The 72,089-nt window shown below is 40.1% G+C and overlaps 1 protein-coding gene, 2 long non-coding RNA genes and 1 other non-coding gene across 7 annotated transcripts in view; all 4 read right to left on the bottom strand.

The window, feature by feature from the left end:
- Nucleotides 1-27,726: 27,726 nt before the first annotated feature.
- LOC131822316 (U6 spliceosomal RNA) lies at nt 27,727-27,833 on the bottom strand. Its single transcript, XR_009350194.1, has one exon. It is a non-coding gene; the product is annotated as a U6 spliceosomal RNA (small nuclear RNA).
- A 19,508-nt stretch (nt 27,834-47,341) lies between these two features.
- Nucleotides 47,342-51,320, bottom strand: LOC131822061 (uncharacterized). Its single transcript, XR_009350082.1, has 2 exons — nt 50,879-51,320; nt 47,342-47,710 (listed from the first exon to the last, which is right to left on the bottom strand). It is a non-coding gene; the product is annotated as an uncharacterized LOC131822061 (long non-coding RNA).
- A 9,825-nt stretch (nt 51,321-61,145) lies between these two features.
- On the bottom strand, nt 61,146-63,253 carry LOC131822057 (uncharacterized). The gene is made up of 2 exons (XR_009350077.1): nt 63,169-63,253; nt 61,146-61,653 (listed from the first exon to the last, which is right to left on the bottom strand). It is a non-coding gene; the product is annotated as an uncharacterized LOC131822057 (long non-coding RNA).
- A 4,992-nt stretch (nt 63,254-68,245) lies between these two features.
- Nucleotides 68,246-72,089, bottom strand: part of LOC131822053 (conserved oligomeric Golgi complex subunit 2-like) — a 24,520-nt gene continuing 20,676 nt past the window's right edge. Inside the window, exons 2-4 of one of the 4 annotated variants that reach the window (XM_059158446.1) lie at nt 71,849-72,010; nt 70,651-70,713; nt 68,246-68,438 (exon numbers count right to left, since the gene is read on the bottom strand). In XM_059158446.1, the coding sequence (XP_059014429.1) occupies nt 68,415-68,438; nt 70,651-70,713; nt 71,849-72,010 (249 nt within the window). In that variant the 3' untranslated portion in view covers nt 68,246-68,414. Of the gene's footprint in view, nt 68,439-70,462; nt 70,714-71,650; nt 72,011-72,089 lie in introns of those variants that run through there. The other 3 variants (XM_059158447.1, XM_059158445.1, XR_009350076.1) reach the window with 3 other exon arrangements.

Below are 72,089 nucleotides of genomic sequence, written 5' to 3'. Positions count from 1 at the left end.
CTGGAGAATGTTCCATGTGCACTAGAGAAGAATGTGTATCTGTTATTTTGGGATGGAATGTGTTGAATATACCTGTGATGTCCATCTTGTCCAGTGTGTCATTTAAGGCCTTTTTCCTTGTTGATCTGTTGCTTGGATGATCTGTACATTTCAATGAGGGGAGTGTTAAATTCCCCTACTATTATTTTATTATTGTCGATGTGTTTCTTTGATTTTGTTATTAATTGGTTTATTTAGTTGGCTGCTCCCATGTTAAGGACATAGATATTTAAAATTGTTAGGTCTTCTTGTTGGACAGACCCTTTGAGTATGATAATGTGTCCTTCCTCATCTCTTATTATAGTCTTTGGCTTAAAATCTAATTGATCTGATATAAGGATTGATACCCCAGCTTTCTTCTGATGGCCATTAGCATGGTACATTGTTTTCCACCCCCTCTCTTTAAATCTGGGGGTGTCTTCGGGTCTATGATGAGTTTCTTGGGCAGCATATTGACGGGTTTTGCTTTTTATCCATTCTGATACCCTGTGTCTTTTGATTGGTGCCTTTAGGCCATTTACATTCAGGGTAACTATTGAGAGATATGAATTTAGTGGCATTGTATTGCCTATAATATGACTGTTACTGTATATTGTTTCTGTTCCTTTCTGATCTACTACTTTTAGGCTCTCTCTTTGCTTAGAGGACTCCTTTCAATATTTCCTTTAGAGTTGGTTTGGTGTTTGCAAATTCTTTCAGCTTTTGTTTGTCCTGGTAGCTTTTTAATCTCTCCTTCTATTTTCAATGATAGCCTAGCTGTATATAGTATTCTTGGCTGCATGTTTTACTCACTTAACACTCTGAAGTTATCATGCCAGGTCTTTCTGGCCTGCCAGGTCTCTGTGGATATGTCTGCTGCCAATCAAATGTTTTTACTGTTGTACAGTTCTTCTCCCAGGCTGCTTTCAGGGTTTTCTCTTTGTCGTTAACAGTTGTAAATTTTACTATCAGGTTACGGGGTGTGGACCTATTTTTATTGATTTTGAGGGTCATTCTTTGCATCTCCTGGATTTTGATGTTTGTTCCCTTTGCCATATTAGGGAAATTCTCTACAAAAATTCTCTCCAATATACCTTCTGCTCCCCTCTCTCTTTCTTCTTCTTCTGGCATCCCAATTATTCTAATGTTTTGTCGTCTTATGGTCTCACTTATCTCTCAAATTCTCTCCTCATGGTCCAGTATTTGTTTGTCTCTCTTTTGCTCAGCTTTTTATTCTCCATCATTTGGTCTTCTGTATCACTAATTCTTTTGCCTCATTTATCCTAGCAGTAAGAACTTCCATTTTTTATTGCACCTCATTAATAGCTCTTTTGATTTCAACTTGGTTAGATTTTAGTTCTTTTATTTCTCTAGAAAGGGCTTTTATCTCTCTGGAGAGGGTTTCTCTAATATCTTCCATGCCGTTTTCGAGCCCAGCTAGAACCCTGAGAGTTGTCATTCTGAACTCTAGTTCTGTCATATTACCAATGTCTGTTTTGATTAGGTCCCTAGCCTTTGGTACTGCCTCTTGTTCTTTTTCTTGTGATGAGTTTTACCACCTTGTCATTTTGAGCAGATAAGAATATATAAAGGAGCAAATAAAATGCTAAAAGGGTGGCAAAGACCCCAGGAAAATGTTCTTTAACCAAATTGGAAGAGACCCCAAGTTGTGGGAGAACGAAAGGGGATAAAAAAGAAGTTCTAGGGAAAAAAAAGGTTAAAAAAAAAGAAAACAAGGAAAAAATATTACCAAAGAAAAAAAATTATATATATACTAGACTTGTGACTAGAACAGGGTCATTCACTTAATTTTGGGAGTATTTTGGTCTCTTAGAAGAAACTACCTCCCAGGATTTTAAAGGATGAAAAACATATAAGGGTAGGCACAATGATGGGATGGAATGAACCTATAAAAATGAGTTAAAAAAATTAACTTCTAAAAAATAAGTTGATAGAGCAAGTTGGTTGGGACTATAAAGAAAAATAAACTGGAGAGAATTTGCTCAGGCTGGACACTAGAACAATCATGGAGCTAGATTTAGGGTATATTTTGATCTATTAGGAGAAGTTATACCCCAAATTATTTAGAAGAAAAAACCCTATGTGTAAAAAAATATATAGTTAGATACAATGGAGGATAAAATATGACTATAGTAATGAAGGTTCAAAATAGTTTATTTTTTTGTAAGCTATTTAAAAAATAAACTCGTTAAAAAATCATTGAAAGACAAATGGGTAAAAGTTAAAAAAAAGTAGCAGAAGAAAAAAGAAAAAATATATAACTGCAAGACTAAAGAATCATTGGGAGAAAGCCATGAATTCCTTGTTTTGCTTTCTCCTCCTCTGGAATTCCACTGTTCTCCTTAGTAAGTGAAGTTGATCTTGGCTGGGTTTCTTGTTGGTCTTCTGGGGAAGGAGCCTTTTGTATTGATTCTCAAGTGTCTTTGCCCGAATGGGTTTATCCTGCCCTTACCTAGGGTAGGGCTAAGTAATCCGTGAACTTTTGTTCCCTGAAGGCTTTCCGTAGAGTTCTGGATGATGGAATGATAATGGCGGTCTCACAATCCGGCCCAGAGGAGTGGACAACTCAGGGCCCCGCTCCTCAATGCACCCTCAAAGAAAAGTGCTTAATCACACCCATCTTCCCGGCCTCTGGCCATGCTTGGAGAAAAGCACTCTGTCATTCGCACTTGGAGAAATGTCCTTGGTCATTCTCATCTCCCTGGCCTCTGTCCGTGCTTGCAGAAAAGGGCTCAATTACTCCTGTCTCCCTGGCCCTTGGCCATGTTCCAAGCTCACCCTGCCTATTCCTGGTTCAAAGTAACCCTGGGTTGAGAGCTCACTCCTCAGCTTTGTCTCTGTAGCCGGCTTCCCCACTCTAATACCTGTGAATTCTGTGACATTCAGATACCCCTGGTCCTTCTGTGACCCTGAGGGACCTGGGGCTATGCTGACCCCACTTGGGCTTCACTCTGATTTAGCCTCTGGGGTGATATCCTTCAGTGGATCAAATTTAAAAAGTCCTGATTTTGTGCTCCATTGCTCCACAGCTTGCCGGGAGCTGGTCCCTCCCCCCGCAGTCTACCTTCCCTTTCTTTGGGTTCACTTTTCCGCCGGTTCTACCTTTCAGAAAGTGATCAATTTTCTCTTTCTAGAATTGTTGCTCTCCTTCTCTTTGATCTCCCATTGGACTTGTAGGTGTTTGCAATGGTTAGATAAGCTATCTACTGATCTCCTGCTACCTGATGTCGTCTCAGCCTGCTACTTCTCGGCCAATTTGAATCCTTCCACGGAATATGTGGTTTTCATTGTATTGATGTGTATTCTTTCTGTACCCAGTTTGGTGAGTATTTTTATTATGAAAGGGTGTTGAATTTTGCCAAATGCCTTTTCTGCATATATTGAATTGATCATATGAGATTTCATTGATCATTCTATTAATATAATGCATCACATTTACTGATATGTGCTGGTGAATTCAGTTTTGTAGCATTTTGTAGAGAATTTTTACATTTTTTATTTATCAGGGATATGATCCAGTAGTTCTTTTTGTTGCTGATTTGTAAAGTGCCTCGGAGTATTTCAACCACTTCAACTTTTGGGAAGGGTTTTACAAGTGTTTGTATTATTTCTTCTTAAAATGTTTGGTAGAATTCACTGTGGACATCATCTGATTCTGGACTTTTATTTGTTAGAAGGTTTTTATTACGAATTCAATCTCCTTATTCCTAATTGGTCTGTTCACATTTTTTATGTCCTTATGATTCAGTCTTGATAGGTTGTATGTGCCTAGGAATTTGTCCATTTCCTCTAGGCTTTTGATTTGCTGGCATTTAACTGTCTGTTATCTTTTATATTTCTGTGGTATCTGTTATAATGTCTCCTTTTACATTTCTGATTTTATTGAGTCTTCTCTCTTTTTTCTGAGTTAGTCTAGCTGTCTTTTTTTATTTATCATTACCAAGTCTAATTTTATTTACCATTTTAAAAAACTTTCTAATTTTGTAATTCTATATTTCATTTATTTCTGCCCTAATTTTTATTTTTTTCATTGCTTTTGCTGCTTTTAAGTTTACTTTGTTCTTTCTGTACTTTTTTTGAGCTGTTATATTGTTCTTTATTTGAAATCTTTTTTTAATACATTTATAGCTATAAAATTTCCTTTTATAACTGCTTTGCTGCTTCTCATAATTTTTTGGTATATATTTTTTTATTTTCCTCAAGATGTATTTTTATTCCCACTTTGTCTTCTTTTTTTGATTTTTTGTTTGTTTAAAAATGTGTATGTCTGTGTATTTTTAAATTTTCCAAATTTCCTTCTGTATTGATTTCTAGCTTCATATTATTTTGGCTGGAAATATACTCGATATGCTTTCGATATTATTGATTTTGGGGGGACTCTTGTTTTGTGGTTTAAAATGTGATCTATCCTAGACAATTTTCCACGTGTGTTTGAGAAGAATATTTATTATGATACTATTGGATGGAATATCCTGTAAATATATTAGTTTCATTTGACATAGTTCTTGTTTGTTTGTTTGTTTTGTTTTGTTTGTTTGGTTGAGAGAGAGCAGGGCGGAGAGAATGAGCAAGGGGTAAGGGCAGAGACAGAGGGAGAAGATTCCCTCCTGAACTGGGAGCCCAATGTGGGATTCTATCTCAGGACCCTGGGATCACGACCTGAGCCAAAGGCAAAGGCTTAACTGACTGAGCCACCCAGGTGTCCAGGCAGTGTTTAAATTCACTATTTTCTTATTGATTTTCTGTCTGGATGATCTATCCATATGTAAGAGTGGGGTATTATTGTCCCCAGATACTATTGTATTGCTATTTATTTCTCCTTTTTGTTTTGTTAGTATTTGTTTTATATATTTATGGGGCTCAATATTAGGTACATGATATTTACAGTTACTGTATGGATGAATTGATGACACTTTTCTTATTGTATAATGACTGTGGTGATTTTTAGCTTATATAAACCCTATTTTGTCTGTTATAGTTATTGCTACCCTTGTTTTCTTTTGTTATCATTAGCTTGGAATATCTTTTTCCATCCCTTTACTCTCTGCCCATGTGTGTCCTTAAAGCTATAGTGATTCTTTTATATGCAACATATTGTTGGATCTTGTGTTTTTTGTTTGTTTTTTAAATCTATTCTAGCCTTTCTATGATTTCCAACTGGATGATTCCATTCACTTACAGTTAAAGTAATTATTTATACATAAAGACTTAACTATTGCCTTTGATTCTTTTTATATTTCCTGATTTATTTAAATTTTAGTTAATATATAGTGTAATATTAGTTTCAGGAGTAGAATTTAGTAATTTGCCATTTATATATAACATTCAATGCTCATCACAAGTGACCTCCTAATAATTATTACTGACTTAGCCCATTCCCCTGCCCATCTCCCCTCCAGAAACAATCAGTTTGTTACTTATAGTTAAGTGTATTATGGCTTGTCTTCCCCTCCCTTTTTTTAAATTTTTTTCTTTCCCGAGTGCTTATCTCTTTTGTTTCTCTGTTAATTGTTTGCTCTTTTGTAGATGCTCTGCTTTTTATTTCCTGTATTGTTCTCTTTGTAATCTGATGACTTTTTGTGGCAGTACGTTTTAACTTCTTTATCAAAATCTTTTGTGTATCTACTACATATTTTTTTATATTTACCATTAAGGTTATATAAAATATGTTAGTTATAACATTCCATTATATGTTGAAAACAACTGAACTTCAATAGTGTACAGAAAATTTATACTTCTATAACAAGAGGTTATTGATGTTTTTACATTTTGATCATTTTTATATTGTACTTTTAATAAAAAATGATTGCAGTTATAGATATTTTTAATAAGCTTGTTTTTTAACTTTTAAACTAGATTAGTAAATGATTTCTATATCACCATTACAGTATTGGAGAATCTGATTTTGACTATACATTTACCTTTAGCAATAAATAAGGAGCCATCCATGCATCCATGATGTCATCTTGATTACATCACCGTCCCCAAATCTTCAGTAAGTGTTACTTTATAGATATCTATTTTTAAAGATTTTGTTTATTTGACAGAGAGAGAGAGAGAGAGCTCAAGTTGGCAGAGTGGCATGCAGAGGAAGATCGAGAGGCAGGCTTATTACCCAGCAGTGAGCCCGATGCAGGTCTTAATCCCAGGACCCTGGGATCACAACCTGAGCCAAATGCAGCTGCTTAACCGATTGAGTCACCCAGGGACCCCTAAATTTTACTTTAGTTAATATATGACCATTTTTTATTTCTACTAATAGACACATCAATTTTATTTCTTTTAATATTAAGGTCTTCTCCTTAACATCATTATCATCTAATCATCTAATTCTTTTTCAATTTTAAAAGTGTTGTTTACATTTGTGGTGGTAAGTATGTAATTCATGTATGTGGTGGTATGTAAGTAATTCAAATATGAATTTTAAACTCTAGATCATATGCTCCATTGTGGCAGATATTTGTCTTATTCATCCCACCCACAAAAAATTAGTACTCAATAGGTCTTTGTTGATTGAATGAATGAATTAAGTGTTCTGACACTAGCATAGCTGACCAAACCAGAGATCAAGGAGAAAATATAATGATTGTCAAATGGGTGAACCTGAGATAAAAAGACATTTTAGCTTCGTTACTTTGATATACACTCTGGATAACATTCCAACTCTGCATGGATTTTTGGAAAGCAAACAACTCCTCTCCTAAATAATAAATGTATTAATTGCCTTCCTTATGAGTCCTGACAGCAGTCAGCTTTGTGGGTTTCTGATTCCATTCCAAGAGGTTGAATGTCTGTTTGATTTATGTCATAGGCAACAGTGTCATGAGGAAAGACTTGTAGGATAAAATTTCTTAAAGATGTGAACACAGATGGCTGCCTATGGACTGTGAGGTGGGTTTTAATGAAAATGCATTGAGCAGTAAGGGAAGGGCAGCTCACAACCATAGGAAAGGTGCCCTGTGTCTTTGTTTTGTTTTGTTTTGTTTTGTTTTACAAACAGATACCATTTCCCCTCCCCATGGAAATTTTCAAATTTACTTTTCTCTAACAACCACAAATACTTGGGACATTATGAACACAATATGGGCTTTAAAGGATAAAAATAAACAAAAATTTAAGTAAATGTTAAGTGTTTATCATTATTTCAGCCATGTTTTTCTATGTTTAACTTCTCAAAGAAATTACACAGTCTGGTTTCTAAATATTATACCAAGCTGTTAAACTAATACAAAGGGTTTTATGGAATTTTCTATAACACCATCTAGATTTCCTACATTGGCTGTCACTCCTGAAAATTCTCAGTTTATAAATGTGCATGCATTGAGGCAGCATATATTTACATTATAGTAAATATTCACTTGTTATTTACCTGGTTTATTACTGTATTTTGATCCTTTCTAATTGTTCACTTTCTTCCATGTTTCCCCCTTATTTCTACAAATGTCAATCCATCACATGTTATGTAAAGTGAAACAGAAGAACAGCTGTTAGTAGAAAGGATTAATAGGTGATTTGATGTTACTCTGTGAGATATTAAGTAATAGTCAAGGTATTTCCATATCATCATTTTAATATATTTCAGTAATACAGCATAGTTGTTATGCTTTAATTAAACCTTCATTAAGTCTTTATATATATATTTTTTTCCTAACTCACAAATCCGCCCTTCATGTCCCATTCAAAACCCACTCAATTTATGGAATAATTGTTTTGTCTTCCCCATACAATCTTCATTTAACTTATTGCTCTGGTGTGCTCCTTTGTCAGCACATATATTAAGTTATTGCTCTGGGTATACAAAAGGATAGGAATAGAATATTTTATAATATGATATTTTTTCCTTTCTGCACTACAGAGTCTGTGTAAGCATTCTTAGTTCAGAGATCTAAGGAGGAGGTCCAAATTGAAGAAAAACAAACAGAAAAAAAGAAAATGTTCTCAGCCATTTCTTGCAGTTTCATTTGCAGGAACCACAAAAGCAAAGATATTAAAAAATTTTTTTCTTATATTTTAAAATTAAGTTTAAATTTTTTATTGGATTATGCTCCCTTAAACTCATCTGATACCATGAATAGAAAACCAAAGCAATCCACCAAACATTCTTTCATGATGTTGCCTTTAAACATGTTGCCTTTACAAAGTTTACAGTGTAGTCTCATCTGTAGAGTAGATGAGCCTTGACTCAAAAGTGTCATCAAGGACTGTGGTGACACTTGCCTTGCCATCCGCCCCCTGTTCCTGCCATGCCAGGCTCTCCTGCTTCACAACTGTTTCCCGACTGCAAAGCCAATGGCTCCTTCTCTTCTCCCGGGGCGGCGTGCTGTGCCTTCCCCAGACATGCTAGTGGGGAGTGCAGTCACAGACGTGTCCCTTTCCTTAAGGCTCTTTCCACGGGCTTAACCACGCTTCACTCCCAGGCAGAGGGGATGCCCGGGCTAAGATGATTTCGCTCCATACAGGTTTCTCCCACGATGCTCCAGAGACTATGTTCAGGCAAGCAGCATCAGCATCCCCCAGAACCGACACTGATTTCCCAGTGAATGCTGTGCTTTCGCAGAGGGGATGCAGGAACAAAGAGGCATTTGCTCTATGCGGGTTTCTCCCACTGTGCTGTGAACACTAGGTTTAGGCAAGCAGCAACAGCAGCCCGCAGAACCGACTCTGATTTCAGAGAGACTGCCTTGCGCACGCAGAGGCTTTGGGCTTGGCGCGAACCGCACTTCGCCGCTGCTTCCTCAGGAAGGCTTTGGGTGTTCGCTCTTTCGCATGAGGGAAGAAAATCTGGGGGAGAGCTGGTGCCTCTTGGGCCTTGCTTTCATTGGCTCTATGTTGGCGCCCTGGGTTCAACCTGCCAGGCCGAACTAAGCAGACATAGCCACAACCTGCAGCAGCATGCGTGGCCTAGGATGGCACTCTATGCACACTACCATCTCCCGGTATAGGCAACACTTGGCCTTTTGCTCTGGTGCTCAGGCGGACTAGGGGACTAGGCCAGTGCCTTCCCCACAGGAGAGGAGAGGCGACAGGATCCCTGCACACTGCCTGTGCACTGGGATGGAGAGCTGTGGGGGACTTATCTCACTCCTTCCCCAGCCAGCCCGGCCACCGCGAATGCTTCCACATCCTGGAGGAAGATCTTATCTGACGACCCGTTCCTTTAGGGAGCTACTTCTGTGTGTTCAGGTTATGGTCCTGGTGGCAAGCACATGTCTGAACCAGGGACATGTGGCCAAGGAGCTGCTTTCCCCTTGGGCTCAGGGGCCCAGGACAGGCATGCCTTCTGCCCAGACTCCTTCCTCACAGTGGAGCACGCGCCCCTGCCCTAGTCGTCCCCTCGGGTCTCCTTCTCAGCCATGTTTCCGTCTCTCCACACAGAGAGAGGGTGACACTTGTCTTACCACCGACCAGCCAGGCTTCCGTCTCTCCGCGCAGGGCGCGGGAGACACTTGTCTTGCCACCGCCCGCTGTTCCTGACAGGACCGGCTCTCCTGCTTGGAGACTGTTTCTGAAAACAGGGCCAACGACTCCTTCTCTTCTCCGGGGCAGCGTGCTGCACCTTCCCCAGACATGCTGCTGGGGAGCGCAGTGACAGACGAGTCCCTTTCCTTAAGGCTCTTCCCACAGGCGCAACCAAGCATCTCCCTCAGGCAGAGGGGATGCCCGGGCAAAGCCGATTTCGCTCCATGCGGGTATATTACACTGAGCTGTGGAGACACGCTTAGGCAAGGAATAGCCGCATCCCACAGACCCGATTCTGATTTCCCAAAGAATCCTGTGCTTTTCCAGAGGGGATGCCCTGGCAAAGAGGCTTTCGCTGTATGCGGGTTTATCCCACCTTGCTGCCAAGGCACCCAGCAAGAGCAGCCCACAGAACCGACTCTGATTTCCCAGTGACTGCTATGCTATCGCAGAGGTGTTCAGCTTGGCGAGAATGGCACTTCTCTGCGGCTTCCTCAGCAAGGCTTTGGTCGTTCGCTCTGTCGCGTCAGGGATAAAGAGCTGCGGCAGAGCTGGTGCCTCTTGGGCCTTGCTTTTCTGGGCTCCATGTTCTAGTCCTGGGTTCACCCTGCCAAGCCGAAATAAGCAGACACAGCCTCGACCCTGCAGCAGCGTGTGTGGCCTAGGATGGCACTCTGCTCACAATTTCATCTCCCGCCGTAGGCAAGACCAGCCCTTTTGCTGTGGTTTTCAGGTGGACTGGGACTAGGCCAGTGCCTTTCCAGCCGAGAGGAGATGCGACACGATCATTGCACACCGCCGCGCCCTGGAATGGGGAGTAATGGGTAACTGTCCCTCTTCCCCGGGACACTCGCTGCCTCTGCCAATGCTGCTACATCCTGCCCGTTCCTCCAGGAGCTGTTTCTGCGAGTTCAGGGCTGGGCGCCTGGTGGCAAGCCCACGTCTGCCCTATCGTCAGGTGGCCAAAGAGCTGCTGTCCCCTTTGGCCCAGGGGCCCAGGACAGGCATGTCTTCTGCCCAGACTCCTTCAGAGTGGAGCACGCGCCCCTGCCCTTCTCGTTCTCTCGTGTCTCCTTCGCAGCCAAAGTGTCTCTCAGGCAAAGAGAATGACGGGGCAACGAGGATTTCTCTCCATGCGGGTTTATTACATCGTGCTGTGGAGATTAGCTCAGGCAAGCAGCAGCCGCATCCCACAGCCCCGACTCTGATTTCCCAAAGAATGCTGTGCTTTCCCAGAGGGGATGCCCGGGCAAAGAGGCTTTCGCTCTACGAGGGTTTCTCCCACCGTGCTGCGAATACTAGGCTAAGGCAAGCAGCAACAGCAGCCAGCAGAACTGACTCTGATTTCTCAGCAAATGCTGTGCTTTCGAGAGGCTTTAGGCTTGGAGCCAACAGCACTTCGCCGCCGCTTCCTCAGCTAGGCTTTGGGTTTTCCCTCTGTCGCGTCAGGGAAGAAGTGCTGCGGGAGAGCTAATTCCTCTTTGGCTTTGCTTTCCAGGGTTCCATTTTGGAGTCGTCGGTTCAAACTGCCAAACCGAACTAAGCAAACAGAGGCACAACCCTGCAGCAGCGTGCGTGGCCTAGCATGGCACTCTATGCACACTACCATCTCCTGGCGTAGGCGAGGTTTGGCAATTTGCTCTGGTGCTCAGGTGGACTGGGGGACTAGTCCAGTGCCTTCCTCACAGTAGAGGAGAGGCGACAGGATCCCTACAGACCGCCGTGCCCTGGGATGGGGAGCAGTGGTGGACTGTCCTCACTCCTCCGGACAACACGTGCCATACGAAAGCTTCCACATCATGGAGAGAACGGCTTCTGATGGTCCTTTCTTTCAGGGAGCTACAACTGCGAGTTCAGCATAGGCGCCTGGTGGCAAGCACATGTCTGCACCAGGGACAGGTGGCCAAGGAGCTGCTGTCCCCTTGGGCCCAGGGGCCCAGGACAGGCCTCCCTTCTGCGGAGACTCCTTCTTCAGAGTGGAGCACGCGCTCCTGCCCTAGTCGTCCTCTCGTGTCACCTTAGCAGCCAGGCTCACATCTCTCCGCACAGGTAGCGGGTGAAACTTGTCTTTCCACCGACACGCTGTTCCTCACAGGTCCGGCTCTCCTGCTTCTCGACCGTTTCCGGACAATATCACCAACGGCTCCTTCTCTTGTCCCGGTGCAGCCTTCTGCACCTTCCCCAGACACGCTCCTGGGGAGCGCAGTGACAGACGTGTCCCTTTCCTTAAGGCTCTTTCTAAAGGCGCAACCACGCTTCTCTCTCAGGCAGAGGGGATGCCGGGACAAAGAGGATTTCGCTCCATACGGGTTTATTACACCGTGCTGTCGAGACCAGCTCAGGCAAGCAGTAGCAGCATCCCACATACCCGACTCTGATTTCTCAAAGAATGCTGTACTTTCCCAGAGGGGATGCCCGGGCAAAGATGCTTTCGCTCTATGCGGGTTTCTCCCACCGTGCTGCGAAAAGCACAGCATTCTCCATAGCACGTTGTAATAAACCCTCATGGAGCGAAATCCTCTTTGCTCGGGGATCCCTTCTGTCTGAAAGAGAAGCTTGGTTGCGCCTGAGGAAACAGCCTTAAGGAAAGGGACACATCTGTCACTGCACTCCCCAGGAGCTTGTCTTGGGAAGGTGCAGCACGACGCCTCGGGAGAAGAGAAGGAGCCCTTGGCCTTATAGTCGGGAAAAGGTCGCGAAGCAGGAGAGAGTCGGCACTGTCAGGATCAGCAGGCGGGTGGCAAGACAGGTATCACCCGCTCCCTGTATGGAGAGAAGGAAGCCTGGCTGCTAAGAAGACATGAGTGAATGACTAGAGCAGACGTGTGTGCTCCACTCTAAGGAAGGAGTCTGGCAGAAGGCAGGCCTGTCCTGTGCCTCTGGGCCACGTCGGCCACCGGTCCATAAGGCAGAAATGGGCTTGCAACCAGGCGCCTGGTCCTGAACTCGCAGAAACAGCTCCTGGAGGAACGGAGAGTGAGAAGCCGTCTTCCTTCAGGATGTCGCAGCGTTGGCGGAGGCAGCGGGTGTACCGGGGAAGGAGGGACAGTTACCCATTACTCACCATCCCAGGACACGGGCGGTGTACATCGATCCTGTCGCATCTCTTCTCGGCTCGGGAAGGCACTGGCCTAGTCCCCTGTCCACATGAACGCCAGAGCAAAAGGGCAGACCTTGCCTACACCAGGAGATGGCATTGTGAGCAGTGTGCCATCCTAGGCCACACATGCTGCTGCAGGGTCGAGGCTGTGTCTGCTTATTTTGGCTTGGCAGGGTGAACCCAGGACGTGAACATGGAGCCCGGGAAAGCAAGGCTTAAGAGGCACCAGCTCTCCTGCAGCTCTTCTTCCCTGACGCGACTGAATTCTTGCTAAGGAAGCAGCAGCGAAGTGCGGTTTGCGCCAAGCTGAATAGTACTGTGAAAGCATAGCAGTCGCTGGGAAATCAGAGTCGGTTCTGTGGGCTGCTCTTGCTGCTTGCCATAGCCTAGTATTCGCAGCACGGTGGGAGAAACCCGCATACAGCAAAAGCCTCTTTGCCCAGGCATCCCCTCTGGGAAAGCACCGCATTCTTTGGGAAATCAGAGTCGGGTCTGTGGGATGCTGCTGCTGCTTACCTGAGCTAGTCTCCACAGCACGGTGTAATAAACCCGCAAGGAGCAAAATCTTCTTTGCCCGGGGATAACCTCTGCCTGAGAGAGAAGCGTGGTTATGCCTGTGGAAAGAGCCTTAAGGAAAGGGACACGTCTGTCACTACGCTTCCCAGGAGCATAACTGGGGAGGTGCAGCACGCTTCCCCGGGAGAAGAGTAGGAGCCGTGGGCCTTGTTTTCGGAAACGGTCTCCAAGTAGGAGAGCCGGTCCTGTCAGGAAAAGTGGGCAGTTACAAGACAAGTGTCACCCACTCCCTGTGCAGAGAGAGGTATGCCTGGCTGTTAAGGAGGCAGGAGGGGACGACTAGGGCAGGGGTTCGTGCTCCACTGTGAGGCAGAAGTCTGGGCAGAAGGCCTGCCTGTCCTGGGCCCCTGAGCCCAAGGCGAAAGCAGCTCCTTGGCCACCTGTCCCTGGTGCAGACATGTGCTTGACACCAGGCGCGTACCCTGAACTCGCAGAAGTAGCTCCCTGAAAGAACGGGCCGTCAGATGTCGTCTTCCTCCAGGAAGTGGAAGCGTTCGCGGAACACGCGGTGTCCGTGGAAGGAGTGGGGTCAGTCCGTCACTGCTCCTCAACCGAGTGCACGGGCGGTGTGTCGAGATCCTGTCAGCTCTCCTCTCCTGTGGAGAAAGCACTGGCCTAGTCCGCGAGTCCGCCTCAGCACAGCATTCTTTGGGAAATCAGAGTCGGGTCTGTGGGATGCTGCTGCTACTCGCCTGAGCTAGTCTCCACAGCACCGTGTAATAAACCCGCATGGAGCGAAATCTTCTTTGCCCGGGTATCCCATCTGCCTGAGAGAGAAGCGTGGTTGCTCCTGTGGAAAGACCCTTAAGGAAACAGGGACACGTCTGTCACTGCGCTCCCCAGGAGCATGACTGGGGAGGTGCAGCACGCTGCCCCGGGAGAAGAGAAGGAGCCGTTGGCCTTGTTTTCGGAAACGGTCTCCATACAGCAGAGCCGGTCTGTCAGGAACAGCGGGCAGTGGCAAGACAAGTGTCACCCGCGCCCTGTGCAGAGAGACGGAAGCCTGGCTGCTAAGGAGAGTGGAGGGAATGACTAGGGCAGGGGCATGTGCTCCACTCTGAGGAAGGAGTCTGGGCAGAAGGCATGCCTGTCCTGAGCCTCTGGGCCCAAGGGGCAAGTCGCTCCTTGGCCACCAGTCCCTGGTTCAGACATGTGCTTGCCACCAGGCCCCTACCCTGAACTCGCAGAAGTAGATCCCTGAATGAACGGGCCGTCAGATGCCATCTTCCTCCAGGATGTGGAAGCGTTCGCGGAGGCACGGGGTGTCCGGGGAAAGAGTGAGGTAAGTCCCGCACAGCTCCCCATCCCAGGGCACTGGCGGTGTGCAGGGATCCTGTCGCCTCTTCTCTCCTGTGGGGAAGGCACTGGCCTAGTCCCCGAGTCCGCCTGAGCACCAGAGCAAAAGGCCAAGCGTTGCATACACCGGGAGATGGTAGTGTGCATAGAGTGCCATCCTAGGCCACGCACGCTGCTGCAGGTTGTGGCTGTGTCTGCTTAGTTCGGCCTGGCAGGTTGAACCCAGGGTGCGAACATAGAGCCCGCGAAAGCAAGGCCCAAGAGGCACCAGCTCTCCCGCAGCTCTTCTTCCCTGATGCGACAGAGCGAACGCCCAAAGCCTTCCTGAGAAAGGAGTGGCAAAGTGCGGATCGCGCCAAGCCCAAAGCCTCTGCGCGTGCATAGCAGGCTCTGCGAAATCAGAGTCGGTTCTGCGGGCTGCTGTTGCTGCTTACCTTAACCTTGTATTCACAGCACAGTGGGAGAAACCCGCATAGAGCAAAAGCCTCTTTGATCCTGCATCCCCTCTGGGAAAGCACAGCATTCGCTGGGAAAACAGTGTTGGTTCTGTGGGATGCTGATGCTGCTTGCCTGAACATAGTCTCCGAAGCATGGTGGGAGAAACCCGTATGGAGCGAAATCCTCTTAGCCCGGGCATTCCCTCTGCCTGGGAGAGAAACGTGGTTAAGCCCGTGGAAAGAGCCTTAAGGAAAGGGACACGTCTGTGACTGCACTCCCCAGTAGCATATCTGGGGAAGGCACAGCACACCGTCCTGGGAGGAGAGAAGGAGCCCTTGGCCTTGCTGTCGGGAAACGGTCGTGAAGCAGGAGAGCCTGGCATGGCAGGAACAGCGGGCGGGTGGCAAGACAAGTGTCACCACAGTCTTTGATGACATTTTTGAATCAAGGCTCATGTACTCTACAGATGAGACTACACTGTAAAAATTTTAAAGGCAACATGTTTAAAGGCAACATCATGAAAGAATGTTTGGTGGATTGCTTGGGTTTTCTATTCATGGTATCAGATGAGTTTAAGGGAGCATAATCCAATAAAAATTTTAAACTTAATTTTAAAATAAAAGAAAAAAATTTTTTAATATCTTTGCTTTTGTGGTTCCTGCAAATGAAACTACAAGAAAGGGCTGAGAACATTTTCTTTTTTTTGTTTGTTTTTCTTCAATTTGGACCTCCTCCTAGGTCTCTGATCTAAGAATGCTTACACAGACTCTGTAGTGCAGACAGGACAAAATATCATATTACAAAATATTCTATTCCTATCCTTTTGTATACCCAGAACAATAAGTTAATATATGTGCTGCCAACGGAGCACACCAGAGCAATAAGTTAAATGAAGATTGTACTGGGAAGATAAAATAGTTATTCCATAAAATGAGTGGGTTTTGAATGGGACATGAAGGGCGGACTTGTGAGTTTGGAAATATATATATATATATAAAGACTTAATGAAGGTTTAATTAAAGCATAAAAACTATGTTGTATTACTGAAATATATTAAAATGATGATATGGAAATACCTTGCCTATTAATATCTCACAGAGATATTTTAATTAAAGCATAAAAACTATGTTGTATTACTGAAATATATTAAAATGATGATATGGAAAGACCTTGCCTATTACTTAATATCTCACAGAATAACATCAAATCACCTATTAATCCTTTCTACTAACAGCTGTTCCTCTTTGTTTCACTTTACATAACATGTGATGGATTGACATTTGTAGAAATAAGGGGGAAATATGGAAGAAAGTGAACAATTAGAAAGGATCAAAATACAGTAATAAACCAGGTAAATAACCAGTGAATATTTACTATAATGTAAATATATGCTGTTTCAATTCATGCACATTTATAAACTGAGAATTTTCAGGAGTGACAGCCAATGTAGAAAATCTAGATGGTGTTATAGAAAATTCCATAAAACCCTTTGCATTGGTTTAATACAGCCTGGTATAATATTTAGAAACCAGACTCTGTAATTTCTTTGAGAAGTTAAACATAGAAAAACATGGCTGAAATAATGATAAACACTTAACATTTACTTAAATTTTTGTTTATTTTTATCCTTTAAGGCCCATATTGTGTTCATAATGTCCCAAGTATTTGTGGTTGTTAGAGAAAAGTAAATTTGAAAATTTCCATGGGGAGGGGAAATGGTATCTGTTTGTAAAACAAAACAAAACAAAACAAAAACACAGGCACCTTTCCTATGGTTGTGAGCTGCCCTTCCCTGACTGCTCAATGCATTTTCATTAACACCCACCTCACAGTCCATAGGCAGCCATCTGTGTTCCCATCTTTAAGAAATTTTATCCTACAAGTCTTTCCTCATGACACTGTTGCTTATGACATAAATCAAACAGACATTCTACCTCTTGGAATGGAATCAGAAACCCACAAAGCTGACTGCTGTCAGGACTCATAAGGAAGGCAATTAATACATTTATTATTTTTTTTAAAGATTTTATTTATTTATTTGACAGAGAGAAATCACAAGTAGATGGTGAGGCAGGCAGAGAGATAGGGGAAGCAGGCTCTCCGCTGAGCAGAGAGCCCGATGCAGGACTCGATCCCAGGACTCTGAGATCATGACCTGAGCCGAAGGCTGCGGCTTAACCCACTGAGGCACCCAGGAGCCACAATACATTTATTATTTAGGAGAGGAGTTGTTTGCTTTCCAAAAATCCATGCAAAGTTGGAATATTATCCAGAGTGTATATCAAACTAACGAAGCTGAAATGTCTTTTTATCTCAGGTTCATCCATTTGACTATCATTATATTTTCTCCTTGATCTCTGGTTTGGTCAGCTATTCTAGTGTCAGAACACTTAATTCATTCATTCAATCAACAAAGACCTATTGAGTACTAATTTTTTGTGGGTGGGATGAATAAGACAAATATCTGCCACAATGGAGCATATGATCTAGAGTTTAAAATTCATATTTGAATTACTTACATACCACCACATACATGAATTACATACTTACCACCACAAATGTAAACAACACTTTTAAAATGAAAAAGAAATAGATGAATAGATGATAATGATGTTAAAGAGAAGACCTTAATATTAAAAGCAATAAAATTGATGTGTCTATTAGTAGAAATAAAAAATGGTCATATATTAACTAAAGTAAAATTTAGGGGTCCCTGGGTGACTCAATCGGTTCAGCAGCTGCCTTTGGCTCAGGTCGTGATCCCAGGGTCCTGGGATTAAGACCTGCATCAGGCTCACTGCTGGGTAATAAGCCTGCCTCTAGATCTTCCTCTGCCTGCCACTCTGCCAACTTGAGCTCTCTCTCTCTCTGTCAAATAAAGAAAATCTTAAAAAAATGATAAATATAAAGTAACACTTACTGAAGATTTGGGGACGGTGATATCATCAAGATGGCAACATGGATGCATGGATGGCTCCTTATTTATTGCTAAAGGTAAATGTATAGTCAAATCCAGATTCTCCAATATTGTAATGGTGATATAAAAATCATTTACTAGTCTAGTTTAAAAGATAAAAAACAAGCTTATTAAAAATAACTATAAATGCAATCATATGTTATTAAAAGTACAATATAAAAATGATCTAAATGTAAAAACATCAATAACCTCTTGTTATAGAAGTATAAATTTTCTGTACACTATTGAAGTTCAGTTGTTTTCAACATATAATGGAATGTTATAACTAACATATTTTATTTATAATAATATAATATAATATAAAAAAATATGTAGTAGATACACAAAAGATTTTGATAATGAAGTTAAAACATACTGCCACAAAAAGTCATCAGATTACAAAGAGAACAATACAGGAAATAAAGAGCAGAGTATCTACAAAAGAGCAAACAATTAACAGAAAAACAAAACAGATAAACACTGGGGAAAGAAAAAAATTTAAAAAAAAAAAAGGGAGGGAAGGCAAGCCATAATACACTTAACCATAAGTAACAAACTGATTGTTTCTGGAGGGGAGATGGGCAGGGGAATGGGCTAAGTCAGTAAAAATTATTAGGAGGTCACTTGTGATGAGCATTGAATGTTATATGTAAATGACAAATTACTAAATTCTACTCCTGAAACTAATATTACACTATATATTAACTAAAATTTAAATAAATCAGGAAATATAAAAAGAATCAAAGGCAATAGTTAAGTCTTTACCTATCAATAATTACTTTAACTGTAAGTGAATGGAATCATCCAGTTGGAAATCATAGAAAGGCTAGAATAGATTTAAAAAACAAACAAAAAACACAAGATCCAACAATATGTTGCATATAAAAGAATCACTATAGCTTTAAGGACACACATGGGCAGAGAGTAAAGGGATGGAAAAAGATATTCCAAGCTAATGATAACAAAAGAAAACAAGGGTAGCAATAACTATAACAGACAAAATAGGGTTTATATAAGCTAAAAATCACCACAGTCATTATACAATAAGAAAAGTGCCATCAATTCATCCATACAGTAATTGTAAATATCATGTACCTAATATTGAGCCACATAAATATATAAAACAAATACTAACAAAACAAAAAGGAGAAATAAATAGCAATACAATAGTATCTGGGGACAATAATACCCCACTCTTACATATGGATAGATCATTCAGACAGAAAATCAGTAAGAAAATAGTGAATTTAAACACTATGCATGGACAACTGGGTGGCTCAGTCAGTTAAGCCTTTGCCTTTGGCTCAGGTCGTGATCCAAGGATCCTGAGATAGAATCCCACATTGGGCTCCCTGCTCAGGAGGGGATCTTCTCCCTCTGTCTCTGCCCTTACCCCTTGCTCATTCTCTCTGCCCTGCTCTCTCTCGAACAAACAAACAAACAAAACAAAACAAAACAAAAAAACAAGAACTATGTCAAATGAACCTAACATATTTACAGGATATTCCATCCAATAATATCATAATAAATATTCTTCTCAAACACACATGGAAAATTGTCTAGGATAGATCACATTTTAAACCACAAAACAAGAGTCCCCCCAAAATCAATAATATCGAAAGCATATCGAGTATATTTCCAGCCAAAATAATATGAAGCTAGAAATCAATACAGAAGGAAATTTGGAAAATTTAAAAATACACAGACATACACATTTTTAAACAAACAAAAAATCAAAAAAAGAAGACAAAGTGGGAATAAAAATACATCTTGAGGAAAATAAAAAAATATATACCAAAAAATTATGAGAAGCAGCAAAGCAGTTATAAAAGGAAATTTTATAGCTATAAATGTATTAAAAAAAGATTTCAAATAAAGAACAATATAACAGCTCAAAAAAAGTACAGAAAGAACAAAGTAAACTTAAAAGCAGCAAAAGCAATGAAAAAAATAAAAATTAGGGCAGAAATAAATGAAATATAGAATTACAAAATTAGAAAGTTTTTTAAAATGGTAAATAAAATTAGACTTGGTAATGATAAATAAAAAAAGACAGCTAGACTAACTCAGAAAAAAGAGAGAAGACTCAATAAAATCAGAAATGTAAAAGGAGACATTATAACAGATACCACAGAAATATAAAAGATAACAGACAGTTAAATGCCAGCAAATCAAAAGCCTAGAGGAAATGGACAAATTCCTAGGCACATACAACCTATCAAGACTGAATCATAAGGACATAAAAAATGTGAACAGACCAATTAGGAATAAGGAGATTGAATTCGTAATAAAAACCTTCTAACAAATAAAAGTCCAGAATCAGATGATGTCCACAGTGAATTCTACCAAACATTTTAAGAAGAAATAATACAAACACTTGTAAAACCCTTCCCAAAAGTTGAAGTGGTTGAAATACTCCGAGGCACTTTACAAATCAGCAACAAAAAGAACTACTGGATCATATCCCTGATAAATAAAAAATGTAAAAATTCTCTACAAAATGCTACAAAACTGAATTCACCAGCACATATCAGTAAATGTGATGCATTATATTAATAGAATGATCAATGAAATCTCATATGATCAATTCAATATATGCAGAAAAGGCATTTGGCAAAATTCAACACCCTTTCATAATAAAAATACTCACCAAACTGGGTACAGAAAGAATACACATCAATACAATGAAAACCACATATTCCGTGGAAGGATTCAAATTGGCCGAGAAGTAGCAGGCTGAGACGACATCAGGTAGCAGGAGATCAGTAGATAGCTTATCTAACCATTGCAAACACCTACAAGTCCAATGGGAGATCAAAGAGAAGGAGAGCAACAATTCTAGAAAGAGAAAATTGATCACTTTCTGAAAGGTAGAACCGGCGGAAAAGTGAACCCAAAGAAAGGGAAGGTAGACTGCGGGGGGTGGGACCAGCTCCAGGCAAGCTGTGGAGCAATGGAGCACAAAATCAGGACTTTTTAAATTTGATCCACTGAAGGATATCACCCCAGAGGCTAAATCAGAGTGAAGCCCAAGTGGGGTCAGCATAGCCCCAGGTCCCTCAGGGTCACAGAAGGACCAGGGGTATCTGAATGTCACAGAATTCACAGGTATTAGAGTGGGGAAGCCGGCTACAGAGACAAAGCTGAGGAGTGAGCTCTCAACCCAGGGTTACTTTGAACCAGGAATAGGCAGGGTGAGCTTGGAGCATGGCCAAGGGCCAGGGAGACAGGAGTAATTGAGCCCTTTTCTCCAAGCACGGCCAGAGGCCAGGGAGATGAGAATGACCAAGGACATTTCTTCAAGTGCGAATGACAGAGCGCTTTTCTCCAAGCATGGCCAGAGGCCGGGAAGATGGGGGTGATTAAGCACTTTTCTCTGAAGGTGCACTGAGGAGCAGGGCCCTGAGCTCTCCACTCCTCTGGGCCGGATTGTGAGGCCGCCATTATCATTTCATCATCCAGAACTCTACGGAAAGCCTTCAGGGATCAAAAGTTCCCGGATTACTTAGCCCTACCCTAGGTAAGGGCAGGACAAATCCATTCGGGCAAAGACACTTGAGAATCAATACAAAAGGCCCCTTCCCCAGAAGACCAACAAGAAACCCAGTCAAGATCAACTTCACTTACTAAAGAGAACAGTGGAATTCCAGAGGAGGAGAAAGCAAAACAAGGAATTCATGGCTTTCTCCCAATGATTCTTTAGTCTTGCAGTTATATATTTTTTCTTTTTTCTTCTGCTACTTTTTTTTAACTTTTACATATTCGTCTTTCAATGATTTTTTAACGAGTTTATTTTAAAAATACCTTACAAAAATAATAATCTATTTTGAACCTTCATTATTATAGTCATATTTTATCCTCCATTGTATCTAACTATATATTTTTTTACACATAGGGTTTTTTCTTCTAAATAATTATGGGTATAACTTCTCCTAATAGACCAAAATATACCCTAAATCTAGCTCCAAGATTTTTCTACTGTCCAGCATGAGCAAATTCTCTCCAGTTTATTTTTCTTTATTGTCCCCACCAACTTGCTCTATCAACTTATTTTTTAGAAATTAAATTTTTAACTCATATTTATAGGTTTGTTCCATCCCGTCATTGTGCCTACTGTTTTATGTTTTTCATCCTTTAAAATCTTTGGAGGTAGTTTCTTCTAAGAGACCAAAATACTCCCAAAATTAAGTGAGTGACCCTGTTCTATTCACAAGTCTAGTATATATATAATTTTTTTCTTCTGTAATATTTTTCCTTGTTTTCTTTTTTTAAACCTTTTTTCCCCCTAGAACTTCTTTTTTATCCCCTTTCGTTCTCCCACAACTTGGGATCTCTTCTGATTTGGTTAAAGCACATTTTCCTGGTGTCTTTGCCACCCTTTTAGCATTTTATTTGCTCCTTTATATATTCTTATCTTCTCAAAATGACAAGGTGGAAAAACTCATCACAAGAAAAAGTACAAGAGGCAGTACCAAAGGCTAGGGACCTAATCAAAACAGACATTGGTAATATGACAGAACTAGAGTTCAGAATGACAACTCTCAGGGTTCTAGCTGGAAGATATTAAAGAAACCCTCTCCAGAGAGATAAAAGCCCTTTCTAGAGAAATAAAAGAACTAAAATCTAACCAAGTTGAAATCAAAAGAGCTATTAATGAGGTGCAATAAAAAATGGAAGTTCTTACTGCTAGGATAAATGAGGCAAAAGGATTAGTGATACAGAAGACCAAATGATGGAGAATAAAAAGCTGAGCAAAAGAGAGACAAACAAATACTGGACCATGAGGAGAGAATTTGAGAGATAAGTGAGACCATAAGACGACAAAACATTAGAATAATTGGGATGCCAGAAGAAGAAGAAAAGAGAGGGGAGCAGAAGGTATATTGGAGAGAAATTTCTAGAGAATTTCCCTAATATGGCAAAGGGAACAAACATCAAAATCCAGGAGATACAAAGAATGACCCTCAAAATCAATAAAAATATGTCCACACCCCGTAACCTGATTGTAAAATTTACAACTGTTAATGACTAAGAGAAAATCCTGAAATCAACCTGGGAGAAGAAGTCTGTATTGTACAACAGTAAAAACATTTGATTGGCAGCAGACTTATCCACAGAGACCTGGCAGGCCAGAAAGACCTGGCATGATATCTTCAGAGTGTTAAGTGAGTAAAACATGCAGCCAAGAATACTATATACAGCTAGGCTATCATTGAAAATAGAAGGAGAGATTAAAAAGCTACCAGGACAAACAAAACCTGAAAGAATTTGCAAACGCCAAACCAACTCTCCAGGAAATATTGAAGGAGTCCTCTAAGCAAAGAGAGAGCCTAAAAGTAGTAGATCAGAAAGGAACAGAAACAATATACAGTAACAGTCACATTATAGGCAATACAATGCAACTAAATTCATATCTCTCAATAGTTACCCTGAATGTAAATGGCCTAAATGCACCAATCAAAAGACACAGGGTATTAGAATGGATAAAAAGCAAAACCCGTCAATATGCTGCCCAAGATACTATTCATAGACCTCAGACACCCCCAGATTTAAAGAGAGGGGGTGGAAAACAATGGACCATGCTAATGGCCATCAGAAGAAAGCTGGGGTGGCAATCCTTATATCAGATCAATTAGATTTTAAGCCAAAGACTATAATAAGAGATGAGGAAGGACACTATATCATACTCAAAGGGTCTGTCCAACAAGAAGACCTAACAATTTTAAATATCTATGTCCTTAACATGGGAGCAGCCAACTAAATAAACCAATTAATAACAAAATCAAAGAAACACATCGACAATAATAAAATAATAGTAGGGGAATTTAACACTCCCCTCATTGAAATGGACAGATCATCCAAGCAACAGATCAACAAGAAAAAAGGCCTTAAATGACACACTGGACAAGATGTTCATCACAGGTATATTCAACACATTCCATCCCAAAATAACAGATACACATTCTTCTCTAGTGCACATGGAACATTCTCCAGAATAGACCACATCCTGGGTCATGAATCAGATCTCACCCATTATCAAAAGATTGGGATCATCCCCTGCATATTCTCAGACCACAATGCTCTGAAACTAGAACCCAATCACAAGAGGAAATTTGTAAAGAACACAAATACATGGAGACTAATAGCATCCTTCTAAAAAATGAATTGGTCAACTAGGAAATTAAAGAAGAATTGAAAAAATTCATGGAAACAAATGATAATGAAAACAAAAATGTTCAAAATCTGTGGGATACAGCAAAGGCAGTCCTGAGAGGAAAATATAAAGCTGTACAAGCCTTTCTCAAGAAATAAGAAAGATCTCAAATACACAACATAACCCTACTCCTAAAGGAGTTGCATAAAGAACAACAAAGAAAGCCTAAACCCAGCAGGAGAAGAGGAATAATAAAGATCATGGCAGAAATCAATGAAATAGAAACAAAAAAAAACCCACAACCAACAAAAATAAACAATAGAACAAATCAACGAAACTAGGAGGTGGTTCTTTGAAAGAATTAATAAGATTGATAAACCCCTTTCCAGACTTATCAAAAAGAAAAGAGAAAGGACTCAAATAAATAAAATCATGATTGAAAGAAGATAGATCACAACCAACATCAAAGAAATACAAACAATTATAAGAACATACTATGAGCAACTCTACGCCAACAAATTCAACAATCTGGAAGAAATGGATACATTCCTAGAGACATATAAACTACCACAACTGAACCAGGAAGAAATAGAAAACCTGAACAGACACATAACCAGTACGGAGATTGAAACAGTCATCAAAAATCTCCAAACAAACAAAAGCCAGGCCAGATGGCTTCCCAGGGGAATTCTACCAAACTTTTAAAGAAGAATTAATTCCTATTTTCCTGAAACTGTTCCCAAAAAATAGAAATGGAAGGAAAATTTCCAAACTCTTTTTTTCTGAGGCCAGCATCACCTTGAACCCAAAACCAGACAAGGATCCCATCAAAAAAGAAAACTACAGACCAATATCCTTGATGAACACAGATGCGAAAATTCTCACCAAAATACTAGCCAATCAGATTCAATAGTACATTAAAAGGATTATTCACCACGACCAAGTGGGAATTATTCCAGGGCTACAAGGTTGGTTAAACTTCTGCAAATCAATCAATGTGATACAACACATTAATAAAAGAAAGAACAAGAGCCATCTGATACTCTCCATAGATGCTGAAAAAGCATTTGACAAAGTGCAGTATCCATTCCTGATTAAAACTCTTCAAAGTGTAGGGATAGAAATTACATATTATCAATATTATCAAAGCCATCTATGAAAAACCCACTGTAAATACCATTCTCAATGGAGAAAAACTGAATACTTTTCCGCTGAGGTCAGGAACACAGTAGGGATGTCCGTTATCATGACACTGCTATTCAACATCGTACTAGAAGTCCTAGCCTCAGCAATCAGACAACAAAAAGAAATTAAAGGCATCGAAATTAAGCCAAATTGGCAAAAGAGAATTCAAACTATCACTGTTTGCAGACGATATGATACTGTATGTGGAAAACTTAAATGACTCCACTCAAAATCTGCTCTAACTTGTATAGGAATTCTGTAAAGTGTCAGGATATAAAATCAATGCACAGAAATTGGTTGCATTTTTTTTATACCAATAAGACAGAAGAAATAGAAATTAAGGAGTGAATCCCATTTACAGTTGCACCCAAAACCCTAAGATACCTAGGTATAAACCTAACCAAAGAGACAAAGAATCTATACTCAGAAAACTCTAAAGCACTCATGAAAAAAATCGAAGAAGACACAAAGAAATGGAAAAATGTTCCATGCTCCTGTATTGGAAGAACAAATATTGTGAAAATGTCTATGCTACCTAAAGCAATCTACACATTTAATGCAATCCCTATCAAAATCCCATCCTTTTTTTTTTTTAAAGAAATGGGGCAAATAATCCTAAAATTTATATGGAACCAGAAAATATCTCGAGTAGCCAGAGGAATATTGAAAAAGAAAGCCAAGGTTGTTGGCATCACAATTCCAGACTTCAAGCTCTATTACAAAGTTGTCATCATCAAGATAGTAGGGAACTGTCACAAAAACAGACATAGATCAATGTAACAGAATAGAGAGCCCAGAAATACACCCTCAACTCTATGGTCAACTAATCTTCAACAAAACAGGAAGGAATGTCCAATGGAGAAAAGACAGCCTCTTCAACAAAAGGTGTTGGGAAAATGGAACAGCCACATGCAGAAAAATGAAATTGGACCATTTCCTTACACCATACATGAAAATAGACTGGAAATGGATGAAGAAGCATAATGTGAGAAAGGAATCCATCAAAATCCTTGAGGAGAGAACAGGTAGCAACCTCTTTGACCTCAGCAGCAGCAACTTCTTCCTAGGAACATCGCCAAAGGCAAGGGTAGCAAGGGCAAAAATGAACTATTGGGATTTCATCAGATCAAAAAGCTTTTGCACAGCAAAGGAAACAGTTAACAAAGCCAAAAGATAACTGTCAGAATGGGAGAAGATATTTACAAATGACATACCATATAAAGGGCCAGTATCCCAAATCTATAAAGAGCTTATCAAACTCAGCACCCTCAGAACAAATAATCCAATGAAGAAATGGACAGAAGACATGAACAGACATTTCTGCAAAGAATAAATCCAAATGGCCAACAGACACATGAAAATATGCTCCACATCACTCGGCATCAGGGAAATACTAATCAAAACCACAATAAGATACCACCTCACACCTTTCAGAATGGCTAAAATGAACAAGTCAGTCAATGGCAGATGCTGGCGAGGATGTGGAGAAAGGGGAACCCTCCTACACTGTACGTGGGAATGCAAGCTGGTGCAACCACTCTGGAAAACAGCGTGGAGGTTCCTCAAAAAGCTGAAAATAGAACTACCCTATGACCCAGTGATTGTATTACTGGGTATATACCCTAAATATACAAACGTGGCATTCTGAAGGGGGACATGCACCCAAATGTTTATAGCAGCAATGTCCACAATAGTTAAACTATGGAAAGAACCTAAGCGTCCTTCCACAGATGAATCAATAAATAAGATGTGGTATATATGTACAATGGAATACTATGCAGCCATCAAAAGAAATGAAATCTTGCTATTTGTGATGACGTGGATGGAACTAGAGGGTATTATGCTTGGCGAAATAAACCAATCTGAGAAAGACAACTATCATATGATCTCCCTGATACGATGAAGTGGAGATGCAACATAGGCAGTTTGGGGGGTACGAAAAGAAAAATAAAAGAAGATGGGATTGGGAGGGACACAAACCATAAAACACTGAATCTCACAAAACAGACTGAGGGTTGCTGGGGGGAGGTGTGTTGGGAGAGGAGGGTGGGGGTATGGACATTGGGGAGGGTATGTGCTATGGTGAGTGCTGTGAAATGTGTAAACCTGGTGATTCACAGACCTGTACTCCTAGGGATAAAAACACATTATATGTTTATAAAAAATTTTAAAAAATCAATTAAAAAACACATTTTGCAAGCCCAGAGCTAATCTCATATTCAATCAAAAAAGTTTGAAAGTTTTCACCTTAAAGATCAGAAACAAGACAAGTGTGTCCACTTTCACTACTCTCATTTGACATAGTACTGGATGTCCTAGCCAGAGAAACAAGGAGCACAAAGAAATAAAAGACTCCAAAAAAAAAAAGGAGAAATAAAATTTTCCTTTTTTGGATAACATGAACTTACATGTAAAAAAATCCTAAAAACGTCACAAAAATATTTGAATAAACAAATTTAGTAAAGCTGCCAAATACAAGATCAATATATAAAAGACAAGAATTTTGTTTTGTTTTGTTTTGTTTTTAATGTGGAATGCTTCCCAGTTTTTCATGTCATCCTTGTTCAGTGATCACGCTAATCTTCTCTGCATCATTCCAATTTTAGTATATGTGCTGCCAAAGTAAGCACAAGACAGGAGCATTTTTACACTCTAATGATGAAAAACAATCTAATTCACAATAGCATCAAAAATAATAAAATACTTAGGAAAAGTTTTAACTAAGAAGATGAAAGATCTGTACCCCATAAACTATGACATTGATAAAGAAATTGAAGGAGATACAAATGGAAAGATAGCCCATATTTATGAACGGTAAGAATTAACATTGTTAAAATGTCCATACTACCGGAAACCATCTGTAAATTCTATTCCTATCAAAAATCCAAAGTTAGGGGCGCCTGGGTGGCTCAGTGGGTTAAGCCGCTGCCTTCGGCTCAGGTCATGATCCCAGGGTCCTGGGATCGTGCCCTGCATCAGGCTCTCTGCTCAGCAGGGAGCCTGCTTCCTCCTCTCTCTCTGCCTGCCTCTCTGCCTGCTTGTCATCTCTCTCTGTCAAATAAATAAATAAAAAATCTTTAAAAAAAAATCCAATATTATTTTTTGACAGAAGTAAGTAAAGAATCCTAAAATTTATATGAGACCATAAAAGACAACAAATAATCAAAGCAGTTCTGAGAAAGAATGAAGAAGAGAAATTACACTTCTTGATTTGAAATTATACTACAAAGCCCTCAAGCTCAAAACAATAAAGTATACTGGCATAAAAACAGACCAATAAACAAGTAGAACAGAATTGAGAGTCCAGAAATAAATCCTTTCATGCAGTCACCTAATATTTGACAGGGGCCAACATATGTAATGGGTAAGGATAGTCTGTTCAATAGATGATATTTAAAACTGAATAGTCACATAAAACAGTATGAAACTGGAGCCTTATATCACTCATAAATCTTAACTTGAAATAGATTAAAGACTTAAATGTGATGCATGAAACTAAATTTCCTAAAGGAAAATATAGGAAAAATTCTCCTTGACATTGGTCTTGCCAATAGTTTTTTGGATACCAGACCAAAAACACAAGTAAAAAACCAAAAATAAATAAATGGTATTACATCAAACTAAAGTTTCTGAATTGCCGAAAAAGAGAGACAGAGAGAGAGAGAATAAAAACACAATCCACAGAATGGAAGAAAATACTTACAAATCTTATATCTGAAAAGAGGTTAATAACCAACAGATACAAATAGAAAAAAATATATAATTTAAAAAATAGCAAAAGGATCTCAATAGACTTTTTTTTTCAAAAAGTTATATAAATGACCAACAGGAGCATTAAAAAGTGCTCAATGTAAAAACTCAGGGCAAAGTCATTATGTTGTTGTTGTTGTTGTTTACTTCTGGAAAACACAGCAAGATATTACTACCTATTAGAATATATACTACCAAAAAATTAAAACTAAAAATTTTGTTAAATATTGGGGAAAATGGGGAACTTATGCTCTGTGATAGGGATATAAATTTGTATGGAAAACAGTATGGAGATGATTCATATTATTAAAAGTAAAATTACCATATGATTCAGTAATCCCACTTCTAGGTATATATCTAAAGGAAACGGAGTCACTATTCGAAGACATATCTGCACTCTTATGTTCATTATAAAATTATTAACTCTAAGCAAGAGATGGAAATAGCTTCAGTATCCATTAATGGATGAATGAATAAAATAAGTATGGTAAATATATACTATGGAATACTACTACTTAACCATGAAAAATTAAGAAATACTGCCATTTACAACAGCATGGATGGATCTTGAAGGTATTATACTAAGTGAAATATTTCAAAGATTTTATATATTTTTTAAATTTATGTATTATGATATCCCTTACATACAGAATCTGAAGAAAAGGCAAACTAATAGAAACTTAGAGTTGAGTTGACAAGGGGTGAACCTGGGGTGGAGTAAGGTGGTCAAAGGGTACAAACTTGCAACTATAATATGAAAAAGTTCTGGGGATCTAATGTACAGCATGATGATCATAGTTAATAATATATACATACTTTTTTATTGTGCTTCCCTTTATTAAACTTTGCATATATCACATTCTTACAAGTTGAAATTTTATAGGATTCTTGTATAAAAAAGGTCTGCTGCCTCCATTTTTCTAACAACATTTGTTCATTTTGTGTCTCTCTGTCACATGTTGGTAATTCTTGCAATATTTCAAGTTTTTTCATTATTATTGTATTTGTTATGGTGATCTGTGATCAGTAATTACGACCCACTAAAAACTCAGAACTAGTTTACTTAAGGTATATACATTGTTTTTCTTTAAAGACATAATGCTTTTGAACAGTACAGTATAGTGTTTATTTTTTTATATGCACTGGGAAACCAAAAAAACAATAATAATTTGACTTAGTTTATTGAGATAATCTCTTTATTGAGGTGGTCTGGAACAAAACCCACAAGAACTCTGAAGTTTATCTCTACTGTACTATATACATAAAAGTTGCTAAGAGAGTAGATCTTAAAATTCCTTACGATACATGCATAAAAACAGTGGCAACTATATGAGATAGTAGATGTATTAACATTTTTATGTAGATTATATTGCAATACAGATGTATACCAATTTATCAAATTGTACAAAATTTACACAATGTTAAAAGTTTGCAATGTTATAAGAAATCATTTCTTAAATTTACAAATTATAATATGTCGATTATTTTTCAATAAAGCTGGAAAAAACTTTTTGTAGAATTAATCTATTTTTCAAAAAAGGAAGTAAGGAAGTAGAAACTGCAACTAACTCTGAAATAATAGAATATAAAATCCATTTTAGTTATATACACTGTGACAAAAACTATTACTTAGTTTACAATGAAGGAATACTTATGAAGCATGAAGGATGGTCTATAAATAAGGCTGAAAGAGCTCATTTTTAAGGTTTAAATTTAAAATCTTCTTTTGAGATACTAAACTGACCACCCAGTTTTCCAAACATAAATATCTTAACTGCATGAATTTATTTCATACAACTCTATAATCTAGTTTCATAAGAAAGCAGCATGCAAATTTTGAATAAGACAGACTTGCTTAAGTTTCTTTATGTTCAACAGTTTAGGATACTTCCCTAAAAATAAATAGAAGAAAAATCAGCATATTTATCATGATAATTATTATTCATAATGAGATTCATATTGAATTAGAAAATATATATCCTCAGGGGGGGTAAAGTAAAATGAAATTTATTTTGGTAAATGTGTCTATGAATAGTCAATACAATGCCTCAATATAAATGAATATTATCATTTTGAACAATTTAATTACTATTATTAGAATTATTATAAGTATAAAAATAGCTATCATTTTAGCATGGAATATGAGACTCTCATGCTCCATGCTTCATTACAGCCACACAACAACTCTGCATAATAAGTATTATCATCACCATTTCATGGGTGAAAAAACCGAGGAAACACAATTTAGATAACTGGTTTATGATTACATGGCTAGTAAAGATGCATCACACTAATTTAGGCTTTATGATTTCAGAATTGTACTCTTTCCACTGCACATTCTATTACTCTGTAAATACTTGGCTTGTTTTCATTTAGTTCTTCAATTTTATTCATGTGGTGGTGGCTTAAAGCTTCATTTAAAGGAAGCTTAAAAAATTCATTTAACCAAAAGCTCCCAAGAATTAAAAATGTCATGGATCTAATGTAGACATGGATATCATTAGTTAATGGGTAACTATATATTTTCCACTCTAGTGAGATAACAGAGTATTTTTCTAAGTTTCAGTCTCTGAGTGTTAAAAAGGACTTTGTTAAAATAGAAATATTTAGACAAAGGTGATCAAAAGTCTAGATCAGGTCACCTTAAGAGAAATATTAGGAAACTGAGGAAACCAATGGAGATTTGAACACTGAGCTATGATATAATGAAAGGTTTAAAGTATTTAGTAGAGTATAGAAAAGCCCTTTAAAGCCTGGTCCTAGCCTAGCATTGCAGCTTCTGGGATATCTGTCTATCTATCATCTATCTATCTATCTCTCTATCTATCTAGATATAAACTGGAAAACTTTTTTAACTTAAAGATTTTGAGAAATAGAACATAATCAGCACCATAGAAGATCTCTTTATGATAACAACCTAGCCCCTCCTCCCAGGTTGTTAATATTCTCTCTTATTTAATGTAACATTGTGCAAATATACCACTGCTGATCTGCTGTTATGAATGAAATAACTATAATCATCTGTTTGCATATCCTGGTGAAAATATTCATTTAGTTCCATGTTGTGTTTCTAGGAATGGACCAATTTTTTTTTATTTTTATTGTTAAGTTTTCTAAATATTGTACAACTTACCTCAAATGTTTTTATTATGGGCACTGTCATTCTTTCACATTCTTGCAAGACATTTTTACTGTTGCCCAATATGGTAAGTGTGTAATAGTATGCCATTCTAGGTTTTAATTTAATTTTAATTTTAATTTAATTCCAGATTCATAATAAAGATAAACAGTTTTTATATATGAGTGGCCATTTGGATTACCCTTTCTGTAAAGTACATGCTCAAATCTTTTGATATCTTAACATTGTGTCATACTGAATTCTTTAATAGTAGATTTTTGAATGAACTTTTAGCTGTGTAGGTCTTCTCTATTTTATTTTGAACTTGTTTTCATTTCAAAATCTTTATATTTATTTCCATAATCTGCTTTTATTTTGCTTTGTCTATTATCTATATATTTATATATTTATTTATTTATTAGCAAGCAAGAGAGAGCGAGCGAGCAAGAGTGCAGGGAGGGATAGAAAAAGAAGAGAAAAGAATCTTAAGCAGGCTCCAGGCTCAGCACAGAGCCCAACTCTGGGCTCTATTTCACAACCCTGACATCATGACCTGAGCCAAAATGAAAGAAATAAAATAAAATTAAGGTGTTAAATAAAAGGAAAAGAATTGGAGGTTTAATTAAGTGAGCCACCCAGGCACCCCTGTGGTATCTTAAATTAGCTGTCATATCTTTAAAGTTCTAGAGTATCCATTTGGTTCATTTATAAAATCTTTCTCAATATCATTTTTAGTTTCAGTTTTTTGTTCAATTTGCTTCCCCTCTCATTTCTTTGAGCAGAGTAATCAAGCCATTTTACAATCTTTATTGATCATTTTAATATCATACTTAATCCCATTTTGTCTATCAAATCTTGTTAATGGTTTTTCTTTGCGTGCTTTGTTACATTTTGCTATGTTCAAGACATTATATTTGAAACTCTTATTGAGTAGGGATAATTAAGAGCTATAATAATGGTATGGTCCTCCTTGGCAGGATTTTCTATTATATCTGAGACTCTACAAGACAATCATACTCCAAATTCAGTGACTGACTTTCTCAGTTTACACAGAAGGCAAGGCAGGCTATAGTCTTATTTCTGCTTCTCCTTGTGCTTTGGGGATCTCAACTTAAATTTGGGTTGTACCAAAGTCCTCAAACTTGATTGTTGCTGGATTTTGAATTTTGTTTCTCTAGTATCAAGAGTCTATTAAAAACACAGCTCAGTGTGTTTTAGCAGTTTCAAATGCTCTCATAGCTAAAATGGCTTCAGGGCATATATCTCTAGGCTCTCATTGTATTTCGTATATTGGCCCAGTAATCCCTCACTTATTTTTATAATCATTCTGATATTTTTAACTTTAAAAGCTATTTTGTCTGGATTTTTAGTTGTCTTAAGTAGGAGTTTTTAGATCACCAGTACTAGAAGCAACAACAAATATACATGAAAATATCTGCAGTAGTTTATCACATCTTTATGGCTTCGAAGTTCCATAAGCTGAGGCATCCTTCTCTAATCACTTAGACAAACTCCAATTTACCTTTTAAAACAACACAAGAATTGCTTCATTTAAGAACATGTTCAGGGATGACTCTTCCCCACTGTTCTTACCAACATTCCCACACACTCTTTGCTACCCACACCTTGTTTATGATCTTTCATTAGGTATATCAGCATCACCAGGATTTTGCTCTAGTGTATTTTTGTCCTTTAGAGCTTTAATTAAATATTAATTCCATAGAAAGTCTGTCCCTTTTCTTTCAAACCTGGGTTAGTTATTTCTTCTCATCCTTTGTCAGAAGTTACTTTATTAGAGAAACTTACAGCTGTATTGTGACTTTGGAGCCTTTACAGTTTTTTGACTGGAAAAATCACCCACCCCTGAGATCTTTACACAGCTTCATAGCTGATATTATTCAGAAATCTGTTCAAAACAGACTTTTTAAGGGAGTCCTTTTCGGACCACTCAGTTAAAAAACCTCTTCTTCTCAATCACTGCTCTTTTTAAAATGTGCTTATTTAGTTCAAATATGCATCACTATTAAAGAAAAACCAGTACAATTTTTTTTAAGTTGGCTTACCTATTATCTATCTCTCCCATTAAAATGATTCCTCTGAGCTGGGGTTTTGTTGTGCTCATCTTAGGCCAGGCACTCAATAAATTGTCTCTGAATGATTGAATTGTTTGACTCCCTTGCTAGATTCTCAACTTCATGAGGCCAAGGTTTGTTCTATTCAGTACTTCTTTATCCTCAATGTCTGTTATATTGCAGTCACTTACGTGACTAATGGGAAAAATCACAGAAAGAAAGAGTTAAAACTACAGAAAAACTCTGTAGGTTCAATAACACAAAGCTTTCTAAAATTATTTAGCCCAGGAATTGAATACTGGCTGCACTTTTGATTATTTTTTAAATGATATTGAATTTAATTTAAATGAAAATACTTGAATGGTAGAATAATTTAAAAATTATAAAAGCAACTTGTTCCTTAAAGTAAGAATTATATAGGGCTTGCTTTAGGTAGCATAGACAGTTTCAAAATATTTATTCTTCCAATCCAGGAGCATGGAACATTTTTCCATTTCTTTGTGTCTTCCTCAATTTCTTTCATGAGTACGTTATAGTTTTCTGAGTATAGATTCTTAGCCTCTTTGGTTAGGTTTATTCCTAGGTATCTTATGGTTTGGGGTGCAATTGTAAATGGGATGGACTTCTTAATTTCTCTTTCTTCTGTCTTGTTGTTGGTGTAGAGAAATGCAACTGATTTCTTTGCATTGATTTTATATCCTGACACTTTACTGAATTCCTGTCAAGTTCTAGCAGTTTTGGAGTGGAGTCTTTTGGGTTTTCCACATATAGTATCATATCATCTGCAAAGAATGATAATTTGACTTCTTCTTTGCTGATTTGAATGCCTTTAATTTCCTTTTGTTGTCTGATTGCTGAGGCTAGGACTTCTAGTACTATGTTGAATAGCAGTGGTGATAATGGACATCCCTGGTGTGTTCCTGACCTTAGTGGAAAAGCTTTCACCTTTTCTCCATTGAGAATGATATTTGCAGTGGGTTTTTCGTAGATGGCTTTGATGATATTGAGGTATGTGCCCTCTATCCCTACACTTTGAAGAGTTTTGATCAGGAAGGGGTGCTGTACTTTGTCAAATGCTTTTTCAGCATCTATTGAGAGTATCATATGGTTCTGGTTCTTTCTTTTATTGATGTGTTGTATCACATTGACTGATTTGCGGATGTTGAACCAACCTTGCAGCCCTGGAATAAATCCCACTTGGTCGTGGTGAATAATCCTTTTAATGTACTGTTGAATCCGATTGGCTAGTATTTTGGTGAGAATTTTTGCATCTGTGTCCATCAAGGATATTGGTCTATAGCTCTCTTTTTTGATGGGATCCTTGTCTGGTTTGGTGATCAAGGTGATGCTGGCCTCATAAAATGAGTTTGGAAGTTTTCCTTCCATTTCTATTTTTTGGAACAGTTTCAGGAGAATAGGAATTATTTCTTCTTTAAATGATTGGTAGAATTCCCCTGGGAAGCCGTCTGGCCCTGGGCTTTTGTTTGTTTGGAGATTTTTAATGACTGTTTTAATCTCCGTACTGGTTATGGGTCAGTTCAGGATTTCTATTTCTTCCTGGTTCAGTTGTGGTAGTTTATATGTTTCTAGGAATGCATCCATTTCTTCCAGTTTGTCAAATTTGTTGGCATAGAGTTGCTCATAGTGTGCTATTATAATAGTTTGTATTTCTTTGGTGTTAGTTGTGATCTATCCTCTTTCATTCATGATTTTATTTATTCGAGTCCTTTCTCTTTTCTTTTTGATAAGTCTGGCCAGGGGCTTATCAACTTTATTAATTCTTTCAAAGAACCAGCTCCTCGTTTCGTTGATTTGCTCTATTGTTTTTTTGGTTTCTATTTCATTGATTTCTGCTCTGATCATTACGATTTCTCTTCTCCTGCTGGGCTTAAGGTTTCTTTGAAGTGTGTAAACCTGGCGATTCCTAGACATGTACCCCGTGGGATAAAAATATATGTTTATAAAAAATAAAAAATTTTAAAAAAAAGAATTATATAGGGCATCTCTTCTAGAAGCAAAATTTTCAAATGTCAAACATCTGAAAGCATAGAAAGAGAAGTAAGAATGTGAATTGTACTTCAATGCTCTTCTCTTTATATTCAGCAAACAGCTACCTTCACACCTTTCCAATTTTTTCAACTCTTTTGACAAAGCCTTCAGAGGAGTTACTGCTGATGACAATCATCACAGCCTAACAGGAGAAATTTTATAAAGAAAAATAATAGCATGTTTTCCCCAAATTGTTAAGGATATGGTGAAACTCTGTCGGATTCAAAGGAGGAATGTGCAATTCCATGCTCTATATAATAATAACTTATTTTAATAGTGGCTTTGCTATTGTTCAGATATATCCATTTACTGAAACCACTAACAAGTAATCAAAAACAAACAAATTAACAGGGGTTTGAGACAGGAATTATCTAATCTAAAATTAGCACATGTTCACAGATTACACAACACATATCCCAAGTACTACTATAGGTTTCAAGTAATAGTCAAAACAATAGTAAAAATTCTTCAGACCCTACCAGTCAAATCATAAATGGGACCTTAACTGTAAATCCTTATCTTTAGATCAAAGCGGGTAATTGGGTGCTGAAGATACATTATAGAACTAATATGTTATAGAACTCTGAAATGAGTCATTTATTCCACCACTTTTCCTGCACAGCTGCTGACCCATGTTTTGGTTCCTGGAAATAGCTGCTACCCTGTCATACTTCTTAAAAGCACATATATTGATAACTCGACTCATTCCTCCATTCCTCTGTGACTGTCACTGTGTTAAAATGTGGAGCCAGCTGACTCACTTGTGGTGGTAACTTGTAGAAATAATAAAGTAGAGGAGTTTGCAAAGTATTTTGTTATTTCTAAAAATGCAAAAACCAAGTTACATTGAAATCATAAGGGGTGTTTCAGGGAGAGCTGTAGGATGTGGTTTCTTGTGTAATCCACAGAGATTAGCTCCAACACATATTTAAACTCTCCTCTAGGAACAACCTTAATGGTAAAGCAAGAAGATAAACAGATGTATACACACCCTGGCACAAAATTTTCACTTATGTTTGGCTTCCTAGTCTCCTCGTGTTACTTATTTATCTTAACTTCTCTCTGAAATCAGGGAACACAGAATCTCAATCAGTTGACATTTTTCTACTGAATTACCCAATAGTCTGATCACACCCCTAAGACTTTTTTCAATTAGTTCACTCATAATCCCAAATCTGCTTTGCCTCCTCAGCTCAGTACACTGTAATTTGATTTCAAAATGAGGACAGTTGTCAGTAATGCCACATTCATTAATCTATTTTACAATTCTATGTACTTAGAACTATGAAAATATGTTAATAACATCCATTCCAATAAGCCACCCTAAATTTATTATCATGAAACAAGACCTCAAGAAAGAGAATTAAAAATCATCCATGTATTTGCAATTTATTGCAATAAAGCCTTTATCAATAGACTTCCCTGTGCACATGGTGGTCAAATTGCTGGTGAAAGCCAGCCAGATCTATTACAAGCTTTCTCATGGCTTCCAGGTACCCCAAGTGAGCCTTTATTGATACTGGGAAGGAATAAAGCAGAGAAGGGATAAACAGTGATGTAAGAATTGGCTAGACAAAAGTAATGACCCTCATTACAAAGTGAGTATTTTAAAGCAAAAGAGCCTGTTGGGAATATTGTTTTATGAAATAGTGGTATTTTTTCTACTATCTTTTAAAAATTCAATTAGTTAACATATAGTGTACCATTAGTTTCAAATGTAGATTTCAGTTATTCATCCATAGCATATAATAGCTAAAGCTCAGTACTTACTGTTATAGCTTCTTGAAAGCAGAATTTTAACCCACTGAGCCACCCAGGCGCCCTTGAAAGCAGAATTTTAGATCATATTTTCTGATTACTTCCATGAAGTACAACACTTTTCTGCTAGGAACCTTCAACATATACTGTTTGTTAGAGGAATTTCTTTAATAATAAATAAATAAGAATTTATTTAAATTTATAAATATATAAAATGAATAGGAATTTATTTAAATTGATTTAAATATTGCACGCTGTTTCATTGTTCATAAATAAGGTGATGATAGTATAGCCATTAGTTGGTAGCACTGATATATCACTTTCTTTTTACTTCTCAGTTCATTCTCTGTACACAAAATAGATACATATTTTAAAAGAATCTGAATCTGTGGCAAACTTTTAAAAAACCCTAAACAATAAAGTTTATCATTTTAAGTAATCTCAATTATCTTCCTCAATTGTGATAGTATATCCTTCTATCTAGGCCAGATATTGTATGAGGGATTTGAAGAGACATTTCCAAATTTCATTTTTCTCATCTGCAAAATGCTGATCATGATCTTACAATAAAATACACTTACAATTTTTTTATGAGAATTTATTTATTTATTTATTTATTTATTTTAAGATTTAAATTATTTATCAGAGGGAGTGGGCGAGAGCGCAAGCACAGGCAGACAGAATGGCAGGCAGAGGCAGAGGGAGAAGCAGGCTCCCGGCCGAGCAAGGAGCCCGATGCGGGACTCAATCCCAGGACGCTGGGATCATGACCTGAGCCAAAGGCAGCTGCTTAACCAACTGAGCCACCCAGGCATCCATTTTGATGAAAATTTAATCTGTATAAACAACATATTTGCTGTAATGCGTGGTTCATGGAAAACATCTTATTTAATTATAAGCAACAACAGTATTAGAAATTAAGTAAATGTGTCTATAATATTTCAAGTTTTAACACATGATTCCAGTGCTTTGCCTTATTTTCTCAAATCCCTTTACCATTTTCACTGACAGAGTCAAATGTACTTTTTCTACTAGTAGCCAGCTCTTTGTCTTTTGTCAGATAGATGCCCTTGTGAATTATTTATAATAGAGATATTAGCAATAATAATAATAACAAATAGCAATGAAAATGTTAAAAAAAAAGTATTCTTAACTAATTAGGGTTCTTAGACATCAATTAGAGGAACCACCTCTGGCAAGCAAATTAATCTGCAAAACATTCCCAGAATTAACAAGTCAATCAGATACAGGGTTGTCCACAGAGTGAAAGGTGATCAAAAGGACTAGGTTTGGAAAATAGGTAAGGACAGTGAAAACAATGATCAAATTTTTGGGCAAAATTAATTCTTAGGTGTCCTTTCAATGGAGTCCTGGGCATTATGTAGCAGAAACTCTGGAGATTATCTCAATCCTTTGGAGTCACACCGTTTATTAGCTTGCTATTGACAAAGTTATTTACAAACTGTAGAGCAACAGGTTATAATATAGAAAACTGATGGTAATGCACAAGATTCTTGTTAACAATAATGCAAGTTAATGATTTTTCATTAGAAAACATAAATTCTATAACCCAAATTATGGGCCCAGAGCACTTCTGCTACACAACTCTACTTATATCCCAAAGTACCATGTGAACTAGTTTTAATATCTGCTTCTCTTATTAATTTTTGAATAAAAATTCTTGACACAAGTATTTTATAATTGTGTGATAATCATGCATTTAATTTCTTGGAGAAAAAAACACACTTTAGCATAACTATGTTCATTCACAGAACCAGCCTTGATAACACACTTCTATATGTTAGAAATGATATAATAAATGTAGAATATTGGGCACTTGTTTGGTATTCTTTGCCAGGTTTTGCACTATCTAAAATGAGATCAGTGAACTTGGACTGGAGTTAGTAGACATGGAAGAAAATAAAATATTACAGAGAAGAATACTCTGTGGTCCACAACCTAAACGGGCTGGGATTCCCATCATTTGGATCCCTGTAGCTTTACAAAAGTCAATTAAATTTTTGTATCTCCGATTAAAGTTGATTCCCCAGTACTTTTTCAAACATCTCTTGTAAAGTATTGTTTCCCAGAAAAAAGGGATTTTGCACATGTACCTGCCTTTGTCTCTGGTCATGATCTCAGTCAGGATCCTGGGATCAAGCCCCATATTGGGCTTCCTGCTCATTAGGGAGTATACTTCTCAGTCTCTCTCTGCAGCTACCTCCCCCTGCCCCACTCATGCTCTCTCTCTCTCTCAAATAAATAAATACAATCTTTAACTTTTTAATTAAAAATAAGATAAATAAAATAAAATAAAAAGTCTGGTCTTACTGCCCCATTTAGCTCCCTTTTTTTGAGTTGTATTTAAAGCAGCATGAGAGAACATGAGGCTCTCAAACTTTAAAAAAAAGGAAAAAATTGAGTTTTGTTAGGATTTAAGATCTTGTCTGCTAGACAAAAACGTTGGCTTTGTTAACATGTGAAAATTAACAAAAGAGAATAAGGTAGAATTCTAATAATTTTTGTAGAAATTAAAAATTTCCTCCAACCCAATTACATACAGACCCATTAAGTAAATTCATTCCAATGTCCCAAACCAACCTTTTCTAATAGTAATGCATCTGTGTAAACAGGGTCAACCCAAGGAATGTATAAAGATTATTATTTTTTTCCTGTATCTTCCACAGTCACATCTGGGTATATTGGTAGCAATATCCATCTTATAAGACATGATATCATAAGGAAGGGTATTCTGTCCATTTGGAATGACTGAAAATCATTGTAATTTTATCTTGGTGCAGTAACTTGAGATGGCACAGTGTGGGTTATGAATATATATATTTTTTTTTACTGGGAAGAAGAGATTATAGAGATATTGGTTATCCAAGAGAGACTGACAGGTGTTGATAGTTGCCAGGTCAATATCCATCTACTTTTTCCTTTAATATCAGAAAGCACTGAGGGACTGACAACAGGAAACTTAAAACAACATCAAATATTTTATTGTCTCTTTTCTAGTTACATTGTAACCATATGACAAAGTATCAGTCTTACAAGATATCATTCTCTTTTACCTCTATCTTTCTGCCAGAAATGTGGGCTTAATAGTGAGAACTCCAACAGCAATTTTTGCAACCGTGAATAAAAAGCCATGAAAACCTTTAAGATAGTTCACTGGACTTTCTTAAGACTCTGAACCAACACCCGAAAACACTCTCTGTAGTCCTCTTGTTAAATGAAAAACTATGGTTAAACCACTTTTGACAGTCTACTACATAAAGCAAAATGTAAATCTTAATTGAAATATGTTCTCTCAGCTGTGCTTAAGCAACTGAGTCCTGAGCTTTTCAGGTTTTCAGTCTGAAAGAGTACACCTCTGGTGCTCTGAAAGGGAAGAGAAAGGACGCCCTGTTCTCCATATAAATTAAAGAAGAGAAATCTGTGCATTTAAGTGGGCCATATAAAATTTATCAAGCAATTATCTCCTAACTCCTTCCTATCCAAATTACCTGATATGCTCTCCCTACTCCTTTATTCCACGTTACTGCCTTTTCCAGGATTCTGTATCACATCACAACATGTCTTCTGTTATTTCCTTCTTGCAAGCTAGATTTGTTTTCTCCATCTGAAAAAATCAACAATCATTGTGTATTTCAATTCCCATTTTCCTCAAATGCATTGATTCTTCTTATCTATTACTCGTTTCTCATACTCTGTGTCTTTGTCTTTATGGGGTTTGTACTTTGCTTTTCCCCATCCTTTACTGCCATTATATAATCAAATCTAATAGCTTCTTAGAGAAAGTTAAAAATTCCTGCATAGCCACAAGTGAACACAAAGTCACTGATTTTTAGCAAACCTATAAGATAGTCAGACATCCATTCAATTTCTTTTTTTTTAAGATTTTTTTTATTTATTTGACACAGAGAGATGACAAGCAGGCAAAGAGGCAGGCAGAGAGAGAGGAGGAAGCAGGCTCCCTGCTGAGCAGAGAGCCCGATTTGGGGCTCGATCCCAGGACCCTGGGATCATGACCTGAGTGGAAGACAGCGGCTTAACCCACTGAGGCACCCAGGCGTCCCTCCATTCAATTTCTTAACTGAGTCTCAAATGCATCCTGAGTTCTAACCTAAACCTAAGTTCTACTTCTTACACGTTGTTATATGACCAAACTCTTTCAGTTCAGTATTTTGTAACATTTAAATATTAATCAATTGATGCTTTTCTGTGAATTTCTATGAAAATAATTTGAATACAGTAGATTTATTGTTATATTTGTAGATTTATAATCAAATTTTCATCAGTTTAAGTTTTTGGAAATTTCAGATATAGTGATTAACCTAAAATGATACTGCCTCAAATACCTCTGATATCAAGGCCCAACACCTGATTATAGCCACACCTGTGGTGGATAGTTCCATGGGAAATCACAGTTATGTAACACGGATAGCATCTCATGTTCTCTCTCTCATTTTAGAATGTCTCCAACACAACCCAAAAGTGTAGGAGAATTAATGTCCTCCGAGGACAGCTCTCAGTGAAGTGGAAATAAGAACCATAGATAAAATTGTCAGTTTTCAGGTCTTCATGAGGACAACTTAAAGAAGTTTCTCAGGAACTTTCAGTAAAAGCAAGCCTTCATTTTCTATCCACAACAATTATATCAACAATGTACCTTTTTGACAAAGTTGCTTCTTCACTGTCTCACTTTCCCATTCTTTTCTACCTTGGATAATCCCCCAGATAAACTAACAGTACTCAAATCCTTTGTCCTACTCTTTGCTCTCAGGATAAATGGAGCCAAAAGACTTAGATTAATATCAAGTTCTGAATGGGATCTTAGAGCTATTTCTGTCCAGATTTTCATAAACATGGGGACCTTTGAATTATCAGGCTATAAATAAGTTCCAAATGGAGGGGGCAAAAGCAAAAAGTAGAAATTTTTATGTTTGATTTTTTAATCATGATTAAAATATTAACATTAAAAAGTGTGGATATTTGTAAAACAATGTCATAATGTAAGAAATAAGTTGCATAGTCCTTTAGAGAATATTAAACCAAGTGTTCAGGTGCCATCTAATTTCTTGTTTAATCCAGAACTTTGGTGTGCATTATGTTGAGGAATAGGATTTTGAAGTCCGGACAGACTAACAGAAAACTGATCCAAATGTGTGTGTTTATATTTCTGCTTTTGTTGTAAAAATCAAAGTGTGATTGCTGGTTTAAAATGGTAAAACTAATAATGTTCATGGACTCTATTATAAATTTTCTAATTGTATGGGAAGAATCCAAGAAAAATATAATTAGTTGATTTGCAAATCCTCAAAGAGCTACAGATTCAGGTAGTGGTATGTTCTGATTCAACAGCATCATAATGCTGCATTTTATGTCCTCAGTGGCAGCTACTGTAGTTTTTTTGACCATCACCTGCTTCCCTCCCCCACCCCCGCCCCCATCTCATTCCCATTTAGGGATAATCAGCCATACCTAAATGACAGTGGCCAGGCAGGAAGGGTGGCTACTGGGTTTAATTATTTATATCCAGGGGGAAGAGCCGCCTCGCCCCATACATTCTGCTTCAGCTCTTGCCCTGCCAGGGGAGTATTCATCCTTCAAACCATCAGTTATTTGCTGGTGAGGGATGAATTAGGCGGCGGGGTCACACACAGTTTACTAGTCATGCATATTTCTTTCAGAATACCTAAGTACCATTCCCTTGGAGATGAGAAGAAATGATGGGAGGGATGTTAAAAGGGACTCCCAGAAATATTTCTGGACCAGTCATGATCACTAGCCTTTATGATACTCTTGGAGTCATTTTACTGGTTCTTGAAATGAGTGCACTTGCCCTAGGATGGCTTGGCCCCTCCCAGTAATCAGAAGCTCCCAGGATGGGTCAAAGATTACTTTATTTGCTGTAATTCTGCAAGTTGAATGTATCTCTCAGCCATTTCCTGAGAATGATATTATGGGGCAAGCACAGGGGGACGACTATGGGACAGAAACATATCAGGTGAGAGGGATCCTATGCTTTTGTATGAAGGAGAATCCCATTCTCCTTGGTGATGGGAGTTTCCCTTCTGCTCTGACTTCTGCCCAGCTGGGATAAGTGTGGAGCCTCCTCCTTTGGGCGACTGGTCTCTTTCTTTCTAAATCCTCTTTTTTTGGGGCCAAAAAGCAAGAGTACCCTTCTTTTCATCTTTCAGCTTTTGCATCCTGGCCAATGACACTCAAACACCCTCACCCCCAATTTGGGCTGCTAGACTATGGCAAGAGGCCACATACTGGATATATTACCTCAGGCCCAGTGTTTGGACTTCACTGAACCTTAATTGTAACATCTGAGAAGGGTTGGGGGGGCGGATGTTGTGAGGATTCATTAAGACAATGTTAAATTTTTATCACGGAGTCAAGGAAGATCTCTTGTTAGGAATGTGTTCCATCTTACCAGGATAGAGGGCAAAATAGCATTTTACTTATTTTTTTTAAATAAAGTATTTCTTTTTAAAAAATTATTTATTTGACAGAGAGACAAAGCAGGAATACAAGCAGGGGGAGTGGGAGAGGGAGAAGCAGGCTTCCTGCTGAGCAGGGAGCCCAATGTGGGCCTCAATCCCAAGACCCTAAAATCATGACCTGAGTGGAAGGAAGACGCTTAAGGACTGAGCCACCCAGGTTCCCCGCAAAACAGCATTTTTTAAAAGATTTTATTTATTAATTTGACAGACAGAGATCACAAGTAGGCAGAGAAGCAGGCAGAGAGAGAGGGAGAAGCAGGCTCCCCGCTGAGCAGAGAGCCCGATGCGGGTCTCGATCCCAGGACCCTGGCATCATGACCTGAGCTGAAGGCAGAGGCTTTAACCCACCGAGCCACCCAGGCGCCCAGCAAAACAGCCTTTTAAACAATATTTTTATTTTTATTTTATACATATATATGTAAACATAGAATGGAATGTATACATATAAATATAATTTGTAAAAAGTTTTGATATATATTTATGTTTATATTAGGATGCAACACTGCCCTCCTGAGCAGCGCAAGAGGGTGGGTTTTTACACAGAATCACCAAATAGCTTGACCCAACTGAAGGGCCAGCCTTGCGCTGCTGCTTAAGAGAAAGCCTTGAGTTGGGAAAGGTTTGACAAATACTGAGAAAAACCAGTCAATTAATATGTTAAAAACACTACCCAACCACAGTATGAACCATTTAGACATATGGCTTTAATTTTGACTTTAGTCTCCAAGCCTAGGGGTCCCTGGGGAAAGGGAGCAGAGGGAGAGACAGGACCAGCTTCTCTGTGGGCCAGGTTTCTGGGGTTGCTCCCAGCCCTGCCCCCAGAGGGAACACCCCCACCCAGGGCTTTGCTCCCAGAAGGGCCCCTCCCCCAGAAAGCCCCTTCCCAAAGGGCCCTGCCCTTTGGGCCACACCCTCAGAGGTCCCATTATCCACCCCCAACCCCCCCACACGCCCCCACCCCCGCCAAGCACCGCCCTCAGAAGGGTTCTAAGGTGAAGTCAGTGTGCTTCTCTCTCACTGTCTAGGAATTACTCAGTTTTATTTTTGACTTTGTGTTTTTTGAGCGAAGTGGGTGGTGTAAGGACCTATTTTATATTTTTATATTTTAGCCATAGGCTTCAATTGAGGTTACACAATAACCTTGTTGTTTAACCCTTAAGCTGTCCCTGCTCCCCTTCTCCCAGGGGACTTACTTAAAAACAAGTCCCGGAAATCAACCTCAGGTAACAAAGCCCAAATACAAGGGTGGGTCAGGTCAGGTAAAGACATCTGATCAGTGGAGAGTTGCATACTGTCTCCCTAGCTACCAAGGAGTATGGGTCCCGCCCTTTGTGAGTCTTTTGGGCGCCAATCCTAACCAAGGTGATAGGCTAGGTCAAATGTCTACTAAAAGGTAAGTTGTAATTCAATTGGTCACCTAGCATCACTGTGCAGCTCTCTCTGTGTGTTACAATTTCATTGGCCACCTGTGCATGGCCAGGCCCAACCGCATGGCCTTTGCCCTTAAAAGCTAGTCCGTAAAGGAGAGAGGGGTCGACTTCTCTGTAAGAGAAGCGGCCCTGGCTGGTCAGTTTGATTCTTGATGCTTGGTGCAAAATAAAGCTTTGTTTGACCTTCGATTTGTCTCGCTCTTTTAATCATGGACCCATTATTGGGGCATAACAGGTGGGACAGTGGAGCACGTACATAGCAGAGGGGACAGCTCACTGTGGGTATCCACCATTCCTTGCCACCTCATTTGCATGTACTGCTCGCCCTGCCCGGTGAGCACAGCATGGAAATGGACACCTCGTGAGTGGTGGTCAACGAGACTCGCTGACCACGTGACGTCTATGACCGAGTCAACCGGAGCTCGCCTTCCCTACAGACCAGAGCTTGCTCTGAGCACCGGCAGGAGGCGGTGGCCTCTTGTGAGCATCCCAGAACCCTGTCTTGTCCTTTCTCACTCATGTCACCTCCCTGTGTTAGCCAAGCCTTGGAAGTGGTGACTTAGGAGGGAAGGGAAAGAAAGGCAGCCCCCGGCTCCTGATCCTGTCAAGTTCCTTACTCATCAGGAAGCCGAGGGCGGCAGGGTCGGTGGAACAGGTGTGAGTCCCCAGGTGAGGTAAAGACGGCAGAGCTGGTCTTGTGCAGGATTTCCACGGTTCTGATAAGAAGAGGGCACGTGGGTGTGCCCCAGCTGTGGAATCCCTGCGTGAATTATTTAACACTGACATTGCACCCAGCGAAGATGAATGGCAAAAATCATGCCCATAATCACATTTTAAAATTTTTATTTGCTTGGAATGACATTTTTTTTTTTTTTTTTTTTTTTTTTTTTTTTTTTTTTTTAAAGATTTTATTTATTTATTTGACAGAGATCACAAGTAGGCAGAGAGGCAGGCAGAGAGAGAGAGAGGAGGAAGCAGGCTCTCTGCTCGGCAGAGAGCCTGATGTGGGACTCGATCCCGGGACGCGAGATCATGACCTGAGCCGAAGGCAGTGGCTTAACCCACTGAGCCACCCAGGTGCCCCTGCTTGGAATGACATTAAATGCAAATAGAAAACAGCAGCCATGCCCCTTCAGAAGACAGACCATGGAGGAAATGAGCTTTCTATTTTAGTACCTTTAACAAACACTTCCTCCCTGTTTTTGCCCAAAGGGCCCTATATCTTCATTTCGCATGGGGCTTGTAAATTATGTAGCCAGCCCTGGGGACAGCTGTGCAGTGTCTCAACGACCCAGTGTGGGGAATGGCAGGAGCCTCCCTCCTTGATACAGTAGTATTACACAAGCCCCTGAAGCTGAAACAGTACTTCAGGATAAAGTCTAGAAGGGAGGTCCTCAAATTTCTGAGTCATGGGTTGTCATAAACAAAATATCAACATCCGGGTGGCTTAGGCAACATACAATTTATTTTCTCATGGTTCTGGGCGCTGGAAGTCCAAGATCAAGGTGGCAATAGGGTTCGATTCTTCAAACGTCTCTCCTTGGCTTGCAGATAGCTGTGTTCTCCACTCTGTCTTCAAACGATTGTCCTTCAGTCTGTATTGTCTGTGTCTTAATCTCCTCTTCCTGTAAGCACACCAGTCCTGTTGGCTTGGTGCCCACCCCCAGTGAGCTCGTTTTCCCTTTATCACCTCTTTAAAAATCCCATCTCTGAATACTGCCACATTCTGAGATGCTGGGTGTTAGGACGTCAACGTAGGAATCTGGGGGCATCCAACTAAGCCCATAACAATAGTCAAAACTGGATCTGAAACTGAAATTTAGACACATTTTAAAATGCTAAAAGTGTATATATATAATTTTTGTGGTAGGCCTGAGATGGTTGGTAGGCTGAGATGTATTTGTAACCTTTGAGGGAAACATCCTTTGGAATGATCAAAGAGAGCTTCTATGTAATTCCAAACATCCACAATTAAACCCCAAGGCTTTCTAATTTGGAATTTGGCTGTTTTGTGCTTGGTGGCAACCAAAACCAGCCTAGGGCTTTTCTTTTGTTTTGGCAGAAAAGTAGGAGGCAGAGGACTTGAGCATTTAGACATCTTGCTGCTCTTTGGTTTAATCATACTCTACTGAGTTGCCCGAAACTAATTAAGCTCTTGGCTCTGTAGAGGAGAGATGATGTTCATTACATGTCATTGGCCACAATGTTCCTTTTTAAAATTGTTGTTAACATTTGTGTTATTTTTCAGTATAAGAGACAAGCTTTATCTTAGTTTGGGCTGATGTAACAAGAGCACCATAAACTAGGTGCTTTAAAGACATACTTATTTCTCTCAGTTCTGGAAGCTGGGAAGTCTACGGTCAAGACCCTGGAAGATTCCGTGTCTGTTCAAGTGCCCACTTCCTGGGTCACAGATGACCATCTTCTCCCTATAACCTCCAAGGTGGAGGGGGCGAGGGATCTCTGTGGGGTCTCTCTCATGGAGATACTAATCTCGCCCATGAGGACTCCACCCTCATGACCTAAACATCTCCCAAGGACCCCATCTCCTAGTTATGTCCCTTTGGACATTGAGTTTTCAACTTATGAATCCTGGAGAGTTACACTGTCTACAGTGAGCTTCATCAAATATCTTTTATGTTCAAGGCACTGTTTTTTGGCAAAATTAATCATTTCAAGCAAGAGTATTTCTGCACTTTGCCTTCCTTTAGAACCTTTCTCTAGAGAGGATCCTAAAAAGTTCAGAAAAGACGCAGAAGAAACCTGCTGGTTAGCTCGTTTTTCACAGTAGAGCAGAATTCATTTTGAAGCAGGTTAATCTTAGAAATCCAGGCGAAGACAATTCGCTTGAAAATCATATCAAATGATCAGTTTTGTTAGTATGAGTAATAGTAACTATAAGATCAATAGAACAACTTTTTGTTCTACTGTGGGCCTACTGTGTGTTTTGTACCTCAGAGCACCTGAGTCGAACCATCTCGTGATCCTTTCAACAGCCCACTGAGGGTCACACTGTCTTCTCCTCCACGTTATGGATGAGCCTTAAGTCTGGGCCAGAAATGACACAACTTTCCCAAAGCCATATTGCTACTGAGGGGCCAGCTGGGATCTACGCCCACTCTGGTGCCAGAGCCTGTGATTTCAAACGTGGGCTGCACTAGCTGTTCAGAACAAAGGACTGTTCATGGGGGTGACACAGCAAACCTGTGAGACCCACCACCCTTTTCCCTAAGGTCATCCCGGTACAACCTGCAGTGATGGCCCGAGTTAAGCATTCGAACTTGGTGCTGCAGAGGGCGTGTTTTAGGGACAAGATTGCTGTTAAGGGGGTCTAATGAAGCCCAGAGGGAATGGAAGGAAACAGGACTTGGGGAAATATCTGGGTCCCTGGAGCAGTGATCTCCTTTTATTACTGTGCACTTCTCTTTCACAAAAATAAATAAATACATAAATACATACATACATACATACAAAAATATTTGCAGACATATCACCAATTTAAGCAAATTTTTGATAAATTATAGACTCTACTACTCTTCTAAATTATTATGCACATTATAAATGACATGCAAAAGATAAACAGTTAAATGAATGACATGAAATATGAATAAAACTTATAATATTTTCTTCCAGCCCCTTACTGGACTATTTCTCAAACTCCCTTTGGAGAAGACTTTTTAAAGATTTGTTTATTTATTTATTGAGAGAGAGAGAGAGAGAGAGACAACACATGTGTGTAAATGTGAGTAGGGGGGTGGGGCAAAGGGAAAAGGAGAGAAGCAGACTCCCCATTGAGCGCAGAGGCCTCACTAGGGCTCAATCCCATGACCCTGAGATCATGACTTGAGCCAAACATTTAATCAACTGAGACACCCAGGTTCCCTGGAGAAGACTTTTTAAGAAAGAGATAGGACACTTGGATTTATAGCAATAATTCCTAGAATTAATCTTTAAAAGTGGGAAGATAGAAATTTTTTTTTAATTTTTAAAGATTTTTTTAATTTATTCATAAGAGATGGGAGGCAGAGGCAGAAGCAGGCTTCCCGCAGAGCAGGAAGTCCAGAGTGGGACTTGATCCCAGGACCTGGGATGGTGACCCGAGCTGGAGATAGACGCTGGAAATACTGATAAACCAAACTTTAGGGGAAAATACTGAACTTTACTGGAAAGATGAAGCAGAACAACAGCATATGGCAGCAACATGAGTTTTAGATAGCTGTTGGTCACCCAGAAGGCTTAAGATGGAAAGAAAAACAAAAGGCTGTAGTGACCCAAAATTGTCTGAGTTGTGTAATTGGACCCAGGAACTACCGGGTGACATAAAGATTTGTTTATTTATTACACGGACAGCGCCATGTGGGGACAGAGCGAGGGGGAATGAGAATTCCATACAAACATGTGAGTGGCTCTTCTCCCATCTCCAGGGGGAAGGAAGAGATTGGGTTTACTCCAGTAAGCATGGTGATGAGTTGGTGAGGTAGGTTGACTAGATGTCTGGACACCTTAAAAAGCCAGCTAAGGGGGCTTCCTGGCCATCTTTTCAGTGTCTTATTGAAAGCTTGTCATGTGCAAGACTTTCTTTTAACAGGTTGCCAGGTGAATTGATGTACAAATCAGACTACCGGCCGCCATGTGTCATTGCTCAGGTGGTCCATGACACAATGTCCTGCAACTAAGGAGATGCACTTAGCATTACAGACATCGTTCTGTCTTTGTTATTTTGAAATTTAGAAAATATCTTATTAATTTGTTCACTCCAAAGAGGTAATTTATTGCTTACGATGACCGTCTTTTGGTAGAGGACACAAAACTGCTTTCTTTGTTATGAAAATCAATGTGTTACACCAATTTTCTGAAAGATGGAAATGAAGTGCCTCCTTCCAGCTGGGTCAGGACATAAGTGTACCCTATGTATTGGTTTTTCAATAGAGTCCATTTACAGAATGTACATGTCTCTCAATACAGAAGACATTTGCTCACATTTATGTGTAGAATATTCCCGAACCTGGTCCAGGTTGCGGATGAAACCGTCACTCTGACTGGCAAGGCATAACGAAGAAGAGTTTTCCTGTAAACAATATGTGGTCATGGAAGGAATCAGCACTGCAATTCGTGGCTGATTCCAAAGGCTCTAAGAGGTGGTAGATGCACAGGCAAAGTGGTGACTTTTGCAGAGGAAGCAGGCTGGGGAGAGATAGCAAAACAGAAGTTTGAGAGGGCCCTAAAATCTCCTCCTGTGGGATTATTGGCCATTGAGCTTGAGAAAGGCTATGGTGAAAACTTGAAAGAGCATCAGATCAAACCCTTGGCCACTGGAGGTTGAAACTGACATGAGCAGCACTATCTCTATTCTTGACCCAAGGCCATAGGATGACAAGCTTTGCTTTTTCAATGTGGCCTCATGTCTCTATACTGCCCTATAAAGAAATTAATACAAATAAATGCTGAGTGTGTAAAGTGTAAGCAGAGCACCCCTTGGCCATTTCCTAAGTTTTGTCCACTCCGAAGTGAGTATCACTTTGGTGAGTGCATTGCAGGAAATGGCCTTAATCATCAATGGCATACCCCCACTCCAGAGTGATATAAAAAGCAATCTGCACCTCCTTCCTGATTTGTCTGTAATGAAACTTGCTTTCCTCAGGTCCCAGCATTCGAGGCAGATAAATATGTTCCCTTTCGTTGGCTCTTACTCATACTTCAGCAAGATTTCCCATGTGCTTTCCTTGGCTGGCTGGGAAACTGGACCACAATTTATGGCATCTTAGGGGACAGGCATGTAGAATTCCAGTGGGATCCCGGAACAGAACCTAATTGGAGATTAGAGACCATTGCGGTGCAAAGCTTTTCTTTGAGATCGAAAGAGGTGCATGTTATGCAAATATTAGCAAGTGTAAGTTCACACTCTCTATTGAAAATTTATAGACTCATTATGGTCAAGAAGGCTGGAAGATAAGTAGATTTTGGGAAAGATGCAGGTAAATTCAGGGAGGTGGCAAATTACCCCAGGTGAAGGAGAATGGTGAAAGAATATGGCCCAAACTTTTTAAAAAGATTTTATTCATTTATTTGACACACAGAGAGCCAGAAAGCACAAGTGGGGGGAATGGCAGAGGGAGAAGGAGAAGCAGGCTCCCCGCTGAGCAGGGAGGCAAGTGTGTGGGACTCGATCCCAGGACCCTGGGATCATGACCTGAGCTGAAGGCAGACACAAGCGACTGAGCCACCCAAGCGCCCCCTGGCTCCAATTTCCAAAGATGGTGTATGAGATACCTTTGGTGGGAAAGAATGAAGATCAGCAACTGTCCTTGATTCTGCTTCTCAGGAAGGCATTGTGATGTGGTGCCCAGGACTTTGGAGACAGACACATGCTTGGTGCCCTCTGGCTCTGCCGCTAAAGCAACACCTTCCAGAGGGCAGCTGCAAGCACCGGGTGGCGTCACACAGGGTCAGACCAGGGAGGTACTCAGCCACGTACCCCTCCACCATCCTGCTGGGTTTGAAAGAGCGCTATCAAAGTCCCTGCTGCCAAAGGACCATCCAGAGTGACATGTCCCATGGGGCACGCCGGCATTCCTTTACCCCTTCAGGTTATTGGCAGCAAGGCTGGAAATTTTTTAAATTGCCTGGGAAAATGATAGCAAACGGCTCCAAAAAGGAGTTTCAAAACACAGACTTCATACTATGTTTAGAGTACATTTCATTCATTTGGCAGGTACTGACAGGGTGCTTAAGTGCCAGGGGCTGCTGCATTAGAAACGGACTTGAGAAGTTAACAGGAGGGGGCTCCAGCCCTCAACCAGCACAAAGTGGATCAATGGACGCAAGTGACAGACAGAGCACTGTGACGGGGAGTACTAGGTGCTCTCATAAGAAGGGTGTGCCAGGAGCTAAGGGAACACTCGGGGGGAGCCAGCACCAACACTCGGGGAGAGCTGTGGGAAACATGATGGATGCAGATGGCTCCAGGGTGAACCAGAGAACTGCTCAGATCCCTGTTTCTTAACAGCTCCAAGTGCCCATTGCTTCAGAGTGGAGGCTGGGCGAGCAGGGAGCTGGGGTGGGCACAGCGATGCCTGAGTTCTGACCTGCAGCCCCTGTGCTGTTTCACCTGTCCCTTTAGGAGTACAATGACATAGGATGTCACCAACGTAGGATCTACCCCTGCATCCTAGTACTGGGAAATCACGCGAGGGCTGAGGAGCTGAAAGCAAGAGTTGGTAGTTCCAGTAATGTGTACAGGGTTTTAAGAAACTATACACGGGAAAATATCCGGTCTTGTTTGCATGTGTTTGTATCATGCTCAATTTTTAACTGCAATCCTCCTTTTACCTTCTTCCATGTTGTTAAGACTCTCCTCTCCTCACCGCTGCCTTTGTCCCTATAATACCTGTTGACAGCCCGGTGCTCATCCATGAGCTCATTCGCCTCTATCCATGCATGCATGGGGCTCTGTCACTATGGCTCATTTTATCTACCTCTTGATCTAGTGCTTCCTAGTTAATAATCCCTCCTGAATAACGTCCTTCTGTTTTTATCTTCATTTTTATAAAGAATGGCTGCTCACCTTTTATCAGGTGCCTTTATTTTCTATCAAATGCATTTATGGTCTTAAGAGTTTATTCACAGTTAATTTAGTGATGAGGTAAATCTTATTGATTTTCTGGTCTTGAGCTCCCTTTATTTTCCTGGAATGAATCCAAGTTGGTCTCAGGATATAGTCCTTTGATAGATGCCTGACTTCTGTTATTTGCTAACATTAGTTCAGTTTCTGTTAACTAATCTGTCCTAAGCCAGATGTGTTCATAGCTTCCCCGTTCCTCCCTCTCAGGTTTGGGTATTAACATTGTGCTCAGCTTCATCAAGTGAATTGACTTATTATTGTTTAATTGCCTGTTGCCATTTAACAGTAGAATGACAGCTATCCAGCTGCAAACCTGTCTGATCTTGGAACTCATCTTCTGAATTTTCCATTCTTGAATCATTTGGATGATTTGGTTTTCCTAGGAAATCATCGTTTCTTCTAGGTTATCATATTGATTAGTATAAAGTGCCTTGCAGTTTAGTGATTCTTTTATATTATGCATTTGCTTTTATATCTCTGTTCCCAATCCTTATCTGTTTTGCAACTCTCTCTCTCCCTGTCTCTGTCCCCTCCTCCCTGAAACCCCCCTTTCCCCATCCCCCTTCCCTCTCTCCCCACCTCCTCCCACACCCCATCTTCCCCCTCTCTTATCCTTAATAGGACATGTGAAGTTTTTTTTTTTTATTATTTCATTAGTCTTTCATAGAAACAACTTTGAGTTTATTTGCCCCTCATATTTTTTATTAGTTTAAAAATTTATCTTTATTATAATTACTTCCTTTCTTTTGATTGAGCTGCCCTTTTCTGATGGGTTTAAATGAGTAGTTTCTTTAATTCAAAAAAATGTTTGAAATTGAAGACATTTGACACTGAAGTGTCCTTAGAGTATAACTTCTGGTGTCTTCTTTAAGTTTTGGTATGAAATAGTCTCCTTTCCATTGCTTTCAAGATTTTCTTCAGTTGTCTTATGATTTCTTCTTTGACTGAAAACTGTATTTCTTAACGTGTATGTAGTTTCAATTTTTTGTTACCAGGTTATCTAATTCTGATTCTACTGGATTGTGATCAAAGAACTGTTCTTTAAATCTTTAATTTGGAAGGCTTGTAAAGGTTTCCTTTGTTGTCTAGTATGCAATTAATCTTTACAAATATGGCTTTTCTTAGGTGTAAGAAAGAAATGTTTTCCGAGGGAAATAAGGATGTCTATTTTCTTTTTTTTAAAAGATTTTATTTATTTATTTGACAGAGATCACAAGTAGGCAGAGAGGCAGGCAGAGAGTGAGAGAGAGGAGGAAGCAGGCTCCCCACAGAGCAGAGAGCCCGATGTGGGGCTCGATCCTAGGACCCTGGGATCATGACCTGAGCCGAAGGCAGAGGCTTTAACCCACTGAGCCACCCAGGCGCCCCAGGATGTCTATTTTCTGTGTGTCCTTGTTTTTCCCTCCTTCTAGTAGATACTCCCATTTGAAAAGCTAAAATTTTACGTTGTTATTGCATTTTTAGAGTCTTTAGGTATTATGTTGTTAGAGGTATACCTGCTTATACCTTTTACATCTTCTTTCCAAACTCTGCCTTTATTTTTTTTTTTTTAAATTTTTTATTTTTTATAAACATATATTTTTTATAAACATATATTTTTATCCCCAGGTCTGTGAATCACCAGGTTTACACACTTCACAGCACTCACCAAATCACATACCCTCCCCAATGTCCATAATCCCACCCCCTTCTCCCCAACCCCCTCCCCCCGGCAACCCTCAGTTTGTTTTGTGAGATTAAGAGTCACTTATGGTTTGTCTCCCTCCCAATCCCATCTTGTTTCATTTATTCTTCTACCCATTTAAGCCTCCATGTTGCATCACCACTTCCTCTAAACTCTGCCTTTAAAAATGTCCCTCTTCATCTTAGTACCTATAACTTTAGACCCAACTTGTCTGCGATGAATTTTGCCATTCTGGCTTTCTCTTTTGCATGGTATGTCCTCACCTGATACATTCTCAATCCCTTTTGCATTTTAAGTATGTTTCTTGAACAGCGTGGATCTGTAACCCCCTGATAGGCGCTTTAATAGAAAAAGTCAGTCTGTACACATTTAAATTAATGATAAACAGTCATGATCTTATTCCTCCCATCTTATTTTGTTTGTTTTTATTTTCCCCATTTTTGATGTTTTTAATCAAGTTCATTCTTTTTCTACTTGATAAATATAGAAGTTCTTTGCATTTTTTGATGACAGCTTAATTGAGATATAATTCACAGGCCATACCACTCACCATCTAATGTGGACAATTTAATGGCTTTCACTATAGTTAACTATACTATACTGAACTACTTACACATTTTCATCATCCTCAAAAGAAAACTTTAGCCATCACCACCAGTCTTAGGCAACCCCTAATCTACTTTCGGTCTCTGAAGATTTAGATATTCTAGAAATTCCATATAAATCAAATCATGCAATATGTGGTCTTCTGTGACTGACTTCTCTCAATCAGCAGAATGTTCTCAAGGCTCCTCTGTGTTGTGGCACATATCAAAATTCTAATCCTTTTCAAGGCCGAATAATATTCCACTGGCTGGATGGATCACATTTTATTTATCTGTTCATCAGTTGATGAACATCTGGGTTGTTCTCACCTTTTTGCTATTACGAATAAACCCTAAACCTTCATGCACAAGTTTTTGTGTGGGCATAGTTTTTTTCTTGGCTCTATACACAGGAGTGATATTGGTGTGTCATATGGCAACTCTGTGTTCAGCATTTTGAGGAGCTACTAAACCGTTTCTAATGTGGCTGCACCATTTTCCAAGCCCACCAGCAATTTACAGGTTCAAGCTCTTCACATCCTTCCAACACCTGCTTTTGGGTTTTTTGATAGTAGCCATCCAAGTGGGTGGGAGGTGGTATCTCACAATGGTTTTGATTTGCATTTCCTGAATGATTAGTGATGTTGAGCATATTTTCTCGTGCTTATTGTCCCATATATTTTATATATACCTTATATGTATCTTAAATATATATTATATATTTCATATTTTATTTATATTTAAATACATATTTAAGAATGTAAATATATTTACATAAATATGTTTATATAAATATACGATAATGTAAAATATATTTATATATACATTTATATATTAATGTATACATTTGAATATTGGAGAAATGTGTATTCAAGTTCTTGCTCATTTTTTTTAAAAATTTTATTTATTTATTTGACAGAGATTTATTGAGAGAGATCACAAGCAGGCAGAGAGGCAGGCAGAGAGAGAGGAAGAAGCAGGCTCCCTGCTGAGCAGAGTGCCCGATGCGGGACTCGATCCCAGGACTCCGAGTTCATGACCTGCGCCAAAGGCAGCAGTTTAACCCGCTGAGCCATCCAGGCGCCCCTCTTTGCTCATTTCTTAACTGGGTTGTCTTTTTATTTGAGTTGTAAGAATTCTTCACACAGTCTGAATGCATGTTCCTTATATATGACCTGCAAATATTTTCTCCCATTTAGTGGCTTGTCTTTTGACTTTGTCAATGGGGTCCTTGGAAACACAAAACTGGGACATTTTGGTTGAGTCCCATTTATTTGTTTATTATTTTTTTTAAGTTGCTTGTACTTTGGTGTTATGGCTGAGGAGCCGTTGTTAGATTCAAGACCACTAACATTTACCTTTGTGTTTTCTTCTGAAAACTTTATTATTTTATTTTATTTTTATTTTTTAAAAGATTTTATTTATTTATTTGAGAAAGAGACAATGAGAGAGAGCATGAACGAGGAGAAGATCAGAGGGAGAAGCAGATTCCCTGTGGAGATGGGAGCCTGATGCAGGACTCGATCCGGGAACTCTGGGATCATGACCTGAGCAGAAGGCAGCCGTTCAACCAACTGAGCTACCCAGGCATCCCGAACTTTATCATTTTAATGCTTACATTTATGTCTTTGATGCATTTGGGGTTATTTTCTCTGTATGGTGTGAGGCAGGACTCCCGTTTCATTATTTGCATGTGGCTGCTTGGGAGTAAAATACTGTTCTTACCCCCATTGAATTGTTTGGCACCCTTGTCAAACATTAGTTGACTGTAATTTATTTTCCTTTTTTTTTTCCCCATTGAGGCATTTCATGTGCCATGTATATTATATTTCTACGAAAAAGGAATCCAGGATTTTCCCTCCTGCCTGGAGTCTTCCTTCTTCATGGTGCATGATGCCAGAAAAATTTTTCCATGCAGTGAAACCAAACTGAGGGGATGGAAATATTCTGCCACTTTTCCAGATCTTTCAGTTATACAATTCTAGGGCTGGTCATGCCACACTTGTTTAACTTGCCCGTGAGGCTCACAGCAGTTTTCCCAGCTCTGTGGTCATCAATAATTTCAAACTTGCCAATGTACTCATGCTTCGTCATCACAGTCAGGAAATGGGACGATGACTTTGGTGCAGGGCCTCCTAAGAACCTGGCCTTCGCCTCCCCTTTCAGCAGTGTTAATGTTCTTGAGGGCATCTGTGGGACATTTGTTCACACTGTTACTGCAGCACGAAAAGATGGCAGAAAAAGCTTTTTTCCCTTTTATTAATATTTGGTCTTGTTCTCCTTCCCTTTCTCATAACCGAATGCATATTTCCCCTCCATCATTTGAAAACTGCATACTGTTCACCAGCTGTTTTCCCCAGAACGAGACCTTGTGTATCAAGAATCCTTATTTCACGGTTATTATACACAATCTTAAAGATTTATGACTGTCCTCTTATTTTACACATGCATACACATGAAGCACTAAATACGGACTTTATCTGAATGGCTAAATGTTGACCAAGACAGAAGCCAGTTGTAGTGGGAACTTCTAGGATAAAGATATAGTCTGAAGTTTTTGTTCTTTAAAAAAAGCCTTCATGGGGCGCCTGGGTGGCTCAGTGGGCTAAAGCCTCTTGCCTTCAGCCCAGGTCATGATCCCAAGGTCCTGGGATCAAGCCCCGCATTGGGTTATCTGTTCAGTGGGGAGCCTGCTTCCCCCTCTCTCTGCCTGCTTCTCTGCCTATTTGTGATCTCTGTCTTTCAAATAAATAAAATCTTTTAAAAAAAAGGTCTTCATATTTTATTAAAAATTTTAGGTGTCCAAATTCAAAAGGTTAATAATATAGTACAATAATAATTATAATAATAATAATAATAATATCATCTAATAATAATATAATAATTTCTCCTGCATAGTCACTGCTGCACACTAGTAAAATGAGATGTTTCTTTTCTTTTCTTTTTTTTCTTTTTTAAAGATTTAATTTATTTTATTTATTTGACAGACAGAGATCACAAGTAGGCAGAGAGGCAGGCAGAGAGAGAAGGAGGGAAATGGGCTCCCCACTGAGCAAAGAGCCCGATGTGGGGCTTGATCCCAAGAGCCTGAGATGACCCGAGCCAAAGGCAGAAGCTTAACCCACCCAGGCGCCCCGAGATGTTTATTTTCATTTGGGATTATGGAGGGGCAAGGTGTTTTTGGCTCTCCTGCTGAATTAGGGACTCCTGTCAGTATTGTCTCCACCTTTTTCCCTAATAGTAGCTCTGGAAGATGAAGACGTCCCTCCATCTCCCAGACATGAGGGTTTGACCAGAACATGGGATGGTATAAGCTCATTGACATAGTCTCATGAACTAAGCCCTGGTTTATTGGCCACAGTCGTTCTCCAAGTATTTTCAGGAGTAAACTTCAGGTGTTGCCCTTACTCTAATTTTTCTTTCTGAGATTTCTGACTGCAATCGCTACTTCCTGCAGTCACTCGAGGAGAAACGAGGCATGTGGCAGCGCAACAGTGTGTTTTTCTTTCAAGATGACAGAATCACTCTTGATTTCTATATGCATCCCAGATTTTCATATACGAACATGGATTTTGGTGTCTACCCTGAGGAGATGATACATACGGTGTGAGGCACACCTGTATTCTCATGACACGTCACCTGGGTTACCCAGAACTTTCTGGGCCCGGCAGAAAGGCAGAAACCCGGGTGAATTCCTCATTGTTCCAGCAGGCTGTCAGCCCTCAAAGGCCTTCTGGATGTGTTTGTGCATCGCAGTGTCTGCTGTGTAAGATACAGAAAGAGCACAGTAGTTCAGGGGGGAAATATTTAGGAACACATTTTCCAGGAGGAACCAGGATTCAGTTTGGGTGACTCTTGATCATTTTTCATCTTCTGACGACTGAAAGTGGTAGTTAGTCTACAGTCATGGTTTTAACATGCATTTCGAATGTAATGTTAGTTTCCATCAACATAAAACTATAAGAACTGTCTTCCTAAAGGGCATTCGTGTAAGGCCCGTTATTTTCCAGCTTGATTAATGAAAACAAAATTTTTCTGTAATGCTTTCTTCCTACTCTGTATTAGTTTTCAGGACTGGATTGAAAGTGATTTATTGTGGATAGGGTTATACCTGCTCGTGGAATTTTTTTCTGTTCCTGGGTTTTTAAAGGTGGCAGAGTTGACTTTCTGATTTTAATTCATCTTCACTAGATGAAGAATTCACAAATAGGACTTTTTCTTGAAATAATCATAGCCTGGGGGCGCTTGGGTGGGTCAGGTCATGATCTCAGGGTCCTGGGATCGAGTCCCACATCGGGCTTCCTGCTCAGTGGGGAGCCTGCTTCACTCTTTGCCTCCCCCTCTGCTTATGCTTTCTCTAATAAGTAAATAAATTAATAACCTAAAAAAAAAGTAGTTGTATTTGACTGGAGCTTCATGTGGAGTGACAGATCAACAGAAAGACAAAGGGATATGAGACAGGAAGCAATGAAGGAAAACACAGAGGCGCACAGTACAGACAGATGTTCCTCAGCTTATGACGGCCTCGGCTTCTAATAAACCCACTATTCAGCTGGAAATCTCTTTAGTTGAAAATGCATGGAAAACACCTAAGCGACTGAACATCAGAGTTTAGCCCCGCCAACCTTAAATGTGTTGAGAACACTTACAGTATTGCACAGTTGGGCAAAATCCTCTAACACAAAGCCTATTTCACAATAAAGTGTCTGGTATCTCATGTAACTTACTGAACACTGCACTGAAAGCCAGAACAGGATGGTTCAAGTGTGTTGGTTGCTGACCCTCGTGATCACGTGGTTTGCCTGGGGGCTGTGCTCACTGCCCCTGCCCAGCATTACAAAAGAGGTCCCTACTGTAGATCGCCAGCCTGGGAAAAGATCCAAACTAAATGCATATCACTTCTGCACTATTATAAAAAGTCAAAAAACCATAAACTGAACCAAGGTGAAGTCAGGGATCTTCTGTACCAGGTGTGTTAGGGAAGGTCAAGCGCTCCTGTCTGGCCAGGAACCATAGTGGTATGGGGGGAAAGTTGCACAGTAGAAAGTTCTACAGCGGAGAACCACTAGGACTCAAGCACCAAGGGTCACAGGTTGCGCCAGGAAGACTGGATGCTCCTCTGTGGGCGATGAGAAGCCATGAGCGACTCAGAAAGGCTGCAGAGCTCTGGGCAGGTGGGACAGCTGAGGGCTGCAATGAAGAGGGACAGGTGGAGCTGGGAGACCAGGTGGGGAGAGCCCGCTACCCTCGAACAAAAGGCGACAAAGGTCTGGACTGGGATGACGGAGATGGTGGAAGGTAATGGGATATTCATGAAACAGAACTGGAAAGCCATGGAAATGAAATAAGAGAGGGAGGGAAAACCGAACATGACTTTAATTGCCATCAGTATAAAACGTGTTGAATTAAAATGAATTGGTATTTCTAGACCGATGATGACATCACAATAATGGAAGGAAACCAATTTTGATTTTGAACCTGGTTAAGGAGAAAGTATAGAAAAGAGAAAAGCAGAGGCTCTGGAGTCACACAAATGTCACCGTTGAGATTCGTCCCCACTCTTCATTCCCTTTCCCTGTAAACCCAGGCAAGCGACACCTGCCTCACAGCACTGGTAACAAATAGGGAAGAGCACACGTTCCCGGGTCAGACAGGACAGCCAGGGATCAGCGGCACATGAGGAGGTGACAGGTGGTCACTAAACTGAGCTCAGGTGCATACACAGCAGTTTACGTCACCTTGAGATGGCTCCTCCTGTGACCTCTCAAAGAAGGTGGCAGTGGTGAGGAATGAACTTCAGGAGCTTATTAGCATACATGATCTTCAGGCCGTCCGGATGAGACTCAACGATCTGCTCTACAATCACCTAGCAGAAGGAAGAGCGTTTTATTTTTATTTATTTATTTATTTGTTTGTTTGTGTTTTTGCTTGTTTTTAAAGCACCTACAAGAGAAGTATGAACTATACACTACAGAGAAAAGAATCGAGTAAATCTTACAAATGCACTTCGTCCTTCCTCCTCCCCACTCAGTATGCTTTCTAAACAGGAGGTAAGTAACAACGACACAAAAATCTAGGTCCAGGGATTTGGGAATACTGCTCCAACCCTGGGGGACACAGAGGCTGAGGGACAGAGACTGGCCTGAAGCTAAAACATCACACACACTCATCTGCTTCCCTTCTGAGCTTAAAAGCGAAATACTGTATCTGCAGACAACAGCTCTGTACCATCTTCACACTGGCCTTATCCTCTACTGTCTCCAGAACAGGGAAAGGGCTGAGATGGAAAGTGATGGAAGAAAACACATCTTATTTTGCTTTAGTATTTTATTTTTTTGGTGAGGCTGAGTTGCAGGAGGTGAATGACAAGCATACAAACTTAAAATACAAACGTGGCCACAGTTCATTTAACGACACGGAAGCATAAAGTACTTCCCTAATTTAGCATATTAGATTCAGTTCAATGAAAAGGGCATAAATTAAATACCTAAAATATTTTCATTTAGTGACAAAGAATAATGTGATCTTTTTCACCCCCACAGAGAGAGCTATGAACTATAATAGGATACATACAAAGAACTGACAGATCATTTACTTTTAGTAGTCCTAATGAAGCTGAGAAGATTACTGAAATTAATCCTTCAATTTCACTTCTATCACTGGGATACTGTCCCGTTTTAAAACTGGAAGCCTTTCATCCTGAAGTCATGGTGGGTAGCTTTATACTTACCGGACAGAAAGAATACTCGCACTGGCAGGTGACTGGAAGAAAGCCCTCAAACGCTGAGACTGGTTTCATGACTTCTGTCAGCCTGAACTAGATGAAACCGACGCTCTCTAAATGGGAAGCTGCTGATTGCTGGCGGCCTCACACGGTGAAGCCCATTATCCGGCCGCTCAGAGGCACGATACACTGACTCCCTGTATTTAACTGTATCCTCATAGGTCAAGAACACTGGGTAACCAAGTTCTGGACTTAAGGTACTACCCTGCTAACTCGCCCTTAAAAGCCCTTTATCTTTGAATATTCCCTCCCTCCCACCTTCCTAGCCTGGCAAACTCCCCCATGGTCTTCAAGACTTAGGCCACATCAATTCTGCGAAGATGCCTCCCCTCACGGACTTTCCCTGAGCACAGAGCTGTCTTCCACCTCCTCCAGTGGGCATGGGCGCCTTGGTGGGGTCACGCTTTGGGCAACTTCATTGACATATAACTTAGGGAAATGGAAATTGACCTGAAAATGTTCTGATCCGTACCTTCTTCCTAGGCAAGTCCCTCACCCCTACTAAATTAAGATGATCCCTAAGCTATGGCATCACTGGAAGAGACCAGAGTGCATGCCTGATTCCTGGCATGCTGATGGGCACCAAGCGGGACCAACCTTTTCTTACAACCAGAAGAGCAGGAACTAGGAGCATCTTCAAGGAAGAGCCCTGAGCTCTCTCGCACCCAGTCAAGAAATGAAGCCAGATTAGATGCTCTGTGTTTGCGGAATGAGGTGCATAGGGGCACAAACTTCATCCATGTACGGTTTCACCAGTACTTGATCGACTAACGCCTCTGCATCCCGTGTCTTGTCAATTGTAGCGTAAGTCCGGAGGCAGTGCCATATGATGTCCACATTGGAAGTCTGAAGCCCTTCTAGCAGCAGGCCTCCCAGGGACTGCTGCAGCATGGCCATAATGTGGGCTATACGCTGCAAGAACAGAGAGACCAGGAAAGAAGGTCCAGGCACAACAGTTTCTAAAAGCTCAAATATATGTGTATAATTTATATACATATGTGTTATATATATAAAGCGAGCCTCTAATTCTACCAGAATATATGTAAGACTAAAATCCCAACATTTCCTAGAGAATAACAATCAATCTCTACTCCCCATGATTGCTTTCTTTCTTTTTTTTTAAAAAGGTTTTTATTTGTTTATTTGTCGAGAGAGAGCACAAGCACACAAGGAGGCACAGGCAGAAAGAGAAGCAGGCTTCCTGCCAAGCAAGGAGCCCAAGGTGGGACTCAATCCCAGGACCCTGGGATCATGACCTAAGACAGAGGCAGTGGCTTAACTGACTGAGCCACTGAGGCGTCCCCTCCCTATGATTTCTTTGAAAGTAAGTCGGCTTCATCAAAGTGAAGTTTAGACAATTACTGAACGACAAAAAGTTATTTGCCTCTTAAGCTACGGAGTAAATCTGACAAACGTGCATTTAAATCCAGTCAAAGGCTTTGGATAAATGAACTCTGACTACATCATATGATGTGTCAAGTTACATGAAATTCAGAATTAATTTTACTTGCACAGTTTGGAGACTACGCTTGTGTCTTTACACAAAATCTATCTAGCGTGACATAATGGAAGCAGGGTCCCGAGCAAGAGACACTGAAAAAAAAATTCAAAGCTAGCTTCAAAATCCTGTAGAGTAGCAATTATCAGGGGGCAATGCTAGGTCAAACCAAAATCATCCAGGAAATTCGCAAACAGCAAATTGAAAATCAAAACCAACACTTACTGGTCTTACTTTCTCCAGAAGAGGCAGGCCTTTGGTCTGAACAGCATGAAACTGTAACTGGTTAAATTTTGTGGCAATTCTCTCCAAAATCTCTCTAGTCCAGAGAGGGCTAGTAGAGACAATTAGAGAAGTGTAATTCCCAAAGTTAAAACCTGCCACCCCCACCGCCCCCCCATGCCACCTGCACCTGCATGCCATCAATTTTCAGGACAAACTGTCTGTGCAGCAGGCCCCAGGTGCGAGGGGTGAGGAGCGGGGAGGTCGTAGAAGCCACTGACGCAGCCCAGGCAAGGGGATGGAGCTATTTTAGGTCAGTGAGGGTACAACTGCATGTTTCCACCACGTTCCTCGGGCTCTCCCATTCGTGCCCTTCTTCTCCCTTCTTTTCCCATTCTCTAAACCCCTCCTCTCTCTTGCCCTGTCCTACCGTTCATACCCGCATCCCCCTCTTCTTCTCCGCCTGCCTCATTCTTCCTCCCAAGTACCTCCCCAGTACTAACTACTGCTGTCTCCTCAATCAGCTAAAACTGACCGCCTAGCAGCAACCTGGGAAATCACTCAGAGCAGCGGACTCCAAGTTTACATTTACCCAACGGCAGAAAGAGCAAGCTCGGTGCTCCGGGAGCTGGTGAGAAATCACTCACAGTGCATCTGCCATCAAGTGGACTGGATACACTTCCCTCTTGCCCCCCACATTAGAAAGCGTCAACCCCATTCAAAAAGAAGCTGAACAGTGAAAGAAAAAAAAAACAAAACAAAACACAACAAAGGCCCCAAAGCCCCTGCTGGGCTCTATGAGGCATCCCACATCTGAGGATGGGCAGTCAGGTAGTGAGGAAACACACTGTAAGGAAACCCAAAATGTCTGGAGACCTGCCACGGTGTGCCCCGTCCCAGAGCATCAGAACTGGTGTGGAGGGAAGGCAAGCGCTCGGCATGACCAAAGCCGAAGCCTAATCCCAACCTCTACTGATTGATCCCATGCGCATTTCCTATTTATCCTTATCTCAGCATTTCTGGGCCTGGCAGAGCATGATGGATTTGCCGTGCGCTGACGCTGCTCTGGCTTTCCTGACTCTAGAGCTCAGAGCTGCTCTTCTGGAGAAAAAAGTCCTCCAAGGTAATTCTGAGCAAGAAAGCGCACAATGTCTGTTTATCAAGGACAGTGTTGCAAAGGGACAGGATTGTAGACACAGAGCTCACCGAGGTGTTTCTATCCGAGGAGCACAGCAGCAACAGCAAAGACGGGAAGAACACTGGAGGGCCAGCTCCCCAGGGGCCGAACGTGGACATGGCTGGAGGGGCTGCAGGCGCTGCCAAGGGCCGCAGCGAAGCAGAGCCGCTGGAGACACACGGGCTGCAGAAGGGCCGCGTACAGACTGTCTGCTAAGTGTGGACGAACGGGGGCAGAAGCACGAGTGCTACGGGCTAGAGACACAAGCACAGTGGAGGCTGACCACTTAGTTGAATGCCTTGATGTGAAAGGGGGCAGACACCTAGGACCAGAGAATCGCTTCCTTTGGGATGTGTCCGTTCTTAATGTCCATCATGAGACATGTGGAGCATATGGTCTCTCAAGTTCCTTCCAAATCTAAAACCTTAATTCCTAAAATTTAGAAACCTAACTCCGCCTGCAGGGGGAGGGACTGTTAGCCTCACACAACAGAGCACGCAGGGCACCAGGCGACCTTGACGCAGGCAGCCCAGCTGGCATGTGCAGGACCAGCCCGGGCTACTCCCACTGCAGCACTGTGCGTCTCACGGTGCTGACAGGACCTAACTACTCATTTTCTGAGTCACTCATCTACCCTGGCTGACTGAAAATTCACACCAGGAAGGGAACAAGACAATCACAGTATAACAAAGAGAGCCATCATCTTTTTCCTATTTCATAAGCTTTTTCTTTCCTGTTTGTAAATTTCAACTGGATGTGTCCTATACTGTTTCATAATAATATAATGCTGGTGCAAAATACATCAATGATAATACTCTGGGCATGTCTAGGAAAAAAAAAATGAGATGGAGAAAAACCAAGATGAATGGTAGGTATGCCTTAAAGATCAACAGGACTTTGCTAGTCCTCAGGGAAGGTGATTCCAAATATACTTTTCCACTGCAAGCATAAGGACGTGTTGGAACTGTGGTCTATAACCAAAGGGTTTATAGGAACGTGTTATAGATTTCACCATTTCATGCTCTCCACTCTCCTGGAGCTACATTCTAGCCACAAACCTGGATTTTCTTCTTGTTCATAAATGAATTCTAACTAAGCCGTCCCAGCCTAATTAGACTAGATGTGAAGTATTAATTTATGTGCTACTTAGTTAAAAAAAAAATGCTTACCTGCTTGCTTCTAGTGCAGAGGTTTCTTTAGAACTTTGTGAATTTAAGATTTTTTCAATCTTTTCAACTGATCAAATAACTTGTATAAGCCTCAACACACACATCTATAAAAATAAAAATTAAGCAAACAAAAAACGTCACCATCTTTACTCTTAATCATCTTTATTTCCCATGCTAAATGCAGGAAAATATAAGCCCAAAAGTTAACTTCAAATATATAGGGCATGCTATATTTTGAATATTTCTATGAAACACAGAATTCTCAAGAATTCAAATCTTAGTTCTAGAATAAGCATACTTCCATATTCTATTGCAAGTTTATAGAGAAAAAAAAAAAAACCCGACTTTGCTTTCTCATATTCTATACTCTTATTTCTTCTTTTCCCCATCCTGAATCTTTCTATGGGCATTTCTTTCCTATTTTTTTAAAAAAGATTTGTTTATTTGAGAGAGAGAGAAACTGCATGTGCACATGCAGGGGAGGGGCAGAGGGAGAGAGAGAATCGCGAGCAGACATCCTGCTGAGCACAGAGCTCAATGCAGGGCTCAATCTCATGACCCTGAGATCATGACCTGAGCCAAAATCAAGAGTCGGACGTTTAACCAACTGAGCCACCAGGCACCCCTCCATTTGTTTTCTTATGGCCCTTTATTCATGTTTTAACTTTGGCTTCCGATCATACTGACCCTCTCAGTTTACATGTGCATATACCTATATACCCAAGCACCAAATCATTAAAGACCTTTTACACTACAAATATTATCAAAGAGGTTGAGGAACATTATGAAAACTCTCATCCTAAAAGAACAAAAAATACAAAGTCATCCATTCAATAAATAGTTACTGAACACCGCTGGGAGCTCGACATTCATTCCGACGGGGGGTGGGGGAGGAGGGGGGACACGAGAAAATAAAGCAAGAAATACACCCTGCTCTCATAAAGCTTACTGTTTTGTCTGGAAGCGCATGACAAGCATTCTTTGGATAAAAGCTGTGAGGAGATCCAGAGGCGAATTAAACAGAAGGTCCCTCAAACAGGCTTTCTCCCCACTGAGATTTTAACAAATATGCTAATAATACACATAGAAAACATTGTACAGAGCAGCAGGCGAGAGTCAGAAGCCCAGACTCCCAATGCCCGCTGTGCCCCTACATCGGGGCACATGATCATGAATGACATCGGGGACACTTGAAACTGGAGATAGCACTAAGGGGCACACTCCCGGGGTGAGCCCTCAGATGTACAGAGCCGTTGCCTGTCTCACACACCTGAAACTAAGCCAACACCGCATGCTAACTACTGGGAATCGAAAAAATTAAAGTGAACACCAGAACATAAAGAACACAGGATCAGAAAATAACAACAAACCTATGGCAGAATCCTGAGTTTGCTTTGGAAAGCCCACTTCTCCCCTAGTCTCTAATATAGGCCTATTTTCTTTACAGGGCCGCTGACAATTTATACAGTCGTTACCTGTCAAGCGCTGCACCGACAACAGTTATCACTGTTTCTTGTTCTGGAAAAAGTGGGTGATCTTGAGATCGTGTGGGTACCTCTAAAATTCTGTCTTATTATTTCAGGTAGATAACGTGACATAATGCATAAAATGCACATGCGTGAGAGCTTTGAAAAAAAGCTGAATAGTGCTGACAAGTTCGCGAAGACAAGAGGAGAAGGCTTCAACTGGCATGCAGCATAAGAAATCTACTGGAGGGTATGTTTTTCTTCCTTATGTCCTCTTGTTTACACATTCGTTCATCTACTGCCCGAATTCCTTAACTGACAGATGACCTGAGACTCTTTAAAAGAATAATAAAGAAAACGTATTACAGACATTGTTTTGTCACATTATCAAGTTCCTACATCTCATTCAATTCCACAGAACTTAATACCTGTGCACCAGTACTATGCAGATATTGACAAAAAAAAAAAAAAAGATATACCAGACACAGTTACTGTTGAGGGAACTCATTATCTGGGGGCATAATGACACGAAGGCAGGGTCGCATGGCCAGAAGAAGAATGACACATATACAGTGAAAGTTATGGGGATGAGGGGGCATAGAATGGAGAACAGATAATATGAAGCAAAGTACAGGAGAGTCAGGAAATGCGACGGGGCTCGAATCGGACACTGAAAGCCATGTGTACACAGCTGCCGAGATGGGGAGGGAATGGGGAGCAGATATAAGTGCAGACACACTCAGGGGCAGGGGCAGACAGGCACACAGCCATGTGCACTGCAGGCTTCCTTCTGGAGAGAAGCAGAAATAGGAATGGAGGGCCAACTTCACTGAGATGAGGTCTTTAGATTCTGCATATTTTGGAGAACGGGAGAATGTCAAAGCGCTGATGCATGATGATGAAATGTGGGTATGGAAATACCAGGAATCAAGAATGAAGAACAGAAGACCAGAAAAAGGCAGAGCGCAGAGGTAGAGAAACATGTCCAGAAGCTAATGAATAAAGAGATAATTAGGAATTAGGGCCAAAACAAAGGTTAACAGAAACAACTAGAATGAAGTAGGCATATCACAAAAATTCCACAGGAAGGTGAATTAATTCACTCCATCAACATTATGAAACACCTCCTGGACGTCAGTATTGTGGCAGCCCACAGGGATACAATGAAGACAGATATAGTCGTATCCCTCAGTGGTCTGAGAATCTCACAGAACAGCTTCAGAGATGGGACCAGAAAGGCAGGTCAGGCCTGTGGCTGAGCAGGACCAAAGTGGCCATAAAGACAGGCCATGGAAAAGGGAGGGGATACGGTGATGGCAGGGGGTGAGGCGGGACGGGAGCCTGTTTGAGTAGAGCAAATCTGCCTCCGGGGAGAGGGTTCGAGAGAAGAGTGGGAGGCCAAAGGAAGGCTAGGCTTGGGAAACAACACCACTATGAGGCCCTGGGAGGAAGAGGCACACCAAGGAGGCAGTGGGAGAGCCCCTCAGCGTCTGGTGTGGAATCCAACAGCAGACCACGAAAATCCCTTCCATTCCAAGGAAAAGTACCTTTAACAAGATTTTGTAAAATTCAAATGAGACATAAACCATGGAAAGTATTGGCTACCTCAAGGCACAACTCAAGATTTTTACCTCTTTCACGAACTCTTTCCTGCCTGCCCCTCCCCTAGGCTTCTCAGCACTGATATTTCCGTTACTCTGCATTTTTCTTGGTTCTAACCATGTATTGTGTCTTCCCTTAAATTATGGTCTCCTTATATTCTCTCTAGGATGCAGGCACTGTCTTAGGGGAGGGATGCACGAGGCCACTCAAGCTAGAGGAGACACACAAGGAAGGATGGTGTCGTTTATGACAAGTTTACGACAGGGCATCAGAACGGACAGAGGCCGGAAGTCAGGGCACCAGACACAGACGGGGGGGGGGGGGGAGACAGGGCAGCACAGATTTCTGTTAGAAGTGATGCCACAACTCCTCCTCCACTGTTCACCCAGGTGGAGTTCCTATTCCCAATGGCTTAGAGGTGGGGAGTCCCATTCCCACAACAGAGATTTTTCTGAGAGAACATGCAAATGTAACATTTATTAAGTATTACATTTTATTTATATTATCCTTCAGTTCCATTAGGGATTACACAGTTTTTGTAGATCAGCCCAGGAACCTAACCACATGTAGATTACGTGGGGGGGGGGGATATTTACAAGATTACAAACTGTTAAAATACAAGTCATTCGTAAGTTAGAAACCACTTACATATGACCAAAGTGGCATTAATACGTTGAATTTGGAAATACGCTTCTTCTCCCCTGACATTTTAAGGTTGTCTACTCTGAGAATATGTCTTCTTCAAATCGAACATTTTTTTTAGGTTTTTAGCATATGCAAAAACAAGATCATTTACAACTCTTCTGAAGGTGAATATTATAATCATGAACCGTTAAAATACAACCACCAGTACCACCAAACTAACAGATGAATAGAATTCTTAGAGAAAAGCCGACGAGGACAACAGGCGTCACAGCAGACTGTTTTCATTAATTTGGGACTTACCAGAACTTCTCGTAACTGTCCCAAAGGCACAGAAAGTTGATTGAGGGCTTTGTCCATGCCAACCTAAAGCAAAACCAGGTTGGCACAAACACATCACGATAAGGAGTAATAATGACGTATCTATTTAACAATCAAAGCAGTACCAGATTTAAATTATTTTTTTTGGCCCAACCGTATTTTGCTATATAACTAGCTAAACAACAGAAGTGTTATTTGGCCATTAATGTTCTTCATAGAATATGAAAAAATCTGTTGAAATACATGAAACTATAAAAATAAGGGAAGTCATGAGAAACGAAAGTTTCCTTAAGAACAATTTGCCTTTAGATGACATTTTAAATGAATGTGAAAAATTTTCACAGAAGGTGATGATACTCAGCCAGCTGATGTGAAAGTCTGACGGGCTACGTTTCTCTTAAACATTATTATAAGCCTTGAGAAAAATAGAAATTAAACAGAAGTAAAATTTTCTAGGTTTTTAATCCTATTGGGATATTTATCTTAGTGGTATATTTCCCAAAAGCAAATGTGCATCATTAATTTTAATGCTTCTTGAAATTCCCACGGAGCTGCAACTTTCTGTGCTTCTCTGGACAAACAGATTTAAAACAAAATGAAGCATCAACAAGGAGACTTTTCTGCCAAGTAACAAAATCCAACATTTCTAAACGGCTTTTACAAACAATTGATAAGCTCACTGCAAATCATTCTTATATTGTTATAAAACCAAACTTTTAAAATATCAATATTGGCCAATGTTCCCTCAACCTAGCTCTGGCTAACATATACCTGGGAGTAAATTAAACATTGCAAGAGTGGTGGACATTTGCTCCTACAAATTAGTCTAAATCAAGGAAGACTTCAGGGTAATCACTTAGCAACTAATAAAACAACCCCTTGGGTATTATCATCCTTTACTTTTCACTGTTGACTAATGAATTTGAAACATAATCTAACTAGAGCAACCTTAAATGAATAAAAACTAAAACAAACAAAAAAATGTATTCCAAAAAGTTTAGTTCTTTTATTAATGAAATTGGTAATTTCTTCAAGTTTCTGGTGGGGTTGGTGGGGTAATCAACTGAAAGGTTTCTAAAAACTCTGCCCTTTTAATAAATATGAAGGAGAGAGAAAGTGTGTGTGTGTGTGTGTGTGTGTGTGTGTGTGTGTGTGTAGGACTTGTGAATTTCAGGTTTACCAAGTTTGTGGAAAGGTTGACAAAATCTGCATAATCCTTGTTGATGAGCTCCACCATGGCTATTTTAAGAAGTTTATAGTAGAGTTCCAGATCTCCTCTTAGTTCCTCCAGCTGGACATGCTTCCTATAGTCAGACACAAAGTGATCGACGTCAAAATCTTCCTGAAAATCAAACCAGAAAGAAAAAAATGATTGCAATGATACCACATTTTACATAGAAAAATAAGATCAGAGAAAGAAT

This window comes from Mustela lutreola, chromosome X (genome assembly GCF_030435805.1).
Source record: "Mustela lutreola isolate mMusLut2 chromosome X, mMusLut2.pri, whole genome shotgun sequence".
Classification (NCBI taxonomy): Eukaryota; Metazoa; Chordata; class Mammalia; order Carnivora; family Mustelidae; genus Mustela; species Mustela lutreola.
The sequence above is the reverse complement of the archived record's forward strand: the minus strand, read 5'-3'. Positions and strand labels throughout refer to the sequence as shown.